General features: G+C 42.5%; 1 protein-coding gene across 1 annotated transcript; it reads left to right on the forward strand.

Annotated features, from left to right (window-relative positions):
- The first annotated feature begins 18,568 nt into the window (after positions 1-18,568).
- Positions 18,569-46,699, forward strand: LOC126336184 (turripeptide Lol9.1-like). The gene is made up of 3 exons (XM_049999691.1): positions 18,569-18,656; positions 41,624-41,817; positions 46,521-46,699. Exons 1-3 carry the CDS (start codon positions 18,601-18,603, stop codon positions 46,577-46,579), a joined length of 309 nt encoding a protein of 102 aa, XP_049855648.1. The 5' UTR covers positions 18,569-18,600; the 3' UTR covers positions 46,580-46,699.
- The last annotated feature ends 25,390 nt before the right edge of the window (positions 46,700-72,089 follow it).

Here is a 72,089-nt window from a genome sequence, read left to right on the forward strand (position 1 = left end):
TTGAACAAGTTAATGTAACTGAAGAAACGGTAGACGACTTAAGTGAAGAGAAAATGGTTGTTACGGAGAAGGGGGAGCAGCGTAAAAGGAAGAAGAGCGGATATATAGGGTGATTTTTTCCACCATGTAAAAACTCTAGGGACTGATCGATAAGAGGATACGGAATAAAAGAGGTCTAATGAACCTCTGTCCGGAAATGCATGGTTTCTGTCGAATCCTGGCTTGACGTTAATTATGTGGGGTCCAGGAAACCTGCCTTCTCGGATCGCTAGACAACATTCAAACAAATCGTATTAATGAGTTTTATTATGAAATGAACAACGACAGTACTTAACTTTGACAGCAACACAGAAGTGTTGCAAGCAAATGGCGACATGTAAGTAAGAAACGTCTTATGTACATACAGTTCCTAATACAAGTGAAGTAAAACAGTTGACTCTTCTATTCAAGTCGCTAATAGTGAAGCTTCTGTAGAACTGGACCGCGACCAGTCGGGCGCGGCGCTTATACTCTCTTCGCATAGAAACCGACGCTAGCGCGTTGTCGTCCTGGAGAGTGGTCGATCAGTATGCAATTGGCGACATCTTCTTCACAGTGGTTCCCCCACAGCAATGGACCGTCGTCGGATAAGGGGCTCGCCAACAGGATGGGAGGTAGGATCGTGGGCGCTGCCCTGAATCGAAAGCTGCGCCTGCCGGAGACGCAGGGCCCCGGTCGTATCCCGCCATCCGGCCATCGCGGGAACGTCCCCCAGAAAACTACCAGAAGGGTACGTGACCACCTCCTGAGGCCCATAACAAGATGTAGAAGGCGTCCGCTGAGGCCGCGCTGTCCTCTGGATCCATGAATCTGGGGGAAGACAGGCAGAAGGATCACCATGCACGTGACAGTGACAAATTTGATTGTGATGTCGGTGCTGCAATCCGTCTGGGCCTGAAATCAGATACATGCATGCACCAAGTCGACGAAGGATCTCGCCTCGCTCCCACCATCTGCTGCCTTTAAAAACCCTGAAAAACACAACATCATGCTGCGTGAATCCATACTCCAACTTTCCTTCGGCGGCTCATTATCAAACCATCTAATAAGTACACTCCTCGAAATGGAAAAAAGAACACATTGACACCGGTGTGTCAGACCCAACATACTTGCTCCGGACACTGCGAGAGGGCTGTACAAGCAATGATCACACGCACGGCACAGCGGACACACCAGGAACCGCGGTATTGGCCGTCGAATGGCGCTAGCTGCGCAGCATTTGTGCACCGCCGCCGTCAGTGTCAGCCAGTTTGCCGTGGCATACGGAGCTCCATCGCAGTCTTTTAACACTGGTAGCATGCCGCGACAGCGTGGACGTGAACCGTATGTGCAGTTGACGGACTTTGAGCGAGGGCGTATAGTGGGCATGCGGGAGGCCGGGTGGACGTACCGCCGAATTGCTCAACACGTGGGGCGTGAGGTCTCCACAGTACATCGATGTTGTCGCCAGTGGTCGGCGGAAGGTGCACGTGCCCGTCGACCTGGGACCGGACCGCAGCGACGCACGGATGCACGCCAAGACCGTAGGATCCTACGCAGTGCCGTAGAGGACCGCACCGCCACTTCCCAGCAAATTAGGGACACTGTTGCTCCTGGGGTATCGGCGAGGACCATTCGCAACCGTCTCCGTGAAGCTGGGCTACGGTCCCGCACACCGTTAGGCCGTCTTCCGCTCACGCCCCAACATCGTGCAGCCCGCCTCCAGTGGTGTCGCGACAGACGTGAATGGAGGGACGAATGGAGACGTGTCGTCTTCAGCGATGAGAGTCGCTTCTGCCTTGGTGCCAATGATGGTCGTATGCGTGTTTGGCGCCGTGCAGGTGAGCGCCACAATCAGGACTGCATACGACCGAGGCACACAGGGCCAACACCCGGCATCATGGTGTGGGGAGCGATCTCCTACACTGGCCGTACACCTCTGGTGATCGTCGAGGGGACACTGAATAGTGCACGGTACATCCAAACCGTCATCGAACCCATCGTTCTACCATTCCTAGACCGGCAAGGGAACTTACTGTTCCAACAGGACAATGCACGTCCGCATGTATCCCATGCCACCCAACGTACTCTAGAAGGTGTAAGTCAACTACCCTGGCCAGCAAGATCTCTGGATCTGTCCCCCATTGAGCATGTTTGGGACTGGATGAAACGTCGTCTCACGCGGTCTGCCCCTCCAGCACGAACGCTGGTCCAACTGAGACGCCAGGTGGAAATAGCATGGCAAGCCGTTCCACAGGACTACATCCAGCATCTCTACGATCGTCTCCATGGGAGAATAGCAGCCTGCATTGCTGCGAAAGGTGGATATACACTGTACTAGTGCCGACATTGTGCATGCTCTGTTGCCTGTGTCTATGTGCCTGTGGTTCTGTCAGTGTGATCATGTGATGTATCTGACTCCAGGAATGTGTCAATAAAGTTTCTCCTTCCTGGGACAATGAATTCACGGTGTTCTTATTTCAATTTCCAGGAGTGTATATCACGACAGGCATATGACTTTTCATTCTAATTAGACACATCTTGTAAAGCAGTGCGGGGCTGAACTTCATTTACCTTTGTACCATTTTGTACACAGTATTACACGACATTTTGTTTTTCATTGTAGCGTACATCAAATCATTTATAATGTAAACCAGTCTATGCCACAAGATCGCTAATGCATGCCTGCACGATGATGCTCAACTCGGATGTAAACCAGTTCGGATCCTGGTAGAAGAAATTTTCACTGCCAGTATTTCGCCGGTGAGGGGCGGAGAGATGATGGCATCAAGCTCCAGGTCACCACTCTTTGCGCCATTGTCCTGGATTAAATTCCAAACCTCTCCTCAATGTCTCACGGACTGAGGATATGTGATACTGTTGATGGTGATCATTCCGTCGCATGGGGACGTTAAGCTCAGCGGCACCTTAGTGCTATTCGAGAAGCGTAGCGTATGTACAAACACAAGGTTTTACCCTCTCCTTTCTCTCATCGTCATCCATTATACACATAACTAAGTTCCACATACGGCGCAGCTATTACGTACCTGTAAAGAAAGAGTGCAATGTTCGCAGAGGAAGAACAGTAGGTATGTTCCACATATCCTCCTAAGCTATTGGCTATTGGTACACATATCGTTTACTGTCTGGAAAGAAGTTCTGTGGGGGTAAGAACCACCTACCTATCAAAGGGATGGGGGTGGGGCTGAAAATGAAGTGTAACCCGCAACACGGTAATACCCAGCCTTTATTCATCCAGTATTTGAGAATAAGTTACCTACAGTAAATACTGCAGATAACTTCAAAGCCTTATGAAAATTTTTCTCGATGTCAAATTCCACAAAATAACGAAAGGAGTTTATCGTTTCCTCCATTTTCGCTGTTCGTGTAATACTGCCACATCAGGCATGATGTTGTAATTTATTAATTCTTTAGTACTAACTCTATTCGCGACACATTTCGAAGGCAGCATTCAGATATGCCGCTGAATGTACCTGCAACCTTTGTACGACACATAGTTCAGGAGATAAGACGTCGCAGATATTGAGCTGCGTGAAGACGAAGCTACAGGGCAAAATTCGTTGGAGGTGCAGGTGAACCATGTGCTCAGGTATGTACGAAATATGTTAAACACGTGACATGTGTGTACCCAGTGAAGCCGAGGGGAAATAACGCCTCTTACCTTGGATCAATTTCAACTAGGCTCTGTTCACATGTTACTTACCATCTAGAAAGAAGTACTGTGCAGGTAAGACTCACCAGTCTCCTGTTGGGGTGGGAGTGATGGACAAAGATGGGTGGGGGAGGAGGAGAGGGAGAGACAGAGAGAGGGCAAGATGAGATGGATATAGATAGATGGGAAGAGGAGACAGACAGAGAGGAGGGGTGGTGGTGAGTTGGACAGAGAGAGGGGGCAGGAGGAGTTGGAAAGAGAAGGGAGAGAAGGAATAGTCTAACAGAAGATTAGAATAAATCCATTCTAGGGCAATAACCACAACTCAACTACTACATAATATACAAACAGTTGTAACCTCCCTAGTCTAACCTCCCAACAGAAAAATTGTATATATAACATTCACATTTAGTGTAATCTCCCAACAGTTTACTATTCCGTAACCTCACAATAATAACGTGACTAACCCCCCAATAAATGGTTCAAATGGCTCTGAGCACTATGGGACTCAACTGCTGTGGTCATTAGTCCCCTAGAACTTAGAACTACTTAAACCTAACTAACCTAAGGACATCACATACATCCATGCTCCTATAACCGCGAGACCACCGCGGCCGGCAACCCACCAATAAAAAAAAAGTGACTCATATATAACCTTTCAATAATTAACTGCCTGTGAATCTAAACTGGTAAATTTGGACGTCAGCAGTGCTGCGTCATGGTCCTGAAAGATCATTCTGAATAAATTGAAAATTCTTACTTCAATGAAGTTGCCGGAAATGCGTATATATCTGCTCATATAAGAAATTTTTCTAGCACAGCCCAGTGCAATGCTGGCCGCTAGATTTGTCATGTATAAAAGGAAACAACTGATTTTTCTTTACGATAATCGGGATGACCATGCATTGCAGAAATTAGTAAATTCTTTAAATTCAGGTGAATGATTGTCCAAAAGTTAATTTTATAAAAAAGATTATTATTAAAACATTTACATGGGACTTGATATAACAATAGTACAAATTTAGTTGTAACAAATTAGATTACCTTACACCACATCGCTCAGACACGACCGGCCCAACCGCCCGACTGCGAGCTACCACTAGTACTGCCGACACAGCTCCTACTGCAGCCGACACCACTCTCTGGTCTGAGATTCTGTTATAGCTTACATATCGCAGGCAACGCGTGAGCAATCCATCGAAATTACATCTGCTCGAGTGCGCTAGCAATAAATTCCTTAGTCATGGACCTCTTACACAGTTTTCTATCAAAAATTCTTTGGAAGATTTTTGAAAAACTTTTTATTGCCTATCTCTCTCAACTCTAAAGGGAGTTTTTGCATAGCTTTTGCTCCTGTGTAGGACTCCTTTGACTTGAATTTTACGTTGTTGTGACCGTGCTCATCGAGAAATTCCTTTTCGTTGTGTCATTGTTGTGCCATATCTCGATATTTTGAGTATCAGCAAAATATTTGCATTTTGTTCAGCATAAGTATTCATATCTATATATCCTTAATAATGTTAATATCTTAAGTGCTTTAAATGCTGGCCTACGTGTTTCTGTAATCACATTCATAAGGGAATTCAGGAGAAGGTGGAGGGTCTAAGAAAGGGAAAGAGGACATGGACGCAGCAGACAGATTGGAGGAAGAGACAGACAAAGAGTGGGGAGAGGAGGAGATGGACAGAAAGAGGGATAGCAGGAGATGATCAGAGAGAACTAGAGTAGGTGATGGACAGATGGAGGAGGAGGTGGACAGAGATAGGGGCAGGAAGAGACTGGCCGAGAGAGGGGAGAGGAGGAGTAGGACAGAGAGAGGGGGGAGGAGGAAATGTTTAGAGAGGGGGCAGAATCAGATAGACAGAGAGAATGAGATGAACAGGGTGAGGGTGAGGAGGATATGGATAGAGACAGGGAGGAGGTACTTGGCAGAGTGAGGGGGAGAGAGAGATGGACAGAGAGAGAGAGCTGGAGGAATAGATGGTTAGAGAAGGGGGAGGAGGAGAGGGAGAGAATGGGAGGAGGATGTGGGTAGGTGAAGGAGGAGATGGACTGAGAGAGACGGCGGAGAAGATAGAGAGAGAGGGAGGAGAAGATGGACAGAGAGGGGGAGGAGGAGAATTACAGGGAGGGGGAGGAGGAGATAGACAGAGAGAATGGGAGGAGGAGATGGAGCGGTGGAGGATTGAGATGGTCAGAGAGAGAGAGAGGGAGGAGGAAATGGACAGAGAAAGGAGGAAGGGATGGCAGATAGGGAGGGAGGAGGAGATTTATAGGTAGAGGGAGGAGGAGGCAGAGAAAACTGGAGGACGACAAGAGGAGATGGAAGAATAGATGGACAGAGAGAGTGGGAGGAGGAAACGGACAGAGAGAGGGGAAGAAGATGGACAGAGAGAAGGACAGGAAGAGAATGGCAGAGGGAAGGCAGGAGATGCACAGAGAAAGGGGCAGGTTAAGGTGGGCTAATAGAAGACTGAAATAAATCAATAAACGGTCAATGCTGGTTACTATAATATACACAGATACAATTTTCTCTAAAAATGGTTTGGAAGGTTTTTTAAACTCTTAATATTCTCTCTCTCTCTCTCTCAGATTTGAAGGGAGTTTTTTCATGTTTTGGAGTTTCATGTTGTTATGGTTGCGCTCATGGAAGAAGTTCCTTTTCATTGTGTCAAGATTGTGCCGTGTCTCAATACTTTAGGTATCAGGAAAATATTTGAATTTTGTTCAGCATAAGAGCCTTGATGCGTATATGCTTGATAGTGCTAGTGTCATTAGTCCTTTAAACGCTGGCCTACGTGATTCTGTAACCACATTCATAAGGGAATTCATAAAAGAGCTTCCTAAGTCGATCCAGCTACATGTCTTGATCACCTCAATTTCATGTTTCACTATGTTCGTAATTATGTCTTCTACTTCGGCCTGTTCCATAGTAAATTTGTTTGTTTTTCTGTTGTTCACTGTTCCCGACACATATTTCTCCACTGCTTGCTGTGCGACACTCGTTTTTCAGTGATGTTCGTTTTAAAAAATCAATTCTCGCTGACACAAGCCAAAAGTGCTAATACACAACAATGACAAACTTTCATTTTAGACACATCAAAAGATTAGTTTTGAAGACCCTTGCTAGTCCACTTTTACCCTGTTGTTTATTTATTTTTCTGTCCAACCAGTTGGTAACTATTCTAAACACACTGCCTGACAAAAAATGTTAGGGATCTAGAAACATAGTTGAATGCCAACTTAACTTCATACAATTACAGAGTGTGTCCGGAAAGTAATTTGCGTGATTGTTTCTTGCCAACTTAGAAGGGTGCAGTGTCACGACTGGTGGTGGAAATGTTGTTGTGTGGAGTGGGGAGGCGATCTTGGGAAGGCAACGTGTTACTCACCAGTTGCCTGCTGGCTGTTACCCAGTGCGGATTGCTCACAGAGTGTATCTGTATTCGAGTGACATTTTGGGAGATCAAAATGCCACGATTCACTGAACAGAGAAACGCCATTGCAATTTGTACAGGTATTAAGTTAGAGCAATCAGGCTCCGAGACTGTCACAATATGTTGAAGAACGTTATGGGGATAATGCGATGTCCCAAAACATGATTTACTAGTGGAACAAGGCGTTTCAGGAGGGGAGAGATGACATCGACGATGAACAACGGCTTGAACTCTTGTCCACATTTCGTGTTGACGAGAATTTGCGGCAAATGAAGTTCGTCTTGGGCTTACCGACGCTTCATTGTGTGAATGATAACAGAACAGTGTAACATACCGAAAACTGTTATGCAAGAAATTCTAACATTTGGCCGTGCGGTAGGTCTGTGCAAAGATAGTTCTGGAAGTGCTGTCGGATGAACAAAAGGTTGGTCGTTTAACAGTCGTGCGTGATCTTTTCGATAGTTGCGAAAGTGACAGGAATTTTTTGGATAATGTAATAACGGAAGACGAAACATAGGTTTTTCAATACAGCGCTGAATCAAAAAGACAATGTACCAAGTGGCACACGAAGACTTCCCTGAAGCAAAAAAAAGTAAGGGTGACAGCGCCCCGCATGAAGGCGACGCTCAGCGTCTTTTTTGGTTCCAAGACTGTCAACAATCAATTTTACTAGAAAGTCCTACAAAGACTGCGAAACTGTGTGCTTCTCATGAGGATGAATATCAGTGGAAGCTGGCAACTCCTTCACGGCAACGCGCCGTCTCGTACTGCCTTTATTGTTATCGGGTTCCTGACCAGGCACGGTGTGGCATTCCTGTTCGAGTCACCATATGGTCCCCACCTGGCACCAGCTGACTTCTGAAGAAAAGCTTACAGGGCCATCATTTTGGGACGGTAGATGCTGTTGATAGCTGCTGCGTCAAGATGTCTGAAGGATGTTCCTGTCTATGTGTGAATGGATGGAAAAAGTACACTGACGACTAAGGGTATTAATTAAAAAAATACTACTCGTTTGTGCTTTTATGTTCTATAAATTGAAAGGATTTATTTAACTTATTTTCCGGACACATCCTGTTCACAGCAATGGCGGGTATGTTAATAATTAGAACTACAGTTCCCTGTGACAGGTAGAACGGCCACCAAGTGCATTACTGTTGTTACCAGGCCTGATAGAGTGTATAGAGGGCGCGAACAGTGTCAGATGTTGACTGGCGCAGATGCCGCCTACTTAGACAGCGTTGTCAGAGTCTGAAAGAGTTTGAAAGGGGTCTCACTGTGAGTCCCCAGCCGGCCGGTGTGGCCGTACGGTTCTAGGCGCTGCAGTCTGGAGCCGAGCGACCGCTACGGTCGCAGGTTCGAATCCTGCCTCGGGCGTGGATGTGTGTGATGTCCTTAGGTTAGTTAGGTTTAATTAGCTCTAAGTTCTAGGCGACTGATGATCTCATAAGTTAAGTCGCATAGTGCTCAGAGCCATTTGAACCATTTGTGAGACACCATCTGGTCGGCTGATTGAACAGCGCAGTATCCAGATTTGTGGGACATTCGGACGTGGCACTGGCCCGATGTTGCACAGCTTGGGAACTTAAGGACTAGCACAGTCGTTGTCAAGCATCTAGGCCAGGGCCGGCCAGAAATTCTGCACGCGTGCGGTGCTCCTGCACATGTGCAACTTCCGGGTCACAGCGTGCACGCCGCAGCCGTCAGCGTTCATGTAGTGCATGTTTCTACGCACAGATGTCGCTTTATCCACTTGCTGGGATACTCTGTACCGACGAATTCTAGTGCTCTTTCCACAGCTTGCAAGCCAACCATGGGAAGGTATTTCGCGTATTAAACATTACTGTCACGGTCTGCTCATTGAGAAGTCTACTTTTATGTCAACTGTTTAATCCAGTAAGACAAGCAATACAGTTAACAACCGTGGGTTTTTATTAAGGCAGCTTGGCTGACGGCACGTAAATACGCGTAATGTTTTTGATCTAGTATTTAAGAAATAGAGCACTTAGCGACTTCCAACGAACCTTATTCATGATTTCAAATAACATTAAACTAATGCAAGGTTTCCTACACCTAATTCTCGGCGCCCTCAGTTACACCCACATAATTTCTGTCTCACTGACCTCTTCCAAAAATGGTTCAAATGGCTCTGAGCACTATAGGACTTAACATCTATGGTCATCAGTCCCCAAGAACTTAGAACTACTTAAACCTAACGAACCTAAGGACAGCACACAACACCCAGTCATCACGAGGCAGAGAAAATCCCTGACGCCGCCGGGAATCGAACCCGGTAACCCGGGCGTGGGAAGCGAGAACGCGACCGCACGCCCACGAGCTACGGACTCACGGACCTCTGAACAGAATGATAACCGCAGACCTCTCGATAATCACCTGTTATTGCAATACCATTATTGCTATATCTTTCATCAGTTTCATCTGAAATCTCCATAATAACCGGCAATTAGATGAATGTTATGTTTTATCGACTTCAGCTGAGCGTAGCCCTTCTCACATTAATAAAAACCCCTAAATGTAAGTATACATTGGAACAATCGGTTTAATGACCAATTTTCCTGATAATAATGTAACGTGGAGCAGAATGAGGCAATAATGCATACTTAGTAAACAATACTTTTTAATTATGAAAGGAATAAATCCAAACACGTTTATCACTCGTCATGAGAAATGATATAGTTAAAATCGGGCGCAAAAGCACGGCTCATTTACAAACGCAAGCAGTTGCGAAGATTGTCATCACTTATGCTTGATCTTTATTCATTTTCATCACCGAGAAAAATCTTTCACAAACAAGCTCTTGCGTGCACCACATAAACAGGGAAGTGGAGCCGCCGCCGCTCATTTAGGACACATGTCTAATAACAGATGTCGCTGTCGCACACGTGCGCACATGTGCAGCACTTCCGTACGTCTGCACACTGTGCAGCGTTTGGCCGGCCCTGATCTAGGCGATCAAATCTGACCATCATAATGGAGGATCTCCGTACTGCGCACCAAGTACACCGTAAACACGTCTTCGCCCAACATCCGAGAAATGCGGTTCCATGTGCAGGCTGCCGCTAACACCACAACACAAACGGCTACGTTTGAAGAGGTGGCGTGATAGAAGTATGAACCACTGACGAGTGGTATCGCTCTGTCTTCGGCAATGAACTGCGGTTCAGCGCTATGCCGAATGACCACTGTTGGTGAGTGTCGCGGAGATCTAGGAGAGGTCACTTTCTTCTAATGTTTTGGAGAGGCACAGTGGTGTTACTGCTGGCGTCATGGTGGCAGAAGCCATCGGGTATGACTTCAAGTCACGGCTGGTAATAATTGAGGTAACTCTGCCGTCACAACGGTGTGCCATGGACACCCTGGGTACTTATGTTTTACCTCTTAAGCGATAGTATGTAAGTGGGCTGCTTCTGTGTTGGCAGCTCTGTGTAGCGCTTTGCATTGGATCTCTGACTGCGCTTTCTTTGTAAGAGATTCTGTCGCTGGTCGGACTCGTTGGAAGTTAGACGTCAGCAGTGATGGAAGTACTGCTGGGCAGTTGGAAGTTAGTCGCCGGCAGTGATGGAAGTACTGTTGTTCAGTCGGAGGTGAACAGCCAACAGTGATGGATGTTAGATGTGAGAAGTTAGCATTGATGGAGGGTAGAGGTCTGAAGTGTTAGCGTAGGCTAACGATCTGTACATGTTAGACTTAGAGACTGAATATTATTGATGATTATATACCTTTGTACTAGATATCAATGACGATTTATATTCGCGTCTGTACTGTATGTCACATTATAAGGTAAAAAAAAAAATTACTTGGTTTGCAACATAATCTTTCATTTGCTAACCACATGCCTATTAGTAGTTAGTGGCTTTAGTAGTTAAAATCTTTTATTTAGTTGGTAGTACTGACGCTCGCTGTATTGTAATAGCGTAATGGAGATTTTTGTGAGGTAAGTGCTTAATGAAGAAGAGGAGGGCCATTCTTTTGAATTAATTGTTTGAAGTCAGGTCGCAATTTTTGGAGCAGTCATATTGCGTTACCGTCGTATATTGAGAGTAATTAATTAATACAAAAAGTTTGAGTCCTGTTTGCAAGGGCAAATTCAGTAGATCAGTGTTGTAAGGATAAAGACTAGCGAAGTGACACTTGCATTCAATTTCACTCAGCAGTTTAAGCACATATTTTATTAAGAAGTTTCAAGAATCGTGGTGGCAGTATTCAGCAGGTCAGTTGCTCATGAATGGGATAGCCAATGTCTTTGTAAATTTTGATCGATTTTGTGATCACCGCAGTAACATCACATACTCTGTCAACCCGTGAACTTTCATTTCTTTTCCTCCTCTTCTTCTGGGTACTTCAATTGTTTTTGGTAAGCAGTGTACACTGAACTCATAAAATGGTCGTATGACTTCGTTGCTGAAGTATTTATTTCGCTATATTGGTTACAGATTATTTTAGTCTTATTGTAATTTATTTCAGACGCACTTTCAAAACTTATTAAATTCTTCCCCGTGTCGTCGAAGTTCACTTGCACTTGAGGAAAACATCGCAACGTCATCAGCAGAAGAAAGGTTACTCAAATCCGTTCCATCAACACGCGCTACTTCATAGTTTACTGAGTTTAGATGTCTGAGTATTTGCTCCGCGACTGCTGTGAATAGTTTTGGTTACATGAAATCTTCTTGTCTGGCTCCTCTTTGAATGTTGAATTTCTTACTATTCTGACGAACTCTACTAGAACTAGCAGCTTAGACGCGTTTATTTTTAAGAATGCTAACATAAGTTTTAAAAAAATTGTGGTAAGATCCTATGGGACCAAACTACTAAGCTTACACACTACTTCATCTAAGTTACACTAACTTACGCTATCGACAACACACACACCCATGCCCGAGGGAGGACTCGAACCTCCGATGGGGGGTAGCCGCGCGAACCGTGACAAGACGCCGAATACTGCGCGGCTAACATAAGTTTAACCACTGCCTTGTTTCTTGAGGGATACTAACGAAGATTGAAAACCTATTTCAAAATGCATAAACCTCTGCTAAAGTATAATTCATATTCATTCTCACTTTCTACACTAAGGAGCCAAAGAAACGGGTACACCTGCCTAATATCGGGTAGGACCCCGCGAGTACGCAGAAGCGTCATAACCCGACGTGGCATGGACTCGGCTAATGTCTGAGGTAGTGCTGGAGGGAAGTGACACAATGAATCCTGCAGAGCTGTCTATATATCCGTTGGAGTACGAGGGTGTAGAGATCTCTTCTAAACAGCACGTTGCAAGGCATCCCAGATATGCTCAATAATGTTCATATCTGAGGAGTTAGATGACCAGCGGAAGTGTTTAAACTCAGAACAGTGTTCCTGGAGCCACTCTGTAGCAATTCAGGACGTGTGGGGTCTCTCGTTGTCCTGCTGGCATTGCTCAAGTTAGTGGGAATGCACAATGGACTTCAGTGAATGCAGGTGATCAGAAAGGACGCTTACGTACGTGTCACCTGTCAAAGTCGTACCTAGATGTATCAGCTGTACCATATCACTCCACCTGCACACGCTCCATACCATTACAGAGCCCCCACCAGCTTGAACAGTCCCCTGCTGACATGAAGAGTAAATGGATTCATGAGGTTGTCTCCATACCCGTACGCGTCCATCCGCTCGATATAATTTGAAACGACACTCGTCCGACTAGGCAATATGTTTCCAGTCATTAACAGCCCAGTGTCGGTGTTGACGGGCCCAGGCGAGACGTAAAGCTTTGTCTCGTGCAGTCGTCAAGGGTAGACGAGTGGGCCTCCGGCTCCGAAAGCCCATGTCGATGATGTTCCGTTGAATGGTTCAGACGCTGACACTTGTTGATGGCGCAGCATTAAAATCTGCAGAAGGGCTACACTTCTGTCACGTTGAACGAGTCTCTTCAGTCGTCGTCGGTCCAGTTCTTGCTGGATCTTTTTCCGGCTGCAGCGATGTCGGAGATTTGATGTTTAACCGGATTCCTGATATTCACGGTATTCTCGTGAAATGGTCGTAAGGGGAAAATATCGGAGATGCTGTGTCCCATCGCTCGTGCACCGACTACAACACCAAGTTCAAACTCACTTAAATCTTGATAACCTGCCGTTGTAACAGCAATAACCGATTTAACAACTGCGGCAGACACTTGTCTTATATAGGCATTGCTGGCTGCAGTGCCATATTCTGCCTGTTCATATATCTCTGTCTTTGAATAGGCATGCCTATACCAATTTCATTGGCACTTTAGTGTATAAAACAAACGTGATACAATAACAAAAAAATTAAACTCCTCCCGAACAGGCCATGAAGGCTGAAAGGTACTGACCGGCCGCCGTGTCATCCTCAGCCCACAGGCGTCATTGCATGCGGATATGGAGGGGCATGTGGTCAGCACACCGCTTTCCCGGCCGTGTGTCAGTTTCCGAGACCGGAGCCGTTACTTCTCAATTAAGTAGCTCCTCGCATGGGCTGAGAGCACCCTGCTTGCTAACAGCGCTTAGCAGACCGGATAATCACCCATCCAAGTGCTAGCATAGTCCGACAGCGCTTAACTTCGGTGATCTGGCGAGAACTGATGTTACCACTGCGGCAAGGCCTTTGGCGTGATACAATAACACGCGGTTCAATAAACCGTCACTCGGAAAGTCTCAGTGGAACAAGGACCACCTCTATAAATGTCCAGCGCAGCTCTGGACGAAACTTCACGTGAAAGTTTCGTGGACCACGACCACACAACCCGGGAGACTCACCAGCAGCTAAGTTATCCGGACGTGAAAGCCTTAATTGTATGCCTTTTCCCTATGCCTTTGGAAGCTAGCAACCTTCCTCTTGTGTTTATTAGTCGGTATCTCTGGACCGAAATCCATATTTATGAACGTCTGATCATCAGCATTACTCCAGTCACATCACAGGAATTCATTATTAATACATAAATGAACTGGAACAGATTGCTGCTAGTCTTCGGCAGTAATCGTCGAATACGATGCATCCGGTCTCGTAAAACTGCTGGTTCCACACGGCTATAAATACGAGAGAACGTCTGGAGAGCGAAACAGCCTCCTCACTTTCGGACATTTCGGAAGCGTCGAAAGATATCGGCAGCATGTCAAGATGTCAAGCAAGTGAGTGTACATCGTAGCTGAGCTTTCTTCTCTTACCGTTTCTCCAGTTTCCGAACCAGAGATGGCATGTTCTACGGAATAGCTTTATACCAGTAAACCCCCGATTCTTCAGCCTGTAATAGGACAAAGAAACATAGATAGATTACTGACAGAGAATTACTAGACAAGTAGCGGTAGTTGTGAGATAATGAGAGACTTGGAACGTAATAGCTTTAGAAACAAATGACAGATTAATTAGAAAAAGTTCCATCAATCACAACCGCAAGAGGCAGTATAAGTACACATTTCAAACTGGGTGGCTAAAGTTAAATGTTGCATAGGAAGACACACTAATGTTATCAAACAGATGTTAATAAGGGGCAGTGAAATGAAAACGAGGCAGATGGAAAAAAGTACTGAAACTGGTTATTACTTCAAAAGTATCCCACTAGAGGCAAGACGGTCACTGCCTTCATAGGAAACTACGATTGTATCCAGACGTGCACGTCTTCGTTCGAAGCAAATCGGCGGATACGAATGTCTTTCTACATGGCTTCGAAAACATGGATATCGCATGGATAGAGATCGGAACTGTATGGAATATGTGAGCTTTCCACAGAAAGTTCTGCAGCGGGCCCGTATGTTGTCAAAGTTGTTTCGACTGCGTTGCAGAAGCTACGCTATGAAGCCTTTACACATCCTTCATACGGCAGCGATCTCTCCGCATGCTATTTCCACATCTTTGGAGCCTGAAGAAAAATATTCGTGGGCGTCGATTTGCTTCGCACAAAGAAGTGAACGCCTGGGTACAATTATGCTTCCCTAGACAACCGCAGCCATTTTACCATAAAGACGTTGACTGTCTTGTGTCACAGTGGCATCAATTCATTAATCGTTATGATGATTACTTTTGAAATAATAAACACTTTGTTTACTATTTCCCATCTGTCTCGTTTTCATTTGACTGCTTTTTCTTTTACTCCCGTGAAACTTTATTTGTCAGTCGAGGAGAACTTAATCGAGATATTACAAAAACATTGTTGAAGACAAATTTGATTGTGATTGTTTACCAAAAGTATGTTGTACTTTTGCTGGTAATGTTTTATTTTTATGATATTTGGCTAATGGGATGGATAATGGCTAGGCACGTGAAAATGAAATTTTTCTGGTGTGGATGAATGTGTTTTACCTGGCTTAAAAATAAATTTTAATGTTCACAATATCAGTAAATATGATCGAGGGCGTGCACAAAACTAATCCTTGCGAATTTTTTTATTGTGTTCTCAATGTGTGTTGCGGTATTACATGTCATGCATGTGGCTCGGTCGGCTTTTCCGCTTCGCTGAAGCAAAATGCAACGCTCTGCCAGAACTGTGTTCAGACTTGTTGTATGTTACATGGTGTGTAACGTAACTATGTCGGTGCGTGAGAAACAGCGTGTTGTAATCTAGTTTCTAAGCGAAGAAAACGTGCCTCCATTTGATATCCATATAAAAATGAAAGCTGTGTACGGTGATGATTGTATCGACATCAGTAATGTGCAACGTTGGCTCGTTCGTGCTCATACTGAAGAAAACGGTGGTGCTAACCTCAACGTTCAAGATAGGCTCAGAGCGGACGTCCGCATACGGCAACGGACTATACTCATCGAAATCAGGTTGATGAACTCATCAGACAAAATCGTCAGATAACAGACACAGCTCTCAGGTAAGTGTAGCATATCACGAGAGGGTCTACAGGCCATCATCGCATAACTGCGGTACAGAGAATTGTGTTCTCAGTAGGTGCCCCGAAAATATGTCCTGATACGAAAGACGAGAATGGATATCTGTTAACAATTTCTTATGCTTTTTCAGCGTGAGAGTGATCGATTCTTTAACAACATTGCGACACGTGATGAAAGCTAGGTTCACCATTTTGACCCCAAAAACAAGAGAGCATCAGTGGAGTTCCGACACAAACAATGACCGACGCCAAAAAAGTCCAATGCTTTGCCATCAGTAAGCAAAGTCAATCTCACAATGTTTTGGGATCTTCAAGGTGTGGTGCATTTGGAATTCATACCTATAGACACCGCCATAACTCTGCGAGGTACTGCGAGACTCCCAGAAAACTGAAAACACAAATTCGAAGAGTTCGTCCTCACATGGAGACTCTCTCGTTCAGCATAACAATGTCAGGCAACACACAAGCCCTGCGACATCTGCAACAATCCGATGCCTTGGGTTCACTGTTGTCATTGATCATCCTCCATACAGCCTCGACTTGGCCCCATCCGATTTTCATCTGTTTCCAAAACTTAAAGAACTCCTTCGAGACTTCGCTTTTTATACTGTTAGAGCGGTGCCGTCATAGATGAGGTGGTGGTTCCGTCAACGAAGTGAAATATCCTACAGTGACAGTATGAAGAAACTGGTCTCGCGTTGAGAGAAATGTGTTCGTCTTCAGGGTGACTATGTTGAGAAATAAACACGTAGACATGATTAATAAAGATGTAGGAAGTCAATAAAATTTGTTTCATTTAAATATCTTTAATAGTTTCACGTAAAAAATTCTGAGGCGTTATTTTTCAGCACGCCCTCGTATGAATAATCTTCCGAATTAATAAAACGACTTACTAAATTATTATATTCAGCGACCATTTTCGTTAATTCATTATGTATGATTATTATTATTGCACATTAAGTCTATTACTAAACTTCTTTTTGTCAGCACAAGAGCTTCACAGATTCACAGATTAATTCATTAATTCGGGCTATTAGAAAATTACCGAGATTCGCTGAAATGAAATCAAACATCTCATTGTTGCAGATTGAATTTACACACTTGCAAATCTATTTCAAGTTCGCTTTCTCCGCAGTTTATCTCTTCAGATTAATTTTATCTTCTCTTTGTTGGCTATAGGATAGCGGCCTTGCCGCAGTGGAAGCACCGGTTCCCGTCAAATCACCGAAGTTAAGCACTGTCGGGCGTGGCCGGCACTTGGATGGGTAACCGTCCTGGCCACCGTATGCTGCTGCCATTTTTCGGGGTGCACTCAGCCTCTTGATGTTAACTGAGGAGCTACTCGACCAAATATTAGCGGCTCCAGTCACAGAAAACCATCATAACGACCATGAGAGTGGTGTGCTGACAACCTGCCCCTCCTCCACGCATCCTCACTGAGGATGACACGGCGGTCGGATGGTCCCGGTGGGCCACTTGTGGCCTGAAGATGGAGTGTTTTCTTTTGTTGGCTTTAATCCTGTTCTCGTGGGTCACATATAACGAACACTCACTTCGTATGTAGGGTGATACCATTCCTGTTGCTAAATTGAGGCGAAAGTCGTGTACACTCTATGCTTGAACTGCGTAACTTCTGTTTTGTTCGTTTTCGTTCGTTTGTAGTGTTTATTTACAGTGTTTCTTTACAGGGTTTTCGAGATCAAGTGACACATTTACATCTACGTACAAACTCCACTAGCTGCTGTCCAGTACATGTCGCATGGTGTTTTGTACCAATGTCGGCAATTCACGTGATATGCCTTTCGTGCAAGGAGTGGAGAAAGTTAATGTCATTATGTGCTCCCTAGTCTCTAATTTGTAATCTTTTTCTCCGAATCGCGACGATAGATGTATAGAAAAATTGTGGCTGTAGAATCGAGCTACTGCCATCTAGTCCTCTAGACCTACCCAACAAGATTTCGTTAGAAGAAGGTCGCGTTTATCCCAGCGATTGCCATTTAAGTTTCACAAGAATTTCTCTTATACTTACGTATTCGCTGCACCCACCTATCACGATTTTAGTAAGGAGTTTCTAAATTCCTTAGCATCAGCTGCCAAATTTACTCGATACAGAGGTCAAACACTGGACCAGTACTCTAGAATATTCGCATTAGAGAATTAAGTATGACCTCGTTAGATGGTACACTTCATAGAATATTCTTGACCAACCCCTCATTTACGTAGAGGAGTCTGGGGAAAAGCCTAACAATTAAGACTGATCGCCTCACCAGAACCAACGGACATTAATCTGGCTCTCTGATTTCGTTTCGCTTGTGACTCACGTTAGTCTTGCAATATGTATGAGGAGGTTACTGATTTTAGCTTCTCGTCTGTGAATAGTAAAGTCACACGCACTACGTAAGCATGAATCATGACAGAAGTTTTCATAAATTCCGCGAACCACCTGTCTACTGCATAATGATGGTGACACTGTGTGACACTGTCGAGATTAGCCAGCCAATCAGTGAACGACACGTTGTTTGATCGCTACGCCATGACTTATCGCCGGGCGCCTATCTGATAACACACACACACACACACACACACACACACACACACACACACCGCTGCCGCTGCTGGTACTTAAATGAGCGCACAGGTCGCAGAACTTCATTCACCAAAGGGAAGACTCAGTATGGACAGGTGAGTGTAGCCTCTTTCTCTCTCTTCTCTTCCTCTTTTCTTTCCCTCTCACTCTCTCTCTCTCTCTCTCTCTCTCTCTCTCTCTCTGTGTGTGTGTGTTTGTGTGTGTGTGTGTTTGTTTTGTCCTCATCTCCTCCATTTTAACCAGTCGCACTTGTCAATAGCGCTCCCACATACCTTACTGAAATTCTCTCTGTGTTAGTTTAAGCAGCTAAATGCAAGTAGCGTGTCCTCGAAGTTGCAAGTAGCGTGTCCTCGAAGTTGGAAGCCGCTCTTGTCAGCCAGCCCTTAGAGTGCGCAACATATACGATCGGACTTGGCCACGTGATGTCCAGTATCCACTGTTTCTTTAAAAAGCTAACAATGCAGGCCCACTCGTGCCTGACATTAAGCTGATGTGATGTTTATGTTTGCTAACTCATTTCCTCTTCAACATTTGTGCAGTTATACGTCGCCCATTCTGAGTCATGGATGTCTAATTAACATTATACAAGGGCTGGAACTTCAGTAGTGGCAACTATTTATTTACAGCAAGTACTAAATAGATACGTGTTTCAAAGTTTTACTGGCCTTCAAAGCAGAAGTCGTAGTATACTCTTGGCAGCGCCAGTTGTGTTGACAGCTTGAGCGGCGCGGTCTATTGCCCGACGAATTTGTAGCAGTTCTGAAGCGAATGCCGTGAAGTGTTTCCTTCGGTTTAGAAATCAAGCTGAACTCACGAGGGCTTAAATCAAGGGAGTTCAGTAGGTGGTATAGCACTTAGCAGCCCCATCAGTCAAACCAATCAGTAACAGCCTGCACTGTACGTGCTTGAGCATTGTCCTGCAAAATGATGGTCAGGTCCTGCAGAAAGCGTCATCACTTCAGTCTCTAAGCTGGTCGTAGGCTGTGTTCCAAAAATGAACAGCATAGAGACAGAAGTGATGACACTTTCTGCGGGACCTCATCATCATTTTGTAGGACAATGCTCAAGCACGTACAGTGCAAACTGTTACAAGTGCTATGCCGCCTACTGCACTCCCTTGACTTAAGCGCTCATAACTTCAACTCGATTTCTGAACTGAAGGAAACACTTCAAGGCATTCGCTTCAGAACTGCTACAAATTCGTCGGGACATATACCGCGCTGCTCGAACTGTCAACACAACTGGCACTGCTAAGAGTATCCTACGACTTCCACATAGCTGGCAATGGGTTATACACAATGCTGGTGACTACTTTTAAGGTCAGTAAAACTTTGAAACACGTATCTGTTTTGTACGAACTGTAAATGAATACTTGCCACTATTAAAGTTCCAACTCTCGTAGCAAAATACCATGATTGCTACAATATTTTATTATGATGTCTTATATGGGTCTAGACCTACAGGTGAACGGTAAAAGATGTAGATGTTTGCGCTGTTTGCCAACGTCTTTTTTTTTTTTACGAATGTTACAGGAAGTTGCTGACGTTATATGCTCGTTACAACTGCGGTTGTCGTGAAAACCAATCGTCCATGACAGAAACTGTGCTGATACCGTCTCTTCTAAAACGAAGTTAATTTTAGTTAATTTGTTTTAAAATAGGAAACGAGGTTATGTCAGCGGCAAGGGAATCAGACACACATAACAACTACTTCTATATGTTGACTGAAGATGGTAGATAGAAACAAACTATTACGAATCTTATCCAGTCAACGTCGTTGTACATTTTTATTTACCATCTTCAGTCAATATATAGCAACAGTAGTTACCGTACGTCTGCATCTCTTGCTGCTACCATAACCTCGTTTCCTATTTTAAAACAAATTAATTAATATTAATATCGTATTAGAAAAAAACAGTGATGTCTGTAAGAAAAGTATTCTGACACTTCACAATATGTATGTATGTTTTCCGCAATTTAAACATCATGTACTGTACATTACTGTACAGAACTTAACGTGTAATCTTCGAAAAATGTGCATGCATATTGTAAATGCGTCTGAAAGGTATCTCACCCACAAGCTTTCCTCTCATCACGTGAATAAGTCATATACAGAATAATCCATAGTAACGCCTTTGTTATTATTTTTGTGTCATTAGCCCACGTCAAGTAACTATTACACTGTTTCGATTGCTTTCATCATAATGAAGAATAAATCTGTCAAATGCCTTCTTTGGTGATATGTATTCTAAGACACAATGCATCAAATTTATTTGGTGTTCCGGTTAATAATTCCAAGAAAATAAATATGGTATTATCCGAAGGCTAATGATACTAAGAAATGAAAGCATACCTCGGTACAGAATCAGCCCGTCACTGTTAGTGTTGGGTCTTCGAGACCCGGACTAGATTGGCGATTAGTTTTTGTTAGGTTTACAACACTGTACCCGTGTTGACAATTTCGTGTAGATTCTTATATTTCACTGTTGTGAAATTTGATTGTTGAGGGCGGGTTGAAGTCCATTGTCTAAGAGTTATTCTGACGTGTTTTGGTCTGCGAGACCCGACGGAATCTAGCAGGTAAGTACTGTTAGGGTCTGCAGGTATCTTTTTTAAACACAAATACGATTTTAGCACACGTTCAGTATGCGATTTGGAGAAAAAGATTACAAATTAGAGACTAGGAAGCACATAATGATACTCTTCTTCTTAGTCCTTTTTTCATGAGACAGATAAAGTTGAAATCGGAGCCTTTATTGGTCTGATATATTTGAGTGGAATATGCAAGACTGGTACGGTAAATTTAAAATCAGTCTGGGATTCAAGATATTCGCTTCTACAATGACTCTAAAGAGATCTACATCTACATACGGTGCGTGGCGGAGGGCACCTCGTACCACAACCAGTATCTTCTCTCACTGTTCCACTCCCAAACAGAACGATGGAAAAATGACTGCCTATATGCCTCTATACGAGTCCTAATCCCTGTCTTATCTTATCTTTGTGGTCTTTCCGCGAAATATAAGTTGGAGGCAGTAAAACTGTACAGCCTCTAAATTTCCTCAGTAGCGATTCACGAAAAGAACGCTTTCTGGAACAGTGTCTAAGATTTAATGATAGTCAACTAGATCCGACAGACGGAAATAGGATAAATTGACTCCTATAAGAAATATCTTTCATTTGTTCACAAAAAAACTGCAAGACGCACTTCTGGATAGTATGTGACTGAAGATGAAATGCTTGTCATATTTGGAGGACGTTGTAGTTTTCGGATGTACATTCCTTCCAAATCTGGCAAATATGGAATGAAAGATGACGCAAGAACAGCTTACACCACAAATGTGGAAGTTCATTTAGGAGAGCAACCAGATGGATCTTATAAGCTGACAAAATTTGCGTCACTTATGATGTAGCAAGAACAACTAGAAGATGATCTTTGGCCTTATGCTTTTGAGCACTGAATGTAGCATGCAGCGTCATTTTCAGAGCTGACAATCAGTGAGAGACGAATAGAAAAGACTTTCTGAATTCTCATGGGAAGACTCTAATCAAAGGCCAATTACTACAGAGGGTTAGCAGTAAGCACATCAACCAACCTCTCAAAAATTTGTGAACAGACTGATTGAACTCAAGCGACAAGAAGGTGAAAGTGAGAAGCTGAGTACAGTCCCTAAGAAAGGAAAGTGCTATTGGTGTAAAGATAGTAAAACTGAATATATTTGTTGCAAATTCTCAAAGTGTTTACGACTCAAAAAAACATTCCAATTTGTAAAGATTGCATGTAATAACCTGATAAATTAAAAAGACATTTGGATACAACATGTTGAAACTAAATTGTGGAGACTCTCAGTTCACTATGTAAGTTTGCTTCAACGGTATTTATTTAAATCTTCATGCCTGATTGTGAGTTTCTTAAATTTCGTTGTTCTACTTAATTCGCCATTACACAGTTCTTGGTAAACAATAAAATAGTGTAAATTCGTTTTTTCATTGTTCGTGTAAATTCACCCCTTGTATTCATTTTCGATCTTGAACTTAAATCTAACAATTTGTCTAAATTCCGTAAGTAGCAAAACAAACAAAAATCTACTCAAATCCAAAACAAAGTGTGTGCTAACTTTATATGTACAACACAATTCAATTTCAAGCGTTTTTGTACTCTGAATCATTAAAAAATAGGAGAGAAAAGCAAATTGTGTCCAAGAGACCCATCATGCAAAGGTGGTGCAAGTGAACACAGTAGCAATGCAAGGTTAAATTCAAAATGTCTGTTACACTCATTAAAAGAACAACTGATAATGAGTAGAGAAAATGACTTCTTATTTTTACGAGCTATTTTTACAATTGTTGACTAAATAAACGGTTTTAAAACATTACATCATTAACAGTGAAATAAAATAATCCCTCTTTTAAACAGTTTTGATTGTACGGTAGCTAACGACTAGCTTAAGGAAAACGTCCACTTTTTCGCGATATGATAGGGTCATAAAAATGTACAGAGCTAGTTACAAAATCATTGTCATTCGTTTTTTACCCTTGTCCTTGGTCGCATACTGGAGGAGCAGGACTCAAATAGATTAGATAGTAATTAAACAATTATATTCAAAGATGTGATGCTACTATAACCGAGTAGCCGAAAGCCAGTTAGTAAAAGTGAAAATTTGAACATGAAATTACAAAATGGAAGACTGCCTGTTTATATGATTGTGGAATACGGTCCCGAACAACTCAGAGAGTCGTCAGCGTTTCAAACACGCTGTTTCCAATTCAGCCATTCAAACAAGTCGTGGTGGTGGTGGTTAGTGTTTAACGTCCCGTCGAAAACGAGGTCATTAGAGATGGAGCGCAAGCTCGGGTTAGGGAAGGATTGGGAAGGAAATCGGCCGTGCCCTTTCAAAGGAACCATCCCGGCATTTGCCTGAAGCGATTTAGGGAAATCATGGAAAACCTAAATCAGGATGGCCGGAGACGTGATTGAACCGTCGTCCTCCCGAATGCGAGTCCAGTGTGCTAACCAAAACAAGTCGTATTATCTTCTGAACCCCAAGTCTCTTCTAGTTCCACTCTTTTAGTACGGAGTATTCCGAAATACGCTTTACACACTTTATTTACTTGTGTATCTTTCAGAAAGTATCATTACAAGCATTCTTCTAAGTTTCAGTGGAAATCGAGGCGCTCCAGACATTTCTTGTCCGTAGCAGAACCTTTTAGTTGCAAGTGGACTGCTCTGATCCTGTGTAAAGAATGGGGCTGCGATATTCGCCTAGCAGGTTTGCTGCACAACTACATTCACACCAACCTTTGCCCAGTAGCACTGTTGTGTCGGAGAAACCACAGATATAACTTTACACACAGATCGACTTTTTTTTTTAAATATCTTACGACTCCATCCGACAGATCGATCACTCCAAACAAAGTCAGATGCCTTCACTTTATTAAGGACAATCTGATTTCCGGGGACTGTCAGATTATCAGATTATTTATTTATCTCAGTCTACTAGAAGACAGGAAATGGACAGGCTAAAAAAAGTTTTACGTTAAGGTTTTTAAAAATATAAGAACATTACAGAAAGAATATAGTAAAACATTCACTAATTCAATGTAATAGTAATTTACCATAAAATCTGATTATAGCAACATTTCAATTCCTCCCTCCAGAAGCTGGAATAAATAAGTTCTTCAGAGGGAGAAAGAAGATGATCTCAAATTCAATCTGTAGTACTGTTTTGTATATTAGTTCCCTTCCAACTTGAACATTGAAGATGGAAATATTACGTCAATCGGACTGACTCCAGTCAGCCTAGAAACTTTGAAAACTATAATACAGGCACTCATATACGTTATTTACGCTTATTTTTACGTGTGATCCCCTCCCACCACACTATGACTCCTAAGGTGCTACAAATAGTTATCTGACAATATTGTTTCCCCAAATAGTGTGTCAAATGTGTACTAATAGTGGCTAAAATTGCTCTAAGTGTTCCAGACAACCCGCCCGTAACCATAGGCGTGCTAGCAGATTCTTAGCCTGAAGTAATGTTTTCGTTTAATAAGTGAAAGGTGTACCTAGTTTGGTTTGCAGTAGGTGTTCCGGAATCATAAAGGGTCCGTTAATGCAATTACCCATGCAAAATTTTAGTCACTCCGTTAAAAGAGCACAGTGGTCGCTACACAGCGCTGTAGATGATGAACAACTGACTGGCACCAGGCAGTCGGGTACCCTTCGCCACCGACTTAAGTCGTGATGGTGAAGTGATGTATAGTGAGTTCAGATGAAAGGTACGAAACGTCGTAACAAACAGCCCCATTGAAATTTGCAAATGGCGCTCTTGGATAACGTAGTGAGACATCTAAGGACCTCAGCAGCAAGGTGGTGTTCGTCGTCTTTTTGGGCGTCCGATGTCCGGTGCCAATTGAAATCCTCGAGCATGAATAAACTATTAACAATGGCATGTACTGTGAGATGTTCGGTAGCCTACACAAGTGCATCAAGAGGGAACGATCTGGGCTCCTCATGGAGAGAGTGATTCTACTCCACAGTAACGCGCTTCCAGACGTCTCCAAGGTCACACAAAATGTTACGGCATAGTTCAAGTGGGAGCAGTTTGAGCATCCAACCTGCAGCCCGGACATATCGCCCTGCGATTCCCATGTGTTTGGCCCGCCAAAAAACATCTCTAGGGGAAGCACTTGAACTCGGAAAATGGAGTGAAGACCACAGTAGGAGACTGGCTCCTATCACAGCAACAGGAGCTCTAGGAACAGGGACTCCTTCAGCTCATGAAACAGTGGGATAGTCGTGCTCAGGCCTCTAATGTTTACTGTTGAATAAAGACTTCAATTATAACCACAGTATTGTCTCGAATCTTTTGTTTTGAACATCCCTCATACGTGTGCCACTCGGTTGTATGGAATGAGCACAGTAAGTCTGTTCGACGCACAGACGTGACAGAACGGCAAAAAAGAGCTATTGTGTTTGGACGTGCCCATAACACACCGTAAATGAAATTTCCCTCTTTTTTGGTGTATCAATGCGGATTACCCAGTCAGTCTACAAGGAAAGATGTATCACTCGCACTCATGTAATACGATCGAAAAAATCTTATCCGACAGGAACAGTGGTGCCAAACCATTGTCGATGAAAATCAATTTCAAATCTGATATGAGATTGCCAGAGAAGGCAGGTCCATCTCAAACATTTTCCAAGCGAACATTCTGGGGAAACTTCCTGCACTGGATATTTGGAGTCGGGTACTGCTCACATCGCCACATAAAGCTGCTCGCCTTCACTGGACCAAACAGCACAGAAGTAGAAGAGCATCTGAATGGAGATGTATTATGTAGTTAGACGAGCTGAGATTTTTTCCTCTTTCAAAATGGCGCAAGGTGTCGAGTGACTGACGGTCCAGTGAAGGTGTTGGCGATATCGAAGTCTCAGGTACTTCTACTTCGTCTTGGAGCTCTTTTCGTACCATGATTCGATCCTTGATAGTTGCAGTGGGCTGGGTGTTGCAGTTTCACGGGCCTGCTATCTCTACCAGTAACATAACGCGATTTTATAATCGTCTCTATGGCAATGCCTCAGTGTTGCCGCAGCTCTGTAGACGGTTCCTGTTTTCGCCTGCTGCCGTTAGCGCTTCGCAGCTGAAAGCTGGCAACTGTGCTGCGAGCTGTCAAGGACCTTCTTACGCCGTCTCTACTACAGAATGTTTGTTTCAGCATTCTTGGTGACCAAGAGCTGGCCTTTCAGCTACATCTTTGTGGTGAGTAGGCCGCCGACATTCCCGTTTTCCAGGATGACGATAGCTATTAACAAGGCTAGAGGCAGTATTATTAGAGCCATGTCTGCTGGAGGTGACTAGAATTTGCTCACAGTGTTTACATCTAGATGTTCGGGGTGTTTCAAAGTAATTGCATCAAACGCCTTGGGGTGATAGATCACGTCATGAGGAACAACTTTTGTTAGAGACAGTATATTCCCTGCTGCCTCCCAGCGACTCTAGACCATAAGGATGCGTGTTTGTAAGGTGAGAAATGCAATTTTAGAAGCGAATTAGGAATTTTAAATTCGCTTCACCTACCTCCTTTCACACAGACCAACTGATGGACGGCAGGCAACAAACAGCGTATGTGAGCGCCGCAGACTGCCTACACCCTGCGCCTCTCAAGGGCGTATGTCAAGTATGTTAGCGGCAAGAAACAATCAATGCCTTGTCTGGGCGATAGCAATGGATATAGTATCGAAGAAAGTGCTGCCAAAGCAGAGTTAATGAACACAGCCTTCCGAAATGCCTTCACAAAAGAAGGCGAAGTAAATATTCCGGAATTCGAATCAAAAACAGCTGCCAACATGAGTAACGTAGAAGTAAATATCCTCGGAGTAGTGAAGTAACTTAAATCACATAATAAAAGTAAGTCTTCTGGTCCAGACTGTATACCAATTAGGTAGCTTTCATAGTATGCTGATGTATTAGCTCCATGCTTAACAATCATATACAACCGTTCGCTCGCCGAAAGATCCGCACCCAAAGACTGGGAAGTAGCACAGGTCACACCAATATTCAAGAAAGGTAGTAGGAGTAATCCACTTAATCACAGGCCCAAATCAGAAATGTTGATATGCAGCAGGATTCTGGAACATATATTGTGTTCGAACATTATGAATTACCTCGAAGTAAACTGTCTATTGACGCACAGTCAACGTGGGTTTAGAAAACATCGTTATTGTGAAACACAACTACCTCTTTATTTGCATGAAGTGTTGAGTGCTATTGACAAGGTATGTCAGATCGATTCCGTATTTCTGGATTTCGAGAGGGCTTTTGACACTGTACCATACAAGCGACTTATAGTATAATTGCGTGGTTATGGAATATCGTCTCAGTTATGTGACTGGATTTGAGACTTCCTGTTAGAGAGGTCACAGTTCGTAGTAATTGACGGAAAGTCATCGAGTAAAACAGAAGTAATTTCAGGCGATCCGCAAGGTAGTGTTATAGGCCCTTTGCTGTTCTTTATCTATATAAACGATTTGGGAGACAATCTGAGCAGCCGTCTTAGGTTGTTTGCTGGTGACGCTGTCGTTTATCGACTAATAAAGTCATCAGAAGGTCAAAACAAACACCAAACGATTTAGAAAAGATATCTGAATGGTGCGAAAAGTGGCAGTTGATCCTAAACAACGAAAAGTGTGAGGTCATCAACATGAGTGCTAAAAGGAATCCTTTAAACTTCGATTACACGATAAATCAGTCTAATCTAAAAGCCATAAATTCAACTAAATACCTAGTAATTACAATTACGAACAGCTTAAACTGGAAGGAACACATGCCGACCGCTGTGACCGAGCGGTTCTAGGTACTTTCGTCCGGAACCGCGCCGCTACTACGCTCGCAGGTTCGAATCCTGCCTCGGGCATGGTTGTGTGTGTTGTCCTTAGGTCAGTTAGGTTTAAGTAGTTCTAAGTCTAGGGGACTGATGATTAAAGGCCCATAGTGCTTAGAGCCATTTGAACCATCTGAAGGAACATATAGAAAATGTTCTAAGGAAGGCTAATCAAAGACTGCATTTTACTGGCAGGACACTTAGAAAATGCAACAGATCTACTAAGGAGACTGCCTAAACTACGTTTGTCTGTCCTCTTTTAGAATACTGGTGCGCGATGTGGGATCCCTACCAGACAGGTCTGACGGAGTACATCGAAAAAGTTCAAAGAAGGGCAGCACGTTTTGTGTTATCGCGAAATATGGGAGAGAGTCTCATTGAAATGATACAGGATTTGGAATGACATCATTAAAAGAAAGGCGTTTATCGTTGCGACGCAATTTTCTCACGAAATTCCAATCACCAACTTTCTCCTCCGAAAGCGAAAATATTTTGTTGACACCGACCTGCATAGGGAGAAACGATCACCACCATAAAATAAGAGAAATCAGAGCTCGTACGAAAATATATAGGTGTTCGTTCTTTCCACGCGCTATACGAGATTGGAATAATAATGAATTGTGAAGGTGGTTCGATGTACCCTCTGCCAGGCACTTAAATGTGATTTGCAGAGTATCCATGTAGATGTAGATGTAGATAGATGCAATCGGTTTTAATCGACTCCTGGCGCTGCCGGAAAGCGTCAGTGAACATTCTGTCTGCAACGAAAGATGAGCACCATGACGTTATCTACCACCCCTAGACGTTTCTGCAAAGGCTTTGAAACACCTTTGATATTCACCGCTGTGTAAATGCCTCCACCAAACTTTCCCGTGCATTGACGAATTCTAATATACACGTCCATGTCACTCCTGCGTGTAATAACATCAAACACCCACATTCCATTAGTTGCTCTTCAAGGTCTTCTCTCATCTCTAAGAACGCAGAGAAGAACTTCCTAGGTTCATCTATTATTCATCTGCATTCACGTTCTGTCCACTTCCATTTAATTTTCATTACGAACATAATTACTTACGCCTTCTTCTCCAGCATGTTTCCAGATCCATTTGTTTGTTTTCCTATCTCTGCCAGCAATTCCCAAAACATGTATCCCCATTACTGTTCGGGAGTGCATCTGAGATATTATCAAGTCTTGTTCCGATGTTTCGGCTGACAACATTTCAGCCTTTCTCAAGTCGAGTCGTTTGCAAGACTTTTTAAAAAAATCTTGCAAGCGACTCATCTTGAGAAAGGCTGACATGTAGCCAGCCTAAATATCTGAACAAGATTTGATAACAACCCGGATGAACTCTCGAAAACTGATGGAATATTCAATCAGTCGGGAAAACTTCAAGAAACACAAGTAACTCGATTGCTCGCTGAGCAATCCCCATTTTACGAATAGTATATACCGAATTATGAGCTTAATTCTTTTATCTCGATCAACTTTTAACTCGTTAAAAATATTTATAATTTCTTTTCTCCTAGATGAGTAGTGGCCAGAGGAACATGAAACATTAATCTTCGAGATATAGGCGTTAAATTAATTCGTTTTAAACAGAACTATGCTATTTTTTGCTAGTACAACCTACATAAAACACAAATTTAGTGATCTAGATCTTTAGCAGGTCTGACAACAAATTAAGGAGTAATACTACATTGCATATTGAGATTACTGTGTTACAGAAAGGCTCGCCGCCGAAAAATGGCAAACGATACGAGATTCTTACTCTACTTTGAGTTGTTTGGTAAAACATTGAGAAGAAGCAGGGGTACACGGATAAGGTGGCAGGTTAGTTGCACAATGTACTTCATTGTATCACCCTTGTATTAATGTTGCGAAGGTCTGTCATGCCTAACTGAAAAGATGAGTAGCTGGGGGTATAGGCGCCCTGAAGGGGAGGCCAGAGGGAGAATTCCCCTACGCATGCCAACTCACACCTCCCCCTTTCCCTTCCCAGGGGAATCTGGAATACGGAGCTTCTATTCAGATATTGAGTAGATAACCATCCATTCTCTGGGATATATTAAGTTCTTTATTTCGACTATGATATTTAGTTCTTACCACACGACATATCTCGAAAATGACCAACTCATACATACAAAAAATGACAAAGTTTGAATTTTGTTCTCGTCCTCCCCCTCCATCGCCCCCCCCCCCCAAATCTCCTTACCAACCACCGTGATAAATTTCTTCGAACGTCCATGCTAACCCTGGTTATTTAGACTCGTGATTACATTCTTGGAAGTGGGGACTCACCAATTTATGATCCCAATAACAGTGCAATCTAAAGTAATAGACCAACTAAACAGTCCAACTGGACCATGACAGTCGAAGTGCTATTCTCTGCTAAATAACCTTCAGTTTGATGGCTGATTAATTGCATTCAGTAATGTAATAATGTTTTCCACAGCTGAAATTATATATTGTTAAAACGTAAGCAAAGTATTGGGGTCAAGAAATCTCTTTCCCATTTCTTTTATCTCCTTGATTTGGAGATATCTTGTAGATAGTATACATGAGTACTGATTCGTGGATTTCCCAGCAGTCCGCCGAAGGGCGTGAGTCATGCTCGCAATCGATGTTACAGTGTTTCGCCACAGAATCGAAACCAGGTGGGGAGAGGGGGAGAGAGGGGGGGGGGGGGGGACGTTCGCGGTGATCAAGACAATGGACTAGCCTGCGGGAGGCCGGAGGTTCAGTTCTCTCCCTTTAAATCAGTATATAGGTTCTCTGTGATTTCGCTAAATCGCTTAATATAAATTCCAGAACGATTAATTTCAAAAATGACTTGCCTGATTTCGTCCCCCGATCCTATCCAGTTCTCCCTTTCCAATGACCTAGTCGTCAATGGGACACTGACTCGTGATCGTTCTTCTTTTTTCCACAACACGAAACGTAACTCTGCATGTGGCTATCTGATCATTCAAGAACAAAGTCAACTCTAATACACATATAACACCAGCACAGAACTGCTTTTTTGCCGGCCGGTGTAACCGAGCGGTTCTAGGCGCTTCAGTCTGGAACCGTGCGACCGCTACGGTCGCAGGTTCGAATCCTGCCTCGGGCATGGATGTGTGTGATGTCCTTAGGTTAATTAGGTTTAAGTAGTTCTAAGTTCTAGGGGACTGATGACCTCAGATGTCAAGTCCTATAGTGCTCATAGCCATTTGAACCATTTTTTTAGAACTTTTTTTTGTCTTCGACTACGACGGAATTGAAAGTTCTGTCTTTGACCTTCTGATACAGTAAATTCTGCGTCAGCGTAAGCTACGTGTTGTTCAGTTGTCATGCGCTGTACGGTGAGATATGGCGTATACGATATCGTGTTTAGCGATAAGGCGGCACTGCAGTACGATGCCTCGGACCACTCTCGGCAAAATAAATAAATAAATAAAAAATGGCCCATAACGATGAACTCGAATATATTAGTTTGGTGCATAAGTGAGTAGCGTTTTTGTTTTGCATGTTGGTATTTTGGTTGCTATGGGTTTATTTATCGACTGCCATTTTCTATTTACAGTTCACTATTGATATTTGAGCTTGGAAATTTCTTTTATATTCTTCTGTTTGATTTGAATAGAAGAGTGGCAGCAGTGGAGGTAACCAGAATCATTTGCGCCATGACTGTAATGAGCACGAAAACGGCTTTCCCGTTTTAAGGAGGATCGCTTTGTATTAGTGACTCTCCACGTTCAGGGAGATTTTTGGGGTTCGCTGAAGGTCGTTTGAACACATTAATCCAGATCGATCCACGTCACAGTACTCGAGTACTGGCAAATGTGATCAACTATGATCATTCCACCATCGTGCGACAATTTCATTCAAATAGGGAAGGCTCAAGAATCGGGTCTATCGATACAGCATGTTCTAAGCCAAAATCGCAAAAATCAGTGGGTGGCCATTTTGTTTGCTTGTCATCAGTTGGATCGTGAACAACACCGACCATTCCTATCCTGTATCATTACTGATGATGGGAAATGGCGTCTTTACGCTAGCATAAGGAAAAGGAAATAATTGTCGAGGCCAAAAATAGCAGCAGCTCCACGTACAAAGACCACAAAAGTCAATGTTATGCATCTGGTGGAACAGTGACAGTGTGGTATACAACGAATAGTGTAACAATCACTGCTGACATTTATTGGCAACAACTGAGATGTCTTGCAGACGCAATCCAAGAACAACGACCAGAGTGCGTGAAGTGATGCTACCCCACGATAGCGCCCGCCCACAGTCTGCTAGTCTGCCAAAAAACGCTATACAGGAGTTGGGTTGGGAAGCCATTCCACACCCATCTTATTCACCCGATCTTGCGTCCTTAGATTTTCACTTTTTCGCTCCCTGGCGAACAACCTTCAAGGAACATTCTTTCCGGATGAAAACATGCTCCGACCCTGGCTCGACGAGTTCTTCACCCCAAAACCACGTGATATTTATAGTCGTGGAATCGAAAAGCTACCACCGCGCTGGCAGAATGTTGTAAATAATGAAGAACGATATGTTATTGATGACTAAAGTCTCTGTTACGTGTATCTGTTGTGTTTATTAAAATTACGGAAAAATGCTTCGAACTTATGCACCAATTCAGTAGAACCAGAACTGTTGATCACTTTCACTGCTTTCATCGTCGCGTATAACAACAGTAACGTCGAGGTGGAATTCATCGAGATGAATAATGTGCTCTCTGCGTGGATCAGCCCACATCGTTTAGACAGCTATATCCGTTACTACGTCAGATATGAACTTACCTACGTTGAAGGTATTATCTTCAAACAAAAAATTTAGAGTATTTTCGCAATTGTTAAAAACTTGTATTGCCCTCTGTATGTCCTGACCAAAAAGACTATAAATAAATAAAAAGTAGAATTATATCTTGTAGTGTAAACAACACTTAAATGTTTACATTTTATGGCTTCATGATTCCGCAATCAGACTACTAATCCGAATGTTCCAATGCACGAAGAAGATACAGTATTGCGAAGTAGGATAAATCTTCACTAAACACACTGTCTTCTGCAGTTTCCACAAGTGAATCTGCCACTACGCCAGATATCCATTCATTCAAGCAGTTACTATGTTAGGAAATCATGTTAGAGAATATAAACTTACTTGTTTTCCTCACTGTAATCTACTTATTTTTATGAGTTTTGAGCACCTCTAAAGAAAGATCTCAGAGGAGAGAAACAGTGAAATAAACTCAGAGTACAACCTCTTTATAGGAGGATTTTTCGTAACTTCATGCCACGTTTTAAAAAAATAGAATGTTAGAAAGTAGCATACCGTCGACGTAAAAGTCATTATAGACACTGTAGAGCTTCAACATGGGCAAGACTGCAGTAACCATTCCGGCTTTGGCACTAAATCACTTAGGAAATCTACAGAAAATTTAAATCAAAATAACTGATTTACAAGCTCACTCTTCTCAGATGTGAGTTTAGTAATGAAGAACAACTACTACGCCCTAACCTTAAATCATGACCGTTAAGAATCCCTGAGCCACACTGATGAATAGATAGATACGGTTATTGTTTTCTTTTGCTTTTTTTGTTTTTTTCCCTGTTAGATAGATACATTCCTTTGGTTAGTACCTAAAAATTGAGGTATGGCCAGTAAGATAAAATTTTATGTTATGTCTGAACTGTTTCTATCATGTACTATAACAGAACAAAAATAATGAGCTATATGGCTGTATAACAAGCATATACAAAGTAGTTATCACTCTGCCATGTATATGTTTTTTTCTCAGCAGGTTGTTTTGTTTCCCTACATTTAAAGCAAATTAGGTACTTATAACACGACATCCATCGACTGACTGAAAGTATCACGATAATATGAATACGAAAAGTCGCTTAAACATGATTATTTAGCCGGTTGTGAAGAAGTTTATATGTCGAACAGTGGCAACGCATTCTGCGTGTCTCTTTGTAAGTGAACATATGACCTTCATTTGTTCGATATATTTCAACAGCAAAATGTCATTAACACCACAGATCAAGATCTTCAAGCTAATGAGGCATCTTTTGTGCTGATAAATATGTCATTGTAAAATTTTGAGTGCTCTCAGCTATCCAGATGTCCTTATCTTTGCATATCGGTTGCCTCATTTGGAAATGTCCGTTTCGAGAACAATCGATGACAAGAATATGACGCAGAAAGCGAGGAACAACAGGCGTATAAGATCTTTGACTTAATAATGCGCGAAAGAGCTCACGCTTCCAGTTGCGCGTACACCAGTACTTGGAATGCTAACACCGACCATCGGTCGATTTTCTGTGAACACGTAGAAACCTATTAAATCCTGTTGCTTAAAAATTAAAAAGGAAACTGGGGACTGAGTCGGGTCCCAAGCTACAGGTCTTTTTGCACCATGTCGCTGTTCGGTGGGTAGCAGATATGCAATTGTACAATGAACTTTGTTTAGAAGAGATTAAGTGTCATGTTTATTTTCGGTATTTACATAAATGACTAACACTTATACAATCAATATTGTGATTACGTTGTACGAGCGCTGTCAGAAGTATCTGACATGAAACTTCCTAAAAGATTAACATCGCGTGCCGGACCGAGACTCGAACTAGGGATCTTGTTCTTTCGCGGCAAGTGTTCTAGAGCGGTATTGCTGTAGAACACTTGACCGTGAAAGTCAAAGGTCATGGAAGGTTTATATCAGCGCACAGAGTGAATGTTTCATTCAAACAACTGACATGTGGCAAGCATGTCGGTTTGGTGTGCGCTTCAGCACCTCGGACTTACACTTGTGAATTTTCTAGTTTATTTGTATTATTCCTTCCTCTGTTTGAAATGTGGTAGGCTACAGCGTCATTGAGATGTTCTGTGTTTTTCACGAGTTTTCTGCTTCACAAAGTTTCACACGGACCAAATCCAAATTCATACTTACAATTATTACTTTGTTACTAAATTTATTATTTGGACTGACGCAGCAACAGAAATATGTTTTATGGTATTCACCGGCTCCGGCCAACTTCGACCATCGTCATAAAAACTGAATCAGTGTCAGGATGGGCTCCAAGGAAGGCTTTGTCAGACTGTGTAAAACACAGGATGCAGCTATACCGATTACTATAAGCAGAACAAAACCTTCATGTGATTGCGGCAATAAAAATATGAAATGCGCAAACAAAAGAGTCAGTCACTGTCTCCAGACAAGATCTCATCTTTTCCAAATCATTATTTCATCAGTCGATATATCTTGTGACTTCAAAGGGCAATGGCGCAGTGTGACATGTGGTATCGCTAAGCGGTGTCGAGATACGATAACACTTCTGTACATAGTAACCACTGATTACACCACAAATCGATGGACACACGCATCGTTCAGTGTTGCATTGCATTATCTGATCCTGAAAATTATATCGGTAAATGTGTGCCGTACACGATCACATTTGCGCAGTAAAATTTATTACATGACTGGTATCAGTTGTTAAGCATTCATTTTAAATTAACGAAAAAGGTTTCCGGGAGTAAAGTTGTGTAAAATTGTGAAGTAACCGTCACTAAACGCTCGAAACCGTCATTTGGACCTCGGTAACAATGGTCTAATTGGCGGTTTTTCCCGCTTAGCGACAGCTACTTCACAATAAACCGGCAACGATTGCAACTGTGGAAGCCACAGTATAATGAACTAAGTATAGCAAATCATCTATCAATAGACAATACTCTCCTTCCACGTATGCACAGTAAAGAATAGCTCTCGACATAAGGAAGGAACGACATCACAAACACTGCTGATTGGTTTCATAAGGTTACTTTTTATTGTCGTACATGTTATTTCAACCCCACGTTTTTCCGTTCTGACAGCTAATTTTACGCGCCAGCTTATACGAGGGCATGCTCTAAAGTAATGCATCCGAATTTTTGATGTCAAAACTCTTAAAGCTTATTAAACAAAATATACTTCATTAACATTCTACATCTTTATTGTTTACTTCTAAATATCTTTTTCTCAACATAGCCAGCCTGATGACGAGCAAATTTATCCCATTGAGAAACCAGTTTGTTGATACCGTCACTGTAATAATAATAAAAACAGGCGATAAAAACGGTGACTTTTAAGTTTTTTTTAAAAATGGCGGAAATTTGTGGAAATTGAAATATAAAACAAGAATTGGAGATGATAATTAAAAAACACAGTAAGTAGACAGGTATAATAGTAAACATTTAATTAATAAACACGGCGACAGTCTAGTTTCTGTTCGCAAGAGATAAAAAATCACCCCACCGACAGTATGGTTTCTGTTCGCTACACGTCGGAAAAGACGCACAACAGTTAACACTCACCTAAAATACTGCACCAAAAGGTTGGCACGGAGATGACACACCACAGCCTAGGGAAGATGGGAGGGGGATGGGGAAAACTCGGACAGATTAGTGGAAAAAAGGAGGAGAGGAAAAAGCAAGGGCGGGGGGGGGGGGGGGCGATGGCGAGAGAGGACTCATAAGAGGGAAGGGGACAAGGCGAACACGAGAGGGAGTGAGGAAAGGCAAAGGAGGGAAATGCAAAAGGACTCGTTAAATTTTGGAAACAGAAGAAAATCAGATAGGGCGAAGGAGGGACTATGTAGCGGATGATCAATGACAGTGTGGCCAAGCGTCGGATTGTTGCAAATGTCGCAGCGCTGCTGAAGGAGTGGCTGCACCTTACGTACTCGAAATTTTCGAATTCGAAACTCGATTACAGGACGCTGTTTCTCACACTCCGACAAAGCTAAGATACACATACTGACATGTTATACGCTGCAATTTGGACCCCTCTAACACCAGAGAGAAGCAAATATGTAGACATGAATAATAAAGATCTACAATGTTAATGAGGTTTGTTTTATTCAAAAACTTTAAGAACTTTCCCACAAAAATTCGAAGGCACCACTTTTCAGCATGGCCTCATACTATAAACTCTTTGTAAAATCTCCGTGATGAAGTGGTGGCTTCACATCTAATTGTATTTCACCACTTCGAGTACATATTTAGATTTCCTGTAGGGTTTACATGTCAGTATCGGCAAGAAGTAATTTTAGCATTTTGTAGAAAATTAGAAAAATCCGAAATCGGTCATTAATCAATTTTACTGCTTTATTTATTTGCTGCCACTGACTTTTAACCTGCTGCCTTGGTACTATAGCTGGTACACACATACATACATTAATCCCTGTTCCTTAGATCATGAATACAACATTTCGTAGTGATGTGGAATATGTCATTCTATCACTTTAACATAAGTTTTCTTTACACGAAAAATAAGGGATTTTTTTTATACTACTTCATATCTAAGAAATCATCTGTTGAATGGAAGGAGTTGTCATTCAAAAATTCTCTTAATCTGCTTTTAAATGTTGGTTGTCTATCTGTCAGACTTTGAATACTATTTGGAAAATGACCAAAGATTTTTGTGGCAGTGTAATTCACCCCTTTCTATGCCACAATGAGATTTAATCCACAATAGTGAAGATCATCATTTCTTGTAGTGTTCGCTGTTATTTCTGGATTGGGATGAGTTATTAATGACAAATTTCATAAGTGAATATATGTATTGCGAAGGTACTGTGAATATCCCGAGATCCTTAAATAAATGTTTGCAAGGTGATCTTGGGTGGGTTCCAGCTATTATTCTGATTACATGCATTTGTGCAATGAATACTCTCTCTCTTAATGACTAATTGGCCCAAAATATGATGCCATATGAAAGTCTATATTTATCAATGGTTTTATGCCATTTACTGTACAGAATTGTATAAACTTGGTTTTCACAAAATTTAGTAAGAGTCCATTTGCAGAGAATCACCTAATTTTCTGAAAGAAATTATTTGCTATTTCCTCAGCTGATTCTTGCTTGTTGGGTGTGGTTACTATACTTGTGTCATCAGCTTTGAATCTTCATGAATATAGAGCGGCAAGTCACACACACACACACACACACACACACACATATATATATATATATATATATATATATATATATATATATATATATATATATATATATATATATATTAAGAACAATAAGGAACCTAAGACTGACCACTGTGCGACGCCATTCTTGATACCTCCCCTCTGCTCGTTTTTCCTGACTATCTGTACTGTTAATTTCAACCTTCTGCATTCTTCCAGTTAAGTATGAATTAAACCACTTGTGCACTGTCTCACTCATACCACAATACTTAAGCTTACCTAAAAGAATTTCATGATCTACACGATCAAAAGCCTTTGAGAAATCACAGAATACCCAAATGGGTGCTGTTCGGTTATTCAATGCATTCAATATTTGACCAGTGAAAGCATATATAGCATTTTTGTTGAAAAGCTTTTCTGAAAGCCAAATTATTTTGTTAGTATTTCATTTTTACCGATATGTGATGCTACTCATGAATCCATTATTTTTTGAAGAATTTTGGATAAAGCTGTCAGAAATGAGATTAGGCGGTAGTTGTTAGCATTAGATCTATCCACTTTCTTATGCAATGGTTTAACAATAGCGTATTTCAGTCTATCTGAAAAAATTCCCTGTTTCAGCAAGCTACTACATACACTCCTGGAAGTGGAAAAAAGAACACATTGACACTGGTGTGTCAGACCCACCATACTTGCTCCGGACACTGCGAGAGGGCTGTACAAGAAATGATCACACGCACGGCACAGCGGACACACCAGGAACCGCGGTGTCGGCCGTCGAATGGCGCTAGCTGCGCAGCATTTGTGCACCGCCGCCGTCAGTGTCAGTCAGTTTGCCGTGGCATACGGAGCTCCATCGCAGTCTTTAACACTGGTAGCATGCCGCGACAGCGTGGACGTGAACCGTATGTCCAGTTGACGGTCTTTGAGCGAGGGCGTATAGTGGGCATGCGGGAGGCCGGGTGGACGTACCGCCGAATTGCTCAACACGTGGGGCGTGAGGTCTCCACAGTACATCGATGTTGTCGCCAGTGGTCGGCGGAAGGTGCACTTGCCCGTCGACCTGGGACCGGACCGCAGCGACGCACGGATGCACGCCAAGACCGTAGGATCCTACGCAGTGCCGTAGGGGACCGCACCGCCACTTCCCAGCAAATTAGGGACACTGTTGCTCCTGGGGTATCGGCAAGGACCATTCGCAACCGTCTCCGTGAAGCTGGGCTACGGTCCCGCACACCGTTAGGCCGTCTTCCGCTCACGCCCCAACATCGTGCAGCCCGCCTCCAGTGGTGTCGCGACAGGCGTGAATGGAGGGACGAATGGAGACGTGTCGTCTTCAGCGATGAGAGTCGCTTCTGCCTTGGTGCCAATGATGGTCGCATGCGTGTTTGGCGTCGTGCAGGTGAGCGCCACAATCAGGACTGCATACGACCGAGGCACACAGGGCCAACACCCAGCATCATGGTGTGGGGAGTGATCTCCTACACTGGCCGTACACCTCTGGTGATCATCGAGGGGACACTGAATAGTGCATGGTACATCCAAACCATCATCGAACCTATCGTTCTACCATTCCTAGACCGGCAAGGGAACTTGCTGTTCCAACAGGACAATGCACGTCCGCATATATCCCGTGCCACCCAACGTGCTCTAGAAGGTGTAAGTCAACTACCCTGGCCAGCAAAATCTCCGGATCTGTTCCCCATTGAGCATGTTTGGGACTGGATGAAGCGTCGTCTCACGCGGTCTGCACGTCCAGCACGAACGCTGGTCCAACTGAGGCGCCAGGTGGAAACGGCATGGCCAGCCGTTCCACAGGACTACATCCAGCATCTCTACGATCGTCTCCATGGGAGAATAGCAGCCTGCATTGCTGCGAAAGGTGGATATACACTGTACTAGTGCCGACATTGTGCATGCTCTGTTGCCTGTGTCTATGTGCCTGTGGTTCTGTCAGTGTGATCATGTGATGTATCTGACCCCAGGAATGTGTCAATAAAGTTTCCCCTTCCTGGGACAATGAATTCACGATGTTCTTATTTCAATTTCCAGGAGTGTATGTAGCAGAGAATCCTGGAAAACCGTAGTGTGGTCAGATGAGTCCCAGTTTCAGTTGATAAGTGCTGATGGTACGGGTCGAGTGCGGCGCAGACCCCACCAAGCCATCGACCCAAATTGTCAACAAGGTACTGTCGCAAGCTGGTAGTGGCTCCATAATGGTGTGAGCTGTGTTTGCATGGGATGGGCTGGGTCCTCTGGTCCGACTGAACTGATCACTGACCATATGCAGCAGTTCTTGGACTTCCCAAATAACAAATAAATATTTATGGCTGACAAAGCGCCGCGTCACAGGGTCACAACTGGTCGCGATCGGTTTGAAGAACATTTTGAACAGTTCAAGCGAATGATCTAGCCACCCAGATAGGCCGACGCGAATCCCATCGAACATTTATGGGACGTAATCTAGAGGTCAGCTGGTGCACGAAATCCTGCAGTGGCAACACTTTCCAATTAGGGACGGCTTAAGAGTCATGGAGAAGAAATAAAAAACTTTGAGGTTCACCAATGACATTGTAATTCCGTCAGAGACAGCAAAGGACTTGGAAGAGCAGTTGAACGGAATTGACAGGGTCTTGAAAGGAGGATATAAGATGAACATCAACAAAAGCAAAACGAGGATAATGGAATGTAGTCGAATTAAGTCGTGTGATGCTGAGGGAATTAGATTAGGAAATGACACACTTAAAGTAGTAAAGGAGTTTTGCTATTTGGGGAGCAAAATAACTGATGATGGCCGAAGTAGAGAAGATATAAAATGTAGATTGGCAATGGGAACGAAAGCGTTTCTGAAGAAGAGAAATTTGTTAACATCGAGTATAGATTTAAGCGTCAGGAAGTCGTTTCTGAAAGTATTTGTCGTACGTAGCCATGTATGGAAGTGGAACGTGGACGATAAATAGTTTGGACAAGAAGAGAATGGAAGCTTTCAAAATGTGGTGTTACAGAAGAATGCTGAAGATTAGATGGGTAGATCCAATAACTAATGAGGAGGTATTGAATAGAATTGGGGAGAAGACGGGTTTGTGACACAACTTGACTAGAAGAAGGGATCGGTTGGTAGGACATGTTCTGAGACATCGAGGGATCACCAATTTGGTATTGTATGGCAGCGTGGAGGGTAAAAATCGTAGAGTGAGACCGAGAGATGAATACACTAAGCAGATTCAGAAGGATGTAGGTTGCAGTAGGTACTGGGAGATGAAGAAGTTTGCACAGGGTAGAGTAGCATGGAGAGCTGCATCAAACCAGTCTCAGGACTGAAGACCACATCAACAACAACAAAGAGGCACAGTGGCCCAGTATTTCTGCAGTGGCTTCTAAGGCCTAGTTGAGACCATTCCACGTCGAATTGCTGCACTAAGACCGGAAAAAGGAGGCCCGGCGTGATATTAGGAGGTATCCCATGAATGCTGTCACCTCAGTGCAACTGTAACGCTTTTAGCGCAATTTGTATGCTATCACTGTAATGTTGATACAAAACTGCTGGTATACTACTGTCCTGTACATCCTATGAGTAGTGATTCATTCGGAATTGTGTGTTGTAGATTTCACATTGAAGAGTGTATTAGGTAATCTTCTTGTCGTTGGCAGACAGCATGTCTTCATGAGATGAAGGAGACTGTGATGTAAGTCAGCGGTGACGATATTCACACGTGTCATTTGCGTACCGCAGGAAAATCGTGTGCTTGACGGTGCTGCTGCTGGTGGTGGCGCTGAGTTCGGTGTCCGCGAAGCACCTCCGCGGCCGCGGCAGAGACGTGTGCGCCTGCCCCCGCATCTACCGCCCCCTCTGTGGCTCCGACAACAAGACCTACGCCAACGAATGCGTCTTCGAGTGCGACAAGAGCCTAGGCCGCGCCGCCTCAGGTGAGTCAAACATCTGCATCACTTACTTCTCTTCTTGTCGTGTCTGGCCGCGCGGGATTAGCCGAGCGGTCTCTGGCGCTGCAGTCATGGACTGGTCTCGGCGGAAGTTCGAGTCCTCCCTCGGCCATAGATGTGAGTGTTCGTTCTTAGGATAAGTGTGTAAGCTTAGGGACTGATGACTTTATCAGTTAAGTCCCATAAGATTTCACACACATTTGTATTTTTTGCTGGATTTTCACCACGGTTTTACTTTCCCAGGAGCCTGATGTTTGCCACTACACGCCCAAAATTTACCATTCCACACTGGTCCTAGAATGCCTCTCATTCCGCCTTGCCTTCCGTGTCCCCCATCTTCTCCTACACATATTCTCTATCAGTTGGCAAAATTCTCCCCTCTTCTAAAATTCTCGAACATCCACTCAAATCCTGTACATGCTGCTGACTCAATCATCATAACCCAGTTGTCTACTCAATCGTGGGCTCCTGCTGCGCCTAAGCCAATGCGTCCTTTCATTACCAAACCGTCCATATCCAGTCCCAAGGCAACTTCAAAAGGCTCTTCCCAAACCTGGAAACATGTCCTGACATTTACACGTCCTACGAGCTATAGCCCTAGTCCTAACATCCTTTCCCTGGACCAAGGCTGCACTACCTCTCCCAGCCTCATGACCTAGCCTTGTTCCTTCGTGGTTTGGCATCCATTAATACACCCCATTTCCCAGCCAAACATCGTATTCCCACTTTCTAACTCGGTGTCCCATTTCTACGTATTGCCCTATTTCCCAGATCTCCATCTCCATCTACATCTGCAGGACTACCCTGCAATTCATACTTAAGCGCTTGGCAGAGGGTTCCTCGAACATCTTTCAAACTATTTCTCTACCATTCCACTTGATAAAGGCGCGCCGGCAAAAACGAATACTTAAATTTTTCCGTATGAGCTCTGATTTCTATTATTTTATTACGGTAATCATTTCTGACTATGTAGGTAGGCGTCAACAAAATATCTACTCATTCGGAGGAGAAAGTTGGTAATTGAAATTTCGTGAACGCAACAAAAAGCACTTTGTTTTTATGAATGTCACAGTAACACATGTATCATATCAGTGACACACTCTCCCGTATTTCATGATAACACAAGATGAGCTGTCCTTCTTTGAAGTTTTTCGGTGTCCTCCATCAGTCCTGTCTGATAAAGATCCTACACGTGCTGCAGTAGTCCAGAAGAGGACGGACAAGGGCAGTGTAAGCAGTCGATTTAGATAATTTGTTACGTAAATGTTCTGCCAATTAAACACAGTCTTTGGTTCTCCTTCCCCACAACAGTATGTATGCGATCGTTTCAGTTTAACATGTTTTGAACTGTAATTCCTAGAGATTTAGTTATCTGACAGCCTTTAGATTTATGTGATTTATCGACTAACAGAAATTTAGCGGACTCCATTTAGTACCCATGTGGATGACTTGACAATTTATATTTTTTACGATCAACTGACACTTTTTGAACTATACCGATACCTTGTCCAAATCATTTTGCAATCGGTTTTTATCTTCTGACGACTTTACTATACAATACACGACAGCATTATCTGAAAACAATGTAACAAGGATGCTCACATTGCCTCCTAAATCTTTAGCATAAATTAGCAGAGGCTCAATAACACTTCCTTGGGGAACGCCAGAAAATATTTCTGTTTTACTCTATAACTTTCTGTCAATTACTACCAACTGTGACCTTTCTGACAGGAACATGCGAATCCAGTCCCACAGCTGAGACGATACTCCATAGACACGCAATTTGAATAAGAGGCACTTGTGAGGAACAAATGTCGAAAGCTTCTGGAAATCTAGAAATGTGGAATCAGTTTGAGATTCCCTGTCGATAGCACTCATTGTTTAGTGAGAGTAAAAAACTAGTTTTCTCGACGCCAGTGATGTGGGTCTGTAATTCGAGAGACTACACCTATTACTGCCAGTCTTTAGGTACGGATCTTTCGTCGTGAGAACTTGTGAATGATTGCTAAGTATTGAGCTATCATAGTAACATATCGTGAAGGGAACCTACTTGGTATACAATCTGGACCAGAAGCGTTGCATTTATCAAATTATTCTCTGTAACGAGGGCTCCAAGATTCCTATCCCGTCCTTGCCATAAACCAACCCTGTGCTCCATGTCAAACTACCTTTTCGAGCACCGTACGTCAAACCCTAATCATCCTTTATCAATTCTTCTTCTGTACTTCAAGTATTAGGTGTTTACCTGTTATGGTGCCCATCTCTCCGCAGACTCTGTTTTCAGCTATTTGTTGTTGTATAAAGTCCTGATGCGCCAAAAACACCGACGACATTAATTAAAAGTAAAAACAAAAAACGGCAAGGAGCATTCTCCCTTCACAACTCAAAATACGTTGATGAGCCTTAACATTCTGAACTGGTGAAACCAGACATTTGTATTAGTTGGCCCACCTTTGGAACGCAATGCAACAGCGATTCTGCGTGGTATCGATTCGACAAGTCCTTGTTCCGTTTCCAGAGGTGTGTGGCACCAGGCGTCTTCACACAGCTCACACAGTTCCCATAAATTACTGACCAGTGATTTGTGAGTGCGAAGCTGCCGCACGATAGCGTCCTAGGTGTGTTCCGTTGGTCTCAGATCAGCACATCTGATGGCCAAGAAATCGACGTGAATTGACTACCATACTCCTCAAACCACTACGGCTCGATTCTGCCCTTCTGACACTGAGATTTAAGTTGTTGTGTTCACCGTTGTGACAGACATCAAGCATGAAGTGATGCAGATTTTCAGCAATAATGTTCACATAGGCCATAGCTGTCATGGTGCCTTCGATTAGTACCACAGGTGACATGGAAGCCCAGATGAATGTCTCCTATAGCATAACACTTCACCATCAGCTTGCGTCTGTGGCACAGTTCATCTTCTGAGCAGCCTTTCGCCTCGGTTACAGCGCATGTGGACATGACCATCGGCCTGGCGAAACGAGACACTTGATTCATCCTGCCAGGCGACACGTTTACGTTGATCCACGGCCCAATTTCGATGGCTTCGAGCCCATTGCAAAAGTGGCTGGCGATGTAGTTGTGTCAACAGGTCAACATGGGAACACATGGGTGTCGTCTGTTGGGGAGCCCAGTATATAACAATGTGCGCTGAACAATGTGCTCCGAAACCCTTGTGCCAGCAACATTGTACCCTCTTGTCAGATCTGTTGCACATCGACCCATATCCTGCTCTACAGAGTGGGCAAGCCTCTGGCCTGCAATTCTGTGAAGTGGAGTGAAAATGCAACACCTTGTCACCTGTTCAAGATTTCACCATTGTTCAACCACTTATCATAGGTCCGCAAGACATTAGCATGCAAACAGCTGATCATCTTTACCGTTTCCGAGATGCTCGCTCCCAGACGCCGGACCATGACAATCCTCTCTTGGTGTCAAAGTCGTTTATGTCGCGGTATTTTCCCCTCTGCGACACACATCCTCACTAGAATGATTTCCCATTCGTTGCATTGATATACGAAGTGAATTCAAGTTAATACACCCCCGATTTTTCCTCTGGAATAATTCAGCCGAACACTATGAAGCTTGTATCACTCCTCGATGTAACCTTGCTGCAGCCACCCACATTTTTCATAATGTCGACGCCATATTTCCACGGCCGCTCCAAACGCTTGTTCAGGAATCTGGTTTGATCACTGGAAAAACGCATACATGACTCATACACTACCATAAGCGATGAAAAGAAAGTTCCATTCATTCTATCATCACGCATCCACAATGCCTGATATCATGCCATGCGCTCTACCTTGTGTTCGTCCCCAACCGTTCGTGACACCCACATGAAGAATACTTTTCGCCACTTTGTGTATTAAAAAGTCTTCACTCTCGTCACTGCCAGTGGAGTTCTGTGTGTCGTACAGTGCTGCATCTCTGTCACACAACGAGTGCACTCGCATTTTAAAGAAAACCGTATATTTTTGTTTCCAGTCCTGAGGAATAAAAATCGGAGGTGTTGTAACTTGAACATAAATAATATTTTCCTTCCTCTGTCACGTGGCCAAAACGCCAGTGGACAACATACATTCTCTCGGTGTGCAGTGGTCACGAAGTTTTGCAGTGGTCACGAAGTTTAGGCTCATCGGTATTTAAACATTTAAATGTAAATGAAACTTATCTTAACAACCATACCACTCCTGACTAAACTAAAACACTGGAAGGCAGGTATCATATCAGTTTTTAGGATACGCCTCCAGACAAGGGTGCCCATATGGTAGTTTGTAAGGGGGAAGGGAGGGGGGGGGGGGGCAAGAATATGGAATATTTTTAACATTTTGTAAGAATAATGGTGACTTGTAATTATACATAAAAATTCCAGGTCCGACCCTGTTAAAAACCTATTTAATAGCGGCCTTCAAACCATTTTCTTGAAAGAAAAATACGTGACTACACTTTATTTTTTCCTTACCACCGCCCCCCCCCCCCCCCCTTTTGTGGTATGAGTGCTCTTATAGCAAAACACAGCGTGCCATACAGATCATACAGATGCCTCGGAGCCACTCATGATGAACCAATTTCAATCTCTCTCTTCTTTTGTTTATATGATTTTCATTGATCTTTCTACTGGTTTAATATTATCTTCAATCTTCTGGTACCTGTTATGACCGTAACGTTGTTTTCTGTTTCAGATGTACGAATCCTGCATGAAGGAGGCTGTGATGAACCCGTACCACTTAGAAGGCTTTAAAAGATTGGTACTGTATGGAGTCATTGAAATGTGGACATACATTTTGAGCACATAAAATGTCAGAAGATTATTTGTTAGCCGATCAGAGGCCCTGAAACATAAATAAAACATTTCAAAGAAGTCCTAACAACTTTTTAATGGAACACTAACTTGTATTTATAATTCCCTTTGATGACCTCTACGATAGCAAACGATTTCTTTTCCAGACGACTTCACATTGTATAAATTGCTGCCGGGATAGTATGAAAGGAAGTTTATGTCATTATTTAAATGTGGAAGCTACTTTTAGAAGATTTCTTTACAAGAGTTTAGCGTAACTGCTTCTCCCAAGTAAGTCTTAAGACCTATACATTGCTCTGTGCACTTCAGACACGACAGAGGTTCTGCTACAGATGCATATTACCTCAGCTATATTACTAATAGTTTTCTCTTTGTGTATGCCTATATTAATAAATTGGCATCTTACATGATTAAAATAACATGGTTCTTTCATTTATTCAAAACATTGTTTGCTTGATCACACAGACAATCCAAAGGTTATCTATTGACTAGTACCTGGTTCTATCTGTGAAGACACTGTGAATGAGACCTAATTTATCCCACTAGACACTCGCTCTAGGCGCTACATGTAACACATTCATTACTGTGTGTTTACATGAAGGATAAACGAGGAATAATACACATTTTGTTTCCTTTCTCCTTCTACAATTATGACCACTATTTAGACCACAGAGAAACGAATCTGTATTAAAACATGCTTAGGTAGCGAAGGTTCTCTGTATGTGTTCTGTTTGTAGCTGAGTAGCTCCTCCTCTTTATCTAGCAGATTACAAGTTCGACCTATGATGCTAGCATGTCTACAAAATAAGTAAATGGCTTGGTGATTTATTGGTGAGAAGACAGATGTAGAAGTATTACTAGGTGTGCTCCAAGAAAGAGTATTGGAACCCTTGCTGTACATGTTGTATGGTATAGACGTGAAACACAATATAGATATCAACTTCAGACTTTTTGCAGATGCAGTTCTCTATCTATTAGCACTGTCTGAAGAAAGTTACACAAATATTTAGTCAGAACTTGATAAGATTTCGAGTGTCACAGAGACTGACAACTTGTTTTAAATGTTGGGCAATGTAAAATTGTGCATGTCGCAATATGAAAAAAAGTAGTATAGTACGACTACAATATCAGTTAGTTACAGGTTGAACCAGTCAAGTGTGTGTAACAACTTGTAGGGATATGAAATAGAACGATCACATGACGAGATGGCAGATTTCGGTTCATTGGCAGGTAAACTGGAAAATATTTGAAAAAAAAAAAAAATTGTGTGATGAGTGATCTCGAAGAAAAAATATATTCTACTAAAAACTACTTCGAAAAAAAAAAAAGGTTCAAATGGCTCTGAGCACTATGAGACTTAACTTCTGAGGTCATTAGTCGCCTAGAACTTAGAACTAATAAATCTAACTAACCTAAAGACATCACACACATCCATGCCCGAGGCAGGATTCGAACCTGCGACCGTTGCGGTAGCTCGGTTCCAGACTGTAGCGCCTAGAACCGCACGGCCACTCCGGTCGGCCTACTTCGAAAAGATTCAGTAAATTGGACACTACTGGAGAACCTTCTAACTACACTCTGCATAGCTTGTGGCACTAATAAGGACATGTGGGATATAAACTGGCTACAGCCGTTAAGGCTGAAACACATACATTCTCGAATAGGGGCAGTACTAACAGTAAATATTGTACAACCGTTACTTCTACACTCCTGGAAATTGAAATAAGAACACCGTGAATTCATTATCCCAGGAAGGGGAAACTTTATTGACACATTCCTGGGGTCAGATACATCACATGATCACACTGACAGAACCACAGGCACATAGACACAGGCAACAGAGCATGCACAATGTCGGCACTAGTACAGTGTATATCCACCTTTCGCAGCAATGCAGGCTGCTATTCTCCCATGGAGACGATCGTAGAGGTGCTGGATGTAGTCCTGTGGAACGGCCTGCCATGCCATTTCCACCTGGCGCCTCAGTTGGACCAGCGTTCGTGCTGGACGTGCAGACCGCGTGAGACGACGCTTCATCCAGTCCCAAACATGCTCAATGGGGGACAGATCCGGAGATTTTGCTGGCCAGGGTAGTTGACTTACACCTTCTAGAGCACGTTGGGTGGCACGGGATACATGCGGACGTGCATTGTCCTGTTGGAACAGCAAGTTCCCTTGCCGGTCTAGGAATGTTAGAACGATGGGTTCGATGACGGTTTGGATGTACCATGCACTATTCAGTGTCCCCTCAACGATCACCAGAGGTGTACGGCCAGTGTAGGAGATCGCTCCCCACACCATGATGCCGGGTGTTGGCCCTGTGTGCCTCGGTCGTATGCAGTCCTGATTGTGGCGCTCACCTGCACGGCGCCAAACACGCATACGACCATCATTGGCACCAAGGCAGATGCGACTCTCATCGCTGAAGACGACACTTCTCCATTCGTCCCTCCATTCACGCCTGTCGCGACACCACTGGAGGCGGGCTGCACGATGTTGGGGCGTGAGCGGAAGACGGCCTAACGGTGTGCGGGACCGTAGCCCAGCTTCATGGAGACGGTTGCGAATGGTCCTCGCCGATACCCCAGGAGCAACAGTGTCCCTAATTTGCGGGGAAGTGGCGGTGCGGTCCCCTACGGCACTGCGTAGGATCCTACGGTCTTGGCGTGCATCCGTGCGTCGCTGCGGTCCGGTCCTAGGTCGACGGGCACGTGCACCTTCCGCCGACCACTGGCGACAACATCGATGTCCTGTGGAGACCTCACGCCCCACGTGTTGAGCAATTCGGCGGTACGTCCACCCGGCCTCCCGCATGCCCACTATACGCCCTCGCTCAAAGTCCGTCAACTGCACATACGGTTCACGTCCACACTGTTGCGGCATGCTACCAGTGTTAAAGACTGCGATGGAGCTCCGTATGCCACGGCAAACTGGCTGACTCTGACGGCGGCGGTGCCCAAATGCTGCGCAGCTAGCGCCATTCGACGGCCAACACCGCGGTTCCTGGTGTGTCCGCTGTGCCATGCGTGTGATCATTGCTTGTACAGCCCTCTCGCAGTGTCCGGAGCAAGTATGGTGGGTCTAACACACCGGTGTCAATGTGTTCTTTTTTCCATTTCCAGGAGTGTATTAACGACAAACTTAATACTAACAAAGCGATCATCACCAAGACTGACCAAGTCTAATAAAAGATTATTGTAGTTTTTTAAATGAGATGTAACCACAATGCTGAACTTCAGCACTATTCTAGATACTCATACTTTCACTATATATAATGGGCTTGGTGGAGTTATTGTGCTTCCTATCAAGAGAAGGCAGTGTCCTTCTGCTGGTAAATTCCATTGAGTGCAATTTCGTCTGAAGTCAGTAAGAGAATACGAAGAGGTGTGAACCTATGGTTTACCTAACACGCTCAACGGATTCTGACAAAATGAGTTCAGCATGAGTTATCACTGATAATTTAAAAGGGCATTTTTCAAGCAGGTCGTCTATTCTCACTAATCACAACAGGTTGGAAGCAACAATGGAAAGCGCATGGGTAGAAAGACTAGCAAATCACACTCCACGATAAAAAAAATATTAAGACAAGTTCAGCAATCATTTAATGAACAAAATCACCTTTTATTATGATTTCTCATGCCGGCTGATTTAACAGATTATATGGACATTATTGTGCCAGCAGAAGATAGTTCATTCAGAAACGTGGCACATGGATGCTTTTGTGACTGCATAAAAAACCCAGGTACTCATTACAGCAGTGGAAGGAAGATATTAGAATATGAGTTCATCAGTAATTCCTACGAATTGTGAGCGATTGCCATCAAATCTTTTTTGCGACTATCCGCTCCGCCAAAGAAAATCTGTAGAGCACAATGGAGAAATCCTAACGGAAATGGCCAATGAAAAATAAGTCACCCTTCCAATAAGTGAGTTGGAAACCAATAAAATTCACACACTCAGAATTTAGCTACTCCCTAGATAACTGAATTTACTTACTGCACATATTACCTACATTATAAAACAAAACTACTAACCAGATTCACATCACACGCCAAATTTGTAGATTAAAAATTCAACGGACGTTCACACAATTCTACAGTGAGAACAAAGAAAGTTATATTGATTCTGTCAACTAACCACACATCCATATTTCACAGAGCTAAATATGATTAGGGTATGGGTAAAGATGACATGAATATTGTTATGAGTCAAATGGAAATAAAATCAGTTATCTGGTTCTCCATACAATCCTTCTCCCAGTCAAGGTTATATGATATGCAAATAGCAGAGAGGCAAACATAGCATATAACGTCCGTTACAAATAATACTTCCATGAAAGGTGGCTTAGACACACCTTTCGTTATTCGAATGCTAGTAAGGAAAAACATGCTGGACCTGTTGTTATTATATGACATCGTGGCACAGCAGTTTTTGTTTTTTGTTATTCGTCCTTACACAGTGATGAGAGCCCAAGGAGAACCTCAGTCCTTGAGGTCCGGAATCATTATAAAATTTACAGCAAAAGGAGATTTTTTCTTGCCTTCATTGACGCCAATAAATGACTTACAAACAGAATATGACACCACTAACTACATAATTCTACGAAACGGTCATTCCCAGAAAAGGAATGTGCTTTACATATCAGTTCAAAAAACTTGATTATATACTAAGTATGGATAGCAGATCATGTATCTATGCCAAATGTCTACATACACTAGCAAACGACACTGGAAATGAATGTTAACAGACAAGGTGAAACATGCTTCCGTCTCATTAGAACTTAGAAGACAAACAGATAAGAGTCAACATTTTCAAAATATTTGACAAACTTTATCTAAATATACAGTGTGAACATTAATAAAACTGACAAACTGCAGGGACGGATTCTGGACTGGAAATGGAGGAAAAAAGGTCCTATGAACATGTCTCCGGGAATGCATCGTTGCCATGGTAGATAGTGCTGACGACTGAAAAGTCCTCTGAGCACTTGGCCATGTGCTCCTTATGTGTTGCAGACTATGTGATTGACGCAGCGTACTGTAAGCAGCAGAGTGGTTTGGTATGCATCCCAGGAACAAGCTGAGATGGTGTTTGTGTACAGCCAAGCAGATGGAAATGGTCGAGAGGCAGAAAGGCGATACTAAAACAAGTACCACCACAGATATCAACCACATAACATAACATTGAAAGCCCTTTTCGGGCGTTTGTGTGATTACGAGTCCTTTCAGGCAGACGAACTTGCAGGGGGGCTAAGAATTGTGCATTCAACATATTTGGAGGATCGGGATCTACAGGACATTCAGACAAACCCTAGTACAAGCTCCAGGCAAGTGGCGTGCCAACACGGTGTAAAGCAGAGGACGGCAGTACGTGATGCGACGTGTAAACGCGTGCACTGCATCACTTTGAACATCTCTTGTGACAAAGATTCGATACAGCTCTGTACTGTATCCTAGAACGATTTCTTGTCGTTGCAACTGCACTGTCCATTTCCAGACATATGTTTATAGGACCTTTTTCGGTCCATTTGCAGTCAGGAGTCCCTCGCTGCTGTTTGTCGGTTTTATTAATGTCTATCCTGTATAGGTCTAACATTGTACTAATTATGCTCAGTTACAACTGTGTTCAGAGGATTACATACGGGTCTGTTCTTGTCATCATTCATTATGCAAAAAAATATGTCGACAAGGTGAAACGTACTCCTAAGACAATGAAGATCAAATTATGGCAGTTAATCTAAAATGAGGATTAAATGCGTGTCTACAAAGTGCTCATTTGGCTGAAATTACAAGGAAAAAATGTGAAAACACATCATTAGATAAATCATTAAAGTTCATTTACCTAACATGAAAAGAAAATATTACAGAATCAACACAACTCCTATAGTCATCATGAAGCATAACGCAGTTTATGACCAAGTCACTTCATATTACAACAACTTTCACAAACGTCACACTGAGCTGAAATGGGAAAGGGCGTAGAAGTGGTTATAAGGTATGACGTCATATCTTACTATGAGTACTGGGAAGTACTTCATACAGAGATTGTTAAATGACATAAAAATGTGGTTTTCACAGAGTCTGTCTCATTAGACCCATAGAAAGTCATACCCAGGCTACATGAGATCGAAAGCATTCTTTCACCAACAACACATCGCTGTCTTTCAGTTACCACTACTTCATATTGATTCATTAATTGCTAATCGTAAAGTTCTTTACTCTTACAATTTGCACTGAACCACCCAAACTCTTCACTAAAAAGCGTGTCCTCAGAGGCTCCACACTGCCACCACACACTAAAGTCATGTCCATGAGCTCCACGTGGAAAAGTTCATCAACTCACAAACACTACTCCCTCTAAACAGGCAATGGAAAACAATCAATTCAATCTTGATTTACATTAAAGGTATCTTTTGTTTTTAATGAACTTAATCTATACCAGTAGAAATTGGCAGCACAGACAATCAATTACTGTTCTTACTACACATATCAGAGGTCAATCTAAAAAAAAAGTACACGTACAGTTGCATACTAGCACATGTCAATTTAAGTCTCTTGTTTACATCATGAACATCAGTCCAGCGCCAGTCCATGGGGCATTTAGTTAAGGCTTTCCCAGCTCAACATACACTATGTGATCAAAAGTATCCGAACACCTTGCTGAAAATGACGTACAAATTCGTGGCGCCATCCATCGGTAATGCTGGAATTCAACATGGTGTTGAGCCACCCTTAGCCTTGATGAGAGCTTCCACTCTCGCAGGCGTACGTTCAGTCAGGTGCTGGAAGGTTTCATGGGGAATGGCAGTCCACTCTTCACGGAGGGCTGCTCTGAGGAGAGGTATCGATGTCGGTCGGTGAGGCCTGGTACGAAGTCGGCGCTCCAAAACATCCCAAATGCGTTCTATAGGTTTCAGGTTAGGACTCGGTGCAGACCACTCCATTACAGGGATGTTATTGTCGTGTAACCACTCTGCTAAAGGCCGTGCATTATGAACAGGTGCTTGATCATTTTGAAAGATACTATCACCAACCCCGAATTGCTCTTGAACAGTGGGAATCAAAAAGGTGCTTAAGAAATCAATATAGGCCTGTGCTGTGATAGTGCAACACAAAACAAAAAGGGGTGCAAGCCCCCTCCATGAAAAACACGACCACACCATAACACCACCGCCTCCGAATTTTACTGTTGGCCCTTCACACGTTCGCAGATGACGTTCATTGGCATTTGCCCTACCCACACCCTGCCATCGGACCGCCACATTGTGTACCGTAATTCGTCACTCCACACAACATTTTTCCACTGTTCAATCGTTCAATTTTTACGCTCCTTACACCAAGCGTGGCATCGTTTGGCATTTATCGACGTGATGTGTAGCTTATGAGCAGCCGCTCGACCATGAAATCCAATTTTTCTCAAAAAATGGTTCAAATGGCTCTGAGCACTATGGGACTTAACATAGTAGGTCATCAGTCCTCTAGAACTTAGAACTACTTAAACTTAACTAACCTAAGGACATCACACACATCCATGCCCGAGGCAGGATTCGAACCTGCGACCGTAGCGGTCGCTTCGTTCCAGACTGAAGCGCCTAGAACCGCTCGGTCACTCCGGCCGGCCAAGTTTTATCATCTCCCGCCTAACTGTCAGAGTACTTGCGGTGGAACCATATGCAATTTGAAATTCTTGTGTGATGGTCTGGATAGATGTCTGCCTATTACACATTACGACCCTCTTCAACTGTCGTCTTCAACAGACGTGGCCGACCTGTTCGCTTTTGTGCTGTACGTGTCCCTTCACGTTTCCATTTCACTATCACATCGGGAGTAATGTACCTAGGGATGTTTGGGAGTGTGGAAATCTCACGTACAGTTGTGTGACGTAAGTGACACCCAATCGCCTGACTACGTTCGAAGACTGTGAGTGCTACGGAGCGCCCAATTGTGCTCTCTCACGATGTCTAATGTCTACTGAGGTCGCTGATATGGATTACCTGGCAGTAGGTGGCAGCACAATGCACCTAATATGAAATACGTATGTTTTTGGGGGGTGTCCAGATACTTTTGACCACATAGTGTATAATCTGTGAAATAGTTCTTCTTACCCCAGTTGTCATAATGGAAATGTCTGGACTCAGAGTCAGTAAGGAGGTATGGATGCTGCCTGGCACGTGGAAGCCTTAGTCATCCCAATGGAGAGACCTTTGTGTGGAGCACCTATGGCGCCAGGAATGTATGGACCCGCAGGGCCCCAAGGCTACAGGAGCTGCCCTTAGCCAGCTGGCATATCTCTATCGAAGTTCTCTCGGAATAAATTGACTGCATCGTGCTGTTAACAGCCAGTAAAAGTGCCCCAGTGGAGGTTTACTTGGCAACCTCTGGCTAGCTAAGGTGCCCCAGAGGAGGTTTATTTGGCAACACCAGTGTAGTTGTACATAGAATTCTTCTTTATCTAATAATGTTGGAATCTTCAGTTGATGTGTGCACTTCAATGTATGACACTTCTATCACTAAGTCCAAATTCACAACCATTATTCTTGAATTGACTGGTCCTTATCCTCTCAGTTTCATTTCATGCTGCTCGCACGTAATTATATCTACTCTCTCTTTTGTTCGACTACTCATTTCAGCACCAGAGCTCCTCATTCCACTACCTTTCCTCTTAACCTCGCTTCACCTCCAAGTACTATTTAACATCTTCCTAGATGAAGTAAAAAAAAAAAAAAAAGAACATGCAACAGGTGAACTCACAGAACAAAGCTTGGAATGTGGAGACCAGCCTATCTGTATACATTGCTCTATGCTCTACGCAAATGATACAACATTGGTGGATGACACACCAGAAAGACTTCAGCAGGCTGTAGTGGAATGGTGCGAAGAACTGAAGAGAAAGGGAAAGTTAGTGAATGCAGATCAAAGCAAAGTAAAGTGGATTCCAAAACAGAACAAACAGAAGAAAGGGAAAGTTAGTTAATGCAGATCAAAGCAAAGTGGGTTCCAAAACAGAACAAACAGGAAGAAGACCTCAATATACTCTAACGGTAATCCACTTAGAAACGTACACAGTTCTGAATATATTAGTAACATACTAGGTAGTGATGGAAGAATAGAAGCATGAGAGCTAAAATTACAGTGAAATCATGGTACAAACTATAGCGTATGGTGTGGAGAGTTTGGCACTACAAGAGAAACAGCTGAGTAGGGTTATTGCCACAGAAATGAAGTTCATGAGGAGAGCAGTAGAAAAGATCAGAACAGACAGAGTTAGAAATGAAAAGATACGAGAAGAGACCAGCCAGAAGAAAGCAACGAGTGTGGTGACTGAGGCAGCGAGAATTTGGTTCAAAGGCGTGGAAAAACAATCATGGAAACGAAGAGACTGTATGAGACAAGAGTAGAATGGAAGAAACGGACAGAGAGAGGCTACTCTGATACTTGAAAGCATAAGGGAATTGAAGAAGAAGAATAAGTCTTCATTACAAACCAAACAATTTACAAAGTTTATTACAAGCTGTAGCTGAGTGCCCTCTCATTTCTTTCTCTCTCTCTCTCTTTCTTGGTGTTATACATACCAGAGGCAAACATCTGTTTAATTATTTACAAACATTATCTTTACAAGACAAATTTTTCATCATGTTCCTAAAACCTAGCTTTTAAACAAACCAAACACTTCAGCACTCAGGATAGTGAGGTTCCACTTAGTACAACGAAAGGTCTCTGTAGTTTACAAGACCAACACCATAATCCCACTAATATTCAACTCATCGTTAAACAAAAACACAAAACAAGAGCACATAACTTCCTACCAGCTCTATCATTGCAGTATACCTGACTCCCACTAATGCAGGAGTGGATCATCTTTTCATTTTACTTTTCACACCAATCTAATATCACAAACTACACTACCGATTGTGTAATACACTAAATGGTCATCACTACTATCCTTCGTCCTTCACCCTCTACAAAATATAAAAAATCAACAACTATTAGATCTACTAACTACATACATAACGACTTATGATCTACAAGCCAATTTAAAACAAATCAAAGTTACTACTATTGAACAACACCAAACATCACACGTAGATCTCTTTTGATTTCAGCTTTCCGTTCCACAGGTGTACGTGACAGTGCGTGTGCCACACCTTGTCCATCATTAGTACCTTCATGATTCTAAATCAAAGCGCTTGGAGATACAGTGAGCAGTGTTCCAAGTGCCCCTGTATCAACTTGGCAGTCATAAAAAACTGCAGGCTTTTATAGCCACAGTGCACCCTTGTGTCCCTACAGAACAGGAAGAATAGAAACCCCATAAATTCCTATGCAATAGCCAGACTTCGATTGCCATAATGAAGTAATTTCATTCAGACTTGTACAGGATGCGATTTGCAAATGCAAGCACCTGAGTCACCATAACACTCTAGCTCCTAGAATGGATAAACACCAATTCAATATGGGAGCTATCCAACAGAAAACAGAACTCTCTCTCAGTCAGGATGCCCCAATGTAGGAATGCTGATTAATGCTTCCTTCAATGGCATGAATTCTCACTGTGCTTCTTCAACCCACTTCCAAATCTATTCTTTCCTATGATGTAATGCCTCATCATAGATAGGGTCATCTACAAGTATCATTTTTAGAAATGTATTAATCCAAAAAAGTTGCTAATCTGTCAATAAGTTTTTGGTGCTACATAATTACTAATGGCCTAGACCTTCTCTGAGTTGGGACAACACCCTTCTGGTGAAGTCATATGCCTGAGAAAACTGACTTCCTTATGCTCAAACTCTAATTTAACAAGGTTCACAGTTATCCCAAACTCTGAATGCTTTTAGCAAGTCTGAGGTCTCATTATGCTCTTCCCACAATTTTTCAGTGATTAGAACATGTCCACATACATTGTCACCCTCTCCCTCAGATTTAAGAAATCCCTGTGTTTAAACATGGAATGAGGGTGGCTGACAACGCAATCAGTGCCCAAAGGTAACTCTTTCAACTGGTAACAGCGCCCAAAACACAGTTTCACCTGCCAATAGCTCAGATTCAAATCCATGGAGGTCAGTACCTTCCCACCATGGAAACACTGTAACAGTTCTTCTAATGTTTTTGAATGGGCATTGCTGACTCTTGTGACAGCATTAAACTGGCATGAGCCAAGTACCAAGCATACTGATTTGTCTTTCTTTGGTAACATATTAACATATTGTTCTAGAAACTAGGCACAATTTCAATAATGCTCTGTGTAGCCATAACACAAAACTCTTCATTGATTAGCCCATTATATTTTAATGGGATCCATATGGACATAAAAAGATGGCCGGAGTTTTGAAATTTGTAAGAATGGATGTCATGAACTGATATATATATATATATATATATATATATATATATATATATATATATATATATATATATATATAATGACCATTAAGGTAAATACATTGTTTGTTCTCTATTAAAATCTTTCATTTGCTAACTATCCCTATCAGTAGTTAGTGCCTTCCGTAGTTTGAATCTTTTATTTAGCTGGCAGTAGTGGCGCTCTCTGTATTGCAGTAGTTCGAGTAACCAAGATTTTTGTGAGGTAAGCGATTTGTGAAACGTATAGGTTAATGTTAGTCAGGGCCATTCTTTTGTAGGGATTTTTGAAAGTCAGATTGCGTTGCGCTAAAAATATTGTGTGTCAGTTTAAGCACAGTTATGCACAATTTTTCTAAGGGGACGTTTCAAACTACTTTTACTGTTATTGCTTCTCTAACTTTCGTCTGCTGCATCTGAAATTCAGGCCATGCTTCCTCCCCAAGACAGTCCTCATCAACCCTATTGCTCATCACAGACACCTGACTACCGGTGTCAAGAATGTGTTAATTCTTACTGTATGTACAATATAAACTGGAATCTCCATATCAACCTCCTCTATTAACAGTACTTCCCTTATCTCTTCAAAAGTAATGTGCAATAACCAGGTATCTGCTTATTATTTACACTAGTAACCACTGAGGCCTCTCCAGTCAATTCCTTGTACTACTGGTTTCATTCATGACATTCTCAAATCACCAGTCTACACTTCCGCAATTTCTGGTGTTCGTTCACGTCTCTCTCCTTTCTCGTATCTCACAAAGTCACAACTATCATTGTAAGAGCCTCTCTGTGACCAATGGCCTCTCCTGAGACTGCAGTTATCCTTGTATCAATCCTGTTCAACTGACAGCGAGGATGCCAGTCTCTCCATCCCTCTGAACGATGGTCCAAACACAAATTATTTCCAACTAGCTGTGCTGGCACTTGCTCCTCATTTCGACGGCCCTGGTAAGAGACACTGTAATGCCCTTATATCATTCATACATCTCCCAGCTATGACCATTTCGAGGCCATGAGGCTGCTTGGTCAAGCATATCCTCATTACTGCTGCCATATCATACAGTAAATTAAGGTATGCATTTCGCTTTATCATTACCTTCAAATACTGGATCGAATTACTATAATCTGACACACTATAAGCTTCCATCATGCGAATACTCATGTTTACCTGGCCCTGGGTACCCCTAAACAAGAATTCAGATAGAAATGTGTGCCTGTGTGTTTTACAATCTTGCACTATTAAGCACATTCCCGTGACCGCTCTTCTTGTAAGTGTCCATAGACGAAATTTATCTTCATTTGAGGGGACCAAGACATGGACAGTGCTTTGTGACACTGATCAAGCCAAATACGCATTTGTTGCTCAATCATGAGGCCAGGAAACAATGTGCACTTCTGGATCTAGATGAAATGACATTGGATCTCGTCTTCATCCAAATCAATCAACTTGCATGGTTTGATTGGCTTAGTTTGCGCTGACGACCCACAACGTTGACATAACCTTTCCTGTATTTTAACACATTCACTTGTTTCCTGTACTAAAGGCAGAATTTGTGCTGTCCTTCCCACATTTGATTGTGGTCCACGATCCATTGCAGCTCATGCAGTTCCTCCCTATGCTTTCTATTCATCTGAATCTGATTCTATTTGGATGGTAGCATCGCCCGCACTTTTTCACTGTCGCCTACTGCGATGAGACAAGTGCAGTCAGAGTTCTCATCTGTGTGGAGACAAAGTCGCTCAGTGGCAGTGGTCAGCGACACTGCCTTGTGTGAAATTTTTTTCTGTCTCCCCTCCTCATTTCATTAACACATCATCGTGCTGTAGAACTTGCTGAAACATGTTCCTTAGCAACTCAGTCTGTTCTCTGATAATTTCACTTACGACTTCAAATAAATAAATAAATAAACATAACTGCATTCGATCAAGCAGCGCAAACCGCTTCCAAATCGAGTTCATCTTCCAAAATTATTGTATGGTTTTCTATCCCTTGAGCTGCCTTGGCCTGGTTTCCTGCCACCTCAGCTGTCTTTCTGTTTACTCCTTCACTCCACTGAAAAATAACATGTGTGTGTTGCTAGGGCCTTCACTACACTGATTCACTTTTTCTAACTCTTTGTTGCTTTGCTTATCTCATTGCTAGTTTCTTCCATGGCGCCCTGGCTCTTGCCAAAATATGCATCTAATTTGGTGTCTGTGCCTCAATACTTTCCCCCTGGCCCTTTTCTAAATCAGTACTCTACACTTTACTTTCCATTTTCAGGCCCTCTAAGACAGTACACTGCACTTGGAACTGCGTGGTGTCCTGTAAGAGAAGTTTTACATATTAGATACTTCACCAAGTTTAATAAGTAACAATAAACAGCGTGTTATCAGAAAAATCCTTGCACGGCCACCGGATAAAAGAGCCCATTCTCTCAATTAGATTTAACTTCAGTTCTGAACTTGAGCACAAATGCCAAATACGGCATACACCTTTCGCACCATCTAATGGACTTGGTGGAACTATTCTGGTTCCTGTCAAGAGCAGGCAGTGCCTTCCCACTGGTAAATTCCGCTAGGTGCAACGTCATCTGAAGTCAGCAAGGAAATTTATAATGATATACACAAAATGTATTCACAGTTGCGAAGACGGACAACCATCAGCTGTATAAGAGAATGACGACAATGAAGAATTGCACCACAGCGGGACTCGAACACGGATTACTCGCTTTACATGAGCGGTCGCATTAACCGCTTTGGCTATCCATGCAAGACTGACGGGCAGACACAGTATTCCATATCTTCTCGTTTCTACGTCACAACCTGTACTTGTCAACACATTATTTAATTCCTTTACAGGGGAGGACATTTTAATTGAAAGTCGCTGCCTGGTATCAGTGGATAAATACGATATTGCAATGCCTGTCTTGTTGAGATGAACAATGCACGCATGTATGTCTGAAGGAACAGACAGTGCTGCTTCTACAGCCGCTATTAAACGCATGAAATGTGTTTTCAGTTGCGAATACAAACAACCATCAGCTGTATAAGGGAAAGACGACAATGAAAAATTTTCACGGACCGAGACCCGATTTCCTGTTTTATGCGAGCAGTCGCCTTAGCGCTTTGCCTATCCGGGCACGACCTACAGCTAGACCCAAACTTCCGTATATCGTCGTTCGTGCGTCTCAACCTGAACTCGCACACACGTTATGTAGTTCCCATACAGATAAGGACATTTTAAGTCATAGTAACTGCTTAGTATCTGCAGATAAATACGATACTGGAATGCAGACACTGCAGTATCGAGAATATAATGAGATTTGACTCTAGGATTTATCTAAAACGTACGACAGAGCCTGACTAAATGTCTTCAGCTGAAGATATCAGGGTATAAATTTCACTGATGATATAAAACGTCGTTTTCTAGCATGTCGGCAGGGGGTGGAAAGTAGTGGTGGAAAGCGCTTACGCGAGAAGACTCGCGAATCATACTCCATGAAAAAGGACTTTTATTAAGATGACATACAATACTCTCGAATTCAAAAATCATTTAATAAGCAAAAATTACATCAGTATTATGGTTTCTTATGAGACTTGATTTCTTAACAAATTCTATGGACGTTATTGTGTCAGCAAAGCATTGTGCATTCAGAAAGATTGGACATAGTTTCTCTTGTGAATAGATTAAAAACCCAACCAATGCTAGGAAGACACTAAAATATGAACTCAGCAACAATTCCTGCGAACTGAGAGAGGTTGCCGTCAAATCTGGATTGTAATAATTCATTCTGACCAATGAAAAACATGTCACTCTTAGAAAAACTAAGCTGAAATCACACGTGAAATTTGCATATACAACTCCCTTGTTAACTGAATTTATTAACTATTTTACCTATATAGCTGCCTTGATAACTGAATTTATTAACTTCATGAATTAACTTTTTTATCAAACAAAACGGCTAAACATATTCCCAGTCAAAATATTTTATCCTAAGTGTGCTACAGGGCAGCACGTGTTACTCGTCAAACCGTCTAAGACTTACCTCGTACTCTTACCAAACCCTTTCGAAAACATCACTGTCTTGTGCTGTGCTGCAACCTCCCTCAATGGGGTTGGCTGCAAGCCAATTGTCAGGAAAAAGACCGCATGCCGCCAAACGCTTTGCGCAATCGGATGAATTCCAAGAATGCTACAGCGTGTTACTCAGCCTCCCACCAGTTTATCAAACAGAAGTGTTGTTGTTGTCTTCAGTCCTGAGACTGGTTTGATGCAGCTCTCCATGCTACTCTATCCTGTGCAAGCTGCTTCATCTCCCAGTACCTACTGCAACCTACATCCTTCTGAACAAACAGAAGTACAGTGGAAAATTCCACGCTTCAAACATTGGTCTCAATGACGAACTTTTTAAAGAGAGCTGGACACACAAATGACTCCAGTCCGGTCACGCCACAAAGCGGCTTTGATATTCAATGGACGTTCCTAGGCTTCTACAATGAGAACCAAGAAATCTACACTGGCTCTATTTTTGCAAATGTCCTCTCCGTTAATCACACATTCTCACATCACAGTGATAACCATAATTATATTATGGGAAAGGTAATATATGTATATATTATTATTATTGGTGTTTTGCCCTTAAAGAGCGCATTTGGACTAAACTACATGGCCAGTTCCTTTTGCTGCCTTCCTTGCTGCCCAAACTTCCCTCATTCGCTCGCTGTGTTTCTGTTTCCGGTCCTCTGTCCATGCTTCTTGTCGGCTTTGTGTCTTCGGCTTCATCTTGATTGCCTTTTTGGCTGCCCATATTTCTTTTATCTTCTGGCTGTGATCTTGCTTGCGTTCTTCAGTCCATTTTATGCCTGTTCGTTTGTCACATTGTGTATCTCGTGTAGTTTACTTTTCTTAATGATGTTTCTGAATTTTATTCTGTCGTTTATTGTGTCTGCTGTTATGTTGAGTTAGTTCAGATCGTTTTCTACCTCTACCACCCATTTGTTGTTTCTAGTTGTTACCCAGTCAAAGATCTGTTTGGTCAGCCTGTGTGATGGCATTCTGTATAGGTGTCCATAGAATTGTAGTCTGCGTTTTCTAATCTTTTCTGTGATTGTCTCCATATGTTTGTATAGTTCCTCTGTAGGTTTCTTTATCCATATTCCATTGTTGTTAGTTGCGCCAAATATTTTCCTAAGTATTCTCCGTTCTACTTTTTCTAATTGTCTGATACGTGTATGCCCTAGGATTAGTGTGGTCTCTGCTGCATATAGTGCCTCGGGGAGCACCACCGTGTCGTAATAGAGTAATTTGGCTTTTTGTGAGATAGACTTCTTGTTGTAATGATTCCACACTAATTTGTATGCCTTGTCCAGTTTAGTCTTTCTTTCTTCGTTTGAGTCTCTGTTATGTCCACTCATTTGTAGTGTTTCACCGAGGTATTTGAAGTTTGCCGTTTTGTAAATCGTGCCATACTTTGTGTTCAGAGATGAGAGTTTCTTTGTGCTCATAAACTGAGTCTTTTCGTAAGAGATCTGTAGTCCAGTTTTGGAAGCGATTTCGTGCAGTTTTTCAATAACGTCTTTTGTTTCCTTTATACCTTTTGTGACAATCGCCAAATCGTCTGCAAAAGCCAGGCATTTAATATGTAGGTTTCCTAAGGTTATCCCCTGTTGTGATGTTTCCCATTCTTTTATGACCTTATCTAACACCAGTTTGAAAAGGAGAGGTGAGAGACCATCGCCTTGTCGGACACCTGTGCGAATTTCAAAGGGCTCGGATAGTTCCCCACAGAACACGTCGTGTTGGTTAAAGTTTGCTCTATGATATCCCGTGTTTTGTTGTCTACTTCGTATTCTGCTAGAATTTTGAAGAGAGTTTTCCGGTCGATAGAGTCGTACGCCTTTTTGAAGTCGACAAAGGTAATGATCAGGTTCTGTTTGTGTTGTAAAATCATTTTCAGGTTCCAAATTTGTTCCGCACAAGACCGCCCTTTACGGAAGCCTGCTTGGTATTCCCCAGTCAAGTGGTTGGTCTGGTATTCTAGTCTGTTCAGTAACGATTTAGAGAGGATCTTGTATGTGACCGGTAGTAGGGATATTCCTCTGTAGTTGTTCGGGTCAGTCTTGTCACCTTTTTTGTGTAGTGGGTGTATCAGGGCAGTTTTCCAGTCGTCAGGAATTTTCTTGGTCTTCCAGATGTCTTCCAAGATCCTGTGGATGTCTTTGATGAGTTTTGGATCTTGTAACTTCCATATTTCCGCAATGATGCCATCTTCTCCTGGTTCTCTACGATTCTTGAGTGACTTGAATATTTCTTTAACTTCTTCTGGAGTTGGAGGTTCACTATCTGGATTGTACGTGGTCGTTTCTGTCATCATTTCTTCCATTGGGGGGTCTGTGTTGAGCAGTTTTTCAAAGTACTTTGCCAGAATGTCACAATTGTTTTTAGTATTGGTTTCTAGGGTTCCATCCGGTCTTCTGAAGCGTAAGTTGGGTGGTTGATATCCAGTCATATTTTCTCTGAACGTTCTGTAGAAGTTTCTCGTATTGTTCTTCATGGAGTCCGATTCGATCTCCGTCAGTCGCCGTTTATCATACTGTCGTTTTTCACTGCGAATGATTTTGCTTGATTGCTTCTGTGTTTTCAAGAAGTTCATCCAATTCTCTTGGGATTTATGGCTACTAAATTTTTTCCATGCACTGATTCGTTGGTCAATAGCTTGGTCACATGTGTGGTTCCACCAACGGTGTTTCCTTGTGCGTGGTGCTTGTGCTAGTTTCATGGCCTCTCGGGTTCTACGTGAAAGTTGTGTCCAGTCTGTCGTTTTCTCCATTTTAATTTTGTGTAATATTTGTGTCTGGTTTAAAGTAACGTATTCTGGATTTGGTCTAACAATTTTATTCTTCTGGAGCTTTTTCTTGGGCAAAAGACGAAGTAGCCTTTACGGGTGCCTATGTTCAAAATTTCTTTTTGTGAGTCTTTCTGGACTATTACGTGGTCGATTTGTAGTTCTTGCTTTCCGCTGGGGAATTTCCATGTGGTAAGTTTTCGTGTTGGTTTCTTGAATTTTGTTGACATAATGGCGAGGTCGTGGCTTTTGCAAAAGTCTATCAGATGTTTCCCATTTTTGTTGGTGTCCTTGTGTGGAGTATGTTTCCCTGTGGTATGTCTGTATATCTTTTCTTTTCCGAGTTTAGCGTTGAAGTCTCCCAGTATTATTTTGACTCTATGTGCAGGAATTTTTCTGATAGTTTCTTCCATTGTCGTCCAGTAGTCATCAATTTCGTCCAGGTTTTTCCTGTTGCAGTCATTAGTCGGTGCATGTGCGTTGATTATTGTGTAGGATTTGTTGGCTGATTTCACTGTGATGATGCTGATTCTTTCGCTTGGTGACGAAAAGTCGATTACGCTGTCCGTGATGGACCTGTGTACTGCAAATCCTGTGCCAAAGAGTCTTAGGTTTTTCAGTTGTCTCGATGGTTTTCCTTTGTATATTCTGAAATTGTCCGTGTTGAAATGGTCTTCGTCTGTGAATCGCGTTTCTTGCAGTGCACATATTTTGATTTGAAATTTTTCGAGAGCGTCTGTCAGTTGTTTCATCTTTCCTGTCTTCATCAGTGTGTTCACGTTGAGCGTGCCGATGTAGTGTTTGCGTTTGGTCTTGAGGGAGTTTGAGAAGCTCCGATTCTTCTCATGATGTCCGTGAGCCCCGGAATCCGATGCTCACGACGATCCCAGTCTACTGAATGGGGCCAGGGGTAATGAGATTTTTCTCGTTGTACCATCATGATGTTTAGTAGTTGGATGTATGGCATGCTGCCAACTACAACCTGACTTTCCAGATCAGGAGGTTGGTTGAGGCCGCCACTGACATGTGGAGCAGACGCGTTTTGCAGCCGCCCACTGTGGGAACAGACGCCCCGAGTATTTCATTTCCTCGGTACCACCTATATCTAGGAGGCATTCCCCTATCCGCCACCTGGGGAGGCGCTCGGTTGCGGGTCTACTAACCGCCCCGATATTAGCTGTATTCTTCTACTTTGTTATCTACTTAAACTAGAAAACCGAATGTTGCACATAAACTGGCATATATAAAGCACATAATATTTTAACATAATTTTAGATATGTTGGTATTAACTAACCATTATGCTATTTAATGGAAGGAGGGAGACCTACATAGAGCATCTACATTAAAACAAAAAATAACGATATTAACTAAAAAGTCTGCGTACTACCCTTTGGCACAGAGATATCTGTTTATCCGGAATCCAGAAGGCACTCATTACTTGTCTATTACAAGATGCGTACAAGTTCTAAGGCCTCCGATTTTTTTTCTCCGGACTGGAAAGAGATAAAAAACGTGCGCATTGTTTTAAAATGAGGCCTCGTTCATTGTCAATACGTCCCAGAGATGGCAGCACCATACGGCAGATGTAATTTTACCGCTAGCGGCGAGAATGAGAACTGTTTTAAATACTTAAAATGGCGACGTTTTCCTTACTTGAACAGCGTGCAATCATTCGTTTTCTGAATTTGCGTGGTGTGAAACCAATTGAAATTCATCGACAGTTGAAGGAGCCATGTGGTGATGGAGTTATGGATGTGTCGAAAGTGTGTTCGTGGGTGCGACAGTTTAATGAAGGCAGAACATCGTGTGACAACAAACCGAAACAACCTAGGACTCGCACAAGCCGGTCTGACGACATGATCGAAAAAATGGAGAGAATTGTTTTGGGGGATCGCCGAATGATTGTTGAACAGATCGCCTCCAGAATTGGCATTTCTGTGGGTTCTGTACACACAATCCTGCATGACGACCTGAAAATGCGAAAAGTGTCATCCAGGTGGGTGCCACGAATGCTGACGGATGACCACACGGTTGCCCGTGTGGCATGTTGCCAAGCAATGTTGACGAGCAACGACAGCATGAATGGGACTTTCTTTTCGTCGGTTGTGAGAATGGATGAGATGTGGATGCCATTTTTCAATCCAGAAACAAAGCGCCAGCCAGTTCAATGGAAGCACACAGGTTAACTGCCACCAAAAAAATTTCGGGTAACTGCCAGTGCTAAAAAAATGGTGGTGTCCATGTTCAGGGACAGCGAGGGCGTAATCCTTACCCATTGCGTTCCAAAGGGCACTACGGTAACAGGTGCATCCTACGAAAATGTTTTGAAGAACAAATTCCTTCCTGCACTGCAACAAAAACGTTCGGGAAGGGCTGCGCATGTGCAGCTTCACCAAGGCAACGCACCCGCACATCGAGCTAACGTTACGCAACAGTTTCTTCATGATAACAACTTTGAAGTAATTCCTTATGCTCCCTACTCAGTTGACCTGGCTCCTAGTGACTTTTGGCTTTTTTCAACAATGAAAGACACTCTCCGTGGCCGCACATTCACTAGCTGTGCTGCTATTGCCTCAGCGATTTTCCAGTGGTCGAAACAGACTCCTAAAGAATCCTTCGCCGCTGCCATGGAATCATGGCGTCAGCGCTGTGAAAAATGTGTACGTCTGCAGGTCGATTACGTGGAGAAGTAATGCCAGTTTTATCGATTTCGGGTGAGTAGTTAATTAGAAAAGAAATCGGAGGCCCTACAACTTGAATGCACCTCGTACACAATGCATTACTGGTAGACCAGAAATTTTGTAACTTATAACCCTTGACTACACTACTACGACACTATACTACACAGCACTACACTACACTACACAACACAACATTACGCAACAGTACACTGCACTACTGCACCTGGTATTTAGAAACAATGGATATCCCATTTGTCTGGATGGTTAGACCCTGGCACTCTGAGGTGCAGCTCGGATTCACAGTGGCTGTGCTGCTGTTCCACACAAGGTGTAGAGATTGGGACAAGGCAGTGAGGGTCTCAGTAAATCTTTCCTGGTTCTCACAGAGACTCATCTCCTCACTGCTTCCAAAAGGTTGTTGCAGATGGGTGTTCTGTGGCAGCACGTCTTTTTATTATGACGTAAGGCCTCTTCTTAGCTGTCTCTCAGCCATGTAGGCTTGCAGTTCATAAGCTGTTATCTTAGCTGTAAGCGAGTTCAGCTTATGCCATAGTTCCTCATTCATTATTACATTATAGACCGTTGTATTTCCAAATGTGTTCCTGTCCTGGACTGTAACATCTTGTCTAATGGCACATTCCCACACAATGTGTTCCAGGGTACCGACTGCTCCACACTCACAAGTGTCTTTGGTGAGTTGTATTTGTAGTAAGCATCTGGGGTACAGACCGTATCCCGAGACGAGAGGAAGCTAACACAGAATGCTGATACAAGATAAAAGGAAATAAAATCAATCAAATTGGTTAACCATACAAGCCTTCTTCCAGGCATGTTTACATAATAAGCCAATAGCATAAAAGACAGAAAAGTAATCTACTTGACTAGGTGAAACTAAGTTAATCGTTACAAACAATACTCCTATGAAAGGTGGCTGAGTCAGACACCTTTCACTACCCTTACAGATAGTGAACAGCAGTATGCCAACAAAACGCTAAAGTTCTTTTTGGAAAACAGTATTACCAAAGTTGCTAGGGATATGAAAAAGATACAAGCAGAGTTTAAAAATTTGTTAAAAATTATGTCGTAATACTGACCGAAAGAAAAAAAAAAAGTTGCTCTGTCATGAATCCGAAGGCTCCGCGGGTTAGATCCCAATTAAAAATTCTCAAAGAGAATCACCTGATCAGGCCAATTGTCAATTCTATGAATTGCCTTTTATGTTAAATTGCTAGGAAGCTAAATAAACTATTTTAAAAAGTTTTACATCTTTGAAGTTAGTTTTTCAATTCTGAACAATTCAGCCTTGATTAAAGAGATCAAGAATAAACCTATGGCTAACACTTCCCACCCCACACCTTTAGAAGTTAAAGATATTTATATGAATGCCCCTGTCAATGAGGCCATTGAGATCATTAAAGGAAATTTGATAGAGTAAAAAAGATTATCTCAAAAGGATATTATTGAATTTATTGAACTTCATATAACGTTTTCTGAAATATAATTTGTTTTCTTTTAATAATAAATGTTATATGCAAAAAATTGGCTGGCTATTGGTTCCAGTACACCTGGAACCATAGGAGATGCTTTCATCAATCATATAGAAAAAATAATTCTCATTATTCATCAATATCCAAGGGATAAAATCTTATACTATAAGCACTATGTGGATGATACACTACTTTTGATTGATGGAAAGGAAAGGGAAGTTACTGAAAATGCAAATAAATATAATGAGTTTCATGATATTAATGAATTAACGGTAGAATAGGAAACAAACAGTGAATTGGAATTTCTCGATCTCTGTGTCATGAAGCAGTAGGATAGGAATGTCTTTGAAGTGAACAGGAAGCCGACAACACGGATATTTTGATATTAATTCTCGCTATATACCGTTTGTTGTTTCTAAAGAGAGCATTTAAAGGCCTGTGAATAAATAAGAGAGAACTACTGAGCTGTATATCATAAAACAGCTAGCCAGAGCTAGTGGACATCATGAAAACACTGCGGATATACAGGGTGTTCCAAAAAGAATATTTTTATTTCGAACAAATATAGTTATTAAACTGTAAGAAATACATTTATGAATCTTGGGACACATAGTTACAAATCTCTCAAATTTAGGTTACAGAACACTTGGATACTCGAAGTCCATTGTCACTAATGTTATGGCAGTATGGGTCCTGTTCTTCAGCTTTTCTATATTCTGTGGTAATGTTGATATATAAACGTTGTCCTTAATAAAACCCCAAAGGAAGAAGCCACAGGCCGTCTAATTCGGTGCATCTGATGAGAAGTGTTTAGTTGAAACTTCCTGGCAGATTAAAACTGTGTGCCGGACCGAGACTCGAACTCGAGTCTCGTCCCGGCACACAGTTTTAATCTGCCAGGAAGTTTCATATCAGTGCACGCTCCGCTGCAGAGTGAAAATCTCATTCTGGAAGTGCTAAGTTGTTTGTTAATCAATCCAACAGCTCGGTAGAGTTTCATTCAGATATTCGCGTAATCAGTGACTCCAGAGACGGGTGCGCCATCTTGTTGAATAATGAATTTGTCTTAGTTTGTTGCCTCATCTGAAACGTCTTTGCACAGTAACCACGATATCACACTTCCGAGCTCGAGAACACAAAATGATTTTTGCTGCGGAGAAGCCGCTTTGCAACATTTTACGGTAACCAAGCAAACAGAACACAACGGTCAGCTAGTGATATTGAATATAAACTACATAAGGGATTTGTTCCTCCATTAACCGAGCCGTGGAGCAGCGATCTATAGTTTTGACAACATAGTACTTTGTAATACGAAAATTCTTTTTGAAACAGCCAGTATTAATACTCAAGAACAGGTACAAAATTGTAAATGAGAATGTCATGCAGAATGCTAAGAGAGTCACGATTCTTTATTTCGATAATGTATCTCAGAAAGTGGTTAACATTTTTAATCCTTTTAAGATTAAAGACTCTTTTAAAACTAATGAGATGCTACGATTTAAATTAAAGAAGAATTTAAAACATGAGATTGACAAATACGATAGTGTTGATATCTACAAAATTCAGTGCAACAGTTGTAATGCGAACTACAGCAGTTCGGCCTCTAGGCCCTTCAGGTTGAGGTACGTGGGACAAAGGTAAACTTTTCAGAATAATGATTTCTAAAAGTCAACCATAGCCATATATTTTTATGAAACTGTGACCTGCTAAGTTTTCATCTGTATCTTGGAACACTTTTCAATTTGTTGTCTGTTTATGTATTTTACGAGCTTATAGCTCAAGCGTCATATGCTAGTAGTGCATCATCTTTAGTAAGAGTTACTGTACAACAGATCTTTTATTGCCTGACTCGATTGCTTTAATTTTTTAAATGTCCAGTATTAGTTCAGCATGAACTGTAGTCATAACTGCAGAAACAGAAAAATAACTTATCAAAAAATACTGTACGAAATACAGTGTTGTCATTATACAATACCACTTCGGTCTATATTCGCTCAATTTATACGTATTCTCCCGTCATTTTTCGCAATTCTATCGATTTTATGTCAGTTCTATCCAAGCGATCATGATGTAACCTATCGTTCTGTGTTCTAAAATTGCTTGTAAATGTAGTGCAGCTGCCAGTAACTAGCCCCAATGCACTGATCAGGAGGCGTAGTATAGCACTGCACTCGATTGTATCCAGTCGCCTCCATCGCACAGAAAACAGACCAAACGCTCTCCAAATGTGGAATATTTTTCTCGCAAAACTAAATGAAAATGGACTTCGCCTATTTTCGTGGAAAGTAGACATTTATTATCATACCGAAAGTTTTTTTTTCAAAAGTTGGTTATTATAGGAGTCGAGTTGATTTTAAATAATAGCGTATAGCGTGCAGAACGGCGGGCGAGTTCCCTACGAGAGCGCGGTTCTGCCTCCGTCCCTGCTAGAGTGTCCTATGTGACGTTAAAAACTGTTTTCCATCTCAGAACGAGAGGCGCTGGGGACCTGTCTAGTCTGTGACAGCGACGCCTCCTAGCCATTAGGGACGGCTGCGCCACTATCCTTTAGACGATGTAAAGGAACTGAAAATATTGTGATTTAATCGCAGAGGTGCTGAAAAATTGTTCCAGTGACACACCAGAGAAATATCTGGTAAACTTTTTATCTTTGAGAGACATAGGAACAATTTCGCCCTTCGTTTTTTATTTCTTGTATGAACGACTACTTTTTGTTCTGATGGGCTGGTGGGATGTCGTACTATCTAATTACTAGTGTGTGTGTGTGTGTGGTAAATGAATGAGTTAAAAGACGCAAGATGTGTTTTATATTATTTTCATCGCACAACAAGCCTTATTCCCATGCCTATGGAGTATTTATGTTAAGCAGAGAAGGCGAGTTTTAGATGGAACCGAAGATCTTCAAAACGGCGCTGCTCAACAATAGAGGTACGTGATTTTGCTCTCTACTTTCCTTTCGTGGCCGCTAAAATTACTTCCGATTCGTTTTGCCGAGACATTCAGAACCTGCAATCTTCTTTTTCTTATAAAAATACTAGTCCGATGCAAAACAAATACTCTTAGATTTAAATAATTGCCATTCTTTTACCCAGGC

The sequence above is a fragment of the Schistocerca gregaria genome, chromosome 2 (assembly GCF_023897955.1).
Source record: "Schistocerca gregaria isolate iqSchGreg1 chromosome 2, iqSchGreg1.2, whole genome shotgun sequence".
Taxonomy (NCBI): domain Eukaryota; kingdom Metazoa; phylum Arthropoda; class Insecta; order Orthoptera; family Acrididae; genus Schistocerca; species Schistocerca gregaria.

Excerpts from the sequence above, each read along its gene's own strand:
- LOC126336184 (XM_049999691.1), top strand. The coding sequence starts at position 18,601 with ATGAGCGCACAGGTCGCAGAACTTCATTCACCAAAGGGAAGACTCAGT. Across the intron at positions 18,657-41,623 it reads GGAAGACTCAGTATGGACAG|GAAAATCGTGTGCTTGACGG; the intron begins GTGAGTGTAGCC and ends TGCGTACCGCAG. Across the intron at positions 41,818-46,520 it reads CCTAGGCCGCGCCGCCTCAG|ATGTACGAATCCTGCATGAA; the intron begins GTGAGTCAAACA and ends TTTCTGTTTCAG.